A 68,109-nucleotide genomic window follows, 5' to 3' on the forward strand; every position below is an offset into this window, starting at 1 on the left:
CCTACCAAAAGTGGTCCAAGGAAGGACAACCGGTGAACCGGCAACGGGGTCATGGGTGCCCCCCTGCGTGGGGAGAGAAGGCTAGCCCGTCTGGTCAGATCCCACAGAAGAGCTACTGTAGCACGAATTGCTGGAAAACTTGATGCTAGAAAGGTGTCAGACACACAGTGCAACGCAGCTTCTGTGTATGGGGATGTGTAGCCACAGACCGGTCAGAGTGCCCATGCTATATACACTCACCTAAAGGATTATTAGGAACACCATACTAATACTGTGTTTGACCCCATTTCGCCTTCAGAACTGCCTTAATTCTACGTGGCATTGATTCAACAAGGTGCTGAAAGCATTCTTTAGAAATGTTGGCCCATATTGATAGGATAGCATCTTGCAGTTGATGGAGATTTGTGGGATGCACATCCAGGGCACGAAGCTCCCGTTCCACCACATCCCAAAGATGCTCTATTGGGTTGAGATCTGGTGACTGTGGGGGCCATTTTAGTACAGTGAACTCATTGTCATGTTCAAGAAACCAATTTGAAATGATTCGAGCTTTGTGACATGGTGCATTATCCTGCTGGAAGTAGCCATCAGAGGATGGGTACATGGTGGCCATAAAGGGATGGACATGGTCAGAAACAATGCTCAGGTAGGCCATGGCATTTAAACGATGCCCAATTGGCACTAAGGGGCCTAAAGTGTGCCAAGAAAACATCCCCCACACCATTACACCACCACCACCAGCCTGCACAGTGATAACAAGGCATGATGGATCCATGTTCTCATTCTGTTTACGCCAAATTCTGACTCTACCATCTGAATGTCTCAAGAGAAATCGAGACTCATCAGATCAGGAAACATTTTTCCAGTCTTCAACTGTCCAATTTTGGTGAGCTCTTGCAAATTGTAGCCTCTTTTTCCTATTTGTAGTGGAGATGAGTGGTACCCGGTGGGGTCTTCTGCTGTTGTAGCCCATCCGCCTCAAGGTTGTGCGTGTTGTGGCTTCACAAATGCTTTGCTGCATACCTCGGTTGTAACGAGTGGTTATTTCAGGCAAAGTTGCTCTTCTATCAGCTTGAATCAGTCGGCCCATTCTCCTCTGACCTCTAGCATCAACAAGGCATTTTCGCCCACAGGACTGCCGCATACTGGATGTTTTTCCCTTTTCACACCATTCTTTGTAAACCCTAGAAATGGTTGTGCGTGAAAATCCCAGTAACTGAGCAGATTGTGAAATACTCAGACCGCCCGCCTGGCACCAACAACCATGCCACGCTCAAAATTGCTTAAATCACCTTTCTTTCCCATTCTGACATTCAGTTTGGAGTTCAGGAGATTGTCTTGACCAGGACCACACCCCTAAATGCATTGAAGCAACTGCCATGTGATTGGTTGATTAGATAATTGCATTAATGAGAAATTGAACAGGTGTTCCTAATAATCCTTTAGGTGAGTGTATATATATATATATATATTGGCTGATTTGTTTACCCTTTAAAAATTTGTTAGTATAAGCCACATATAAAACCTCAAAAATTAACCATAGATATTGTTATATGGTTACTATTACTAAAACCCTGTTACCATATGGATACTACAGAAATGCTGTAGTAAAACCTTGGTTACTGCCAAAAAATAAAATTAGGCCAACACCCTTCTCCTCACTGGTAACTCTACTGACTGCTAGTTTTGTATAGACGTTTTCATGACAACCCCATGTGTGTATAATTAAAAGGCTAGAGTGATAGTGAATTGCATTTACACTGTTTTGACCAGCAGGTGTCGCCAGGGGGCGGAGTTTCGAGCGTTTGGAAACAGTAAATCTTTTTGCGAAGTAATTGATTCGCAGTTTTGAAAAGCTTCGTTTCTGCCATCAGTGACGCTCTCATCTAAACGCGTTCAGCGGATATAAACACAGAGACAGCGCGCAACCGTGAAAGCCGTCCGGGGAGCACACGTTAATGGGATTATAGATTATGATGAGTTATATAAAGAAACTTAACGTTAGACCATAAATTTTTTCTCCTCTAGTAAGACCTTTACTATAAGAGCAAAGATGTACTGCAAAAAATTTGTTATTAATGAGATTTAAAAAATTGTAAAAAATGTTTTCCTGTAAAAACATCTAAAAAAAAAAATCCTTAAAACAAAATACATTTAACTGACAGCAAAACTACACAAGATATTAAGGCTTTATTTTCAGAGAATGTATTTTTACAGTGAAGTGTATTTTCTTACTTTATTTACTTGGTTATAGTCAAAAGTAGTGAAACAATCTGCTAGTGTTTAAAATGTAATCCAAAGTATTTAGATTACATTACTGACCTCGAGTAATCTAACGGAATGTGTTACAAATTACATTTTACAGCATGTATTCTGTAATCTGTTCTGGAATACTTTTTAAAAGTAAACAGTGGCATTACAATCCACATGTACGAGAAGGTGATGCCTGCAGTTCTCTGACCGTCTGTCGAAAATGACAGAAAAATGTCGCTAGTTTGGAAGTAGGGTAGACCAAGTACATTTGGAACAGAGAGAGAGTTGAATTACTGTAAATATTTCCCTTCTAATGCAAGGTTGAACTTTCATTTTCAGTATCCATATTCAACACTGAGGAAAAATTATTAGAGAATATTAGGGTTTTTTTCCCCTACATCTTCTTACTCTTTAATTGTGAATAAATCATTATTTTTGATTGACCAGGAAAGGAAACTTTGCTTGTTGAAATGACTAAATTGTCTACCTTCAATTAACGCATTTGGGGACATCCTAGGATGTAAGGTCACAGGGATAATCAGACAAACATGTAAAGTGATCAGTGAGGGATAGATGAAACACTGTTACAACTGTACCTGTTCCATAAGAAACATGGTTGCTCCCGGAGTTTTGTTAGCTTTTATTCACTCAGAAAGCTTAATAAATTCATTTATTTTGGCTAACTTATCATAGATAGATAGATAGATAGATAGATAGATAGATAGATAGATAGATAGATAGGCAGACAGAGAGGCAGATAGACAGATAGACAGACAGACAGACAGCTTTTATTCACTCAGAAAGCTTAATGAATTCATTTATTTTGGCTAACTTATCATAAATAGACAGACAGATCGATAGATAGATCAATAGATAGACAGATAGACAGATAGATAGATAGATAGATAGATAGATAGATAGATAGATAGATAGATAGATAGATAGATAGATAGATAGATAGACAGACAGACAGACAGACATATATAATGATAGACAGGCAGACAGATAGATACATGAATTGATAGATAGACAGACAGATGAATAGATAGACAGGCAGACAGATAGATAGATAGATAGATAGATAGATAGATAGATAGATAGATAGATAGATAGATAGATAGATAGACAGACAGATAGACAGACAGATATAATGACAGACAGGCAGACAGAGAGATAGATGAATAGATAGATAGACAGACAGATGAATAGATAGACAGACAGACAGATAGATAGATTAGATAGATAGACAGACAGATGAATAGATAGACAGACAGAGAGACAGAGAGATAGATAGATAGATAGATAGATAGATAGATAGATAGATAGATAGATAGATAGATAGATAGATAGATAGATAGATAGATAGATAGATAGGAGACAGACAGGCAGATAGACAGCTTTTATTCACTCAGAAAGCTTAATGAATTCATTTATTTTGGCTAACTTATCATAAATAGACAGACAGACCGACGGATAGATAGATAGATAGACAGACAGACAGATCGATAGATAGATAGATAGACAGACAGACAGACAGACAGATCGATCGATAGATAGATAGATAGATAGATAGACAGACAGATCGATAGATAGATAGATAGATAGATAGATAGATAGATAGATAGATAGATAGATAGATAGATATAATGATAGACAGGCAGACAGACAGACAGATGAATAGATAGACAGACAGACAGACAGATAGATAGAAAGACAGACAGACAGACAGATAGATAGATAGATAGATAGATAGACAGACAGACAGACAGACAGACAGACAGACAGACAGACCGACAGACAGACAGATAGATAGATAGATAGATAGATAGATAGATAGATAGATAGATAGATAGATAGATAGAATGACAGAAAGACAGACAGACAGATAGATAGATAGACAGATAGATAGATATAATGATAGACAGGCAGACAGAGAGATAGATGAATATAGATAGACAGACAGATGAATAGATAGACAGACAGACAAACAGACAGACAGACAGACAGACAGACAGATAGATAGATAGATAGATATAATGATAGACAGGCAGACAGACAGACAGATGAATAGATAGACAGACAGACAGACAGACAGATAGATAGAATGACAGAAAGACAGACAGACAGATAGATAGATAGATAGATAGATAGACAGACAGACAGACAGACCGATAGATAGATAGATAGATAGATAGATAGATAGATAGATAGATAGATAGATAGATAGATAGATAGATAGAATGACAGAAAGACAGACAGATAGATAGATAGACAGATAGATAGATATAATGATAGACAGGCAGACAGAGAGATAGATGAATATAGATAGACAGACAGATGAATAGATAGACAGACAGACAGACAGACAGACAGACAGATAGATAGATAGATAGATAGATAGATAGATATAATGATAGACAGGCAGACAGACAGACAGATGAATAGATAGACAGACAGACAGACAGACAGATAGATAGAATGACAGAAAGACAGACAGACAGACAGATAGATAGATAGATAGATAGATAGATAGATAGATAGATAGATAGATAGATAGATAGACAGACAGACAGACAGACCGATAGATAGATAGATAGATAGATAGATAGATAGATAGATAGATAGATAGATAGATAGATAGATAGATAGGCAGACAGAAAGGCAGATAGACAGACAGACAGATAGATAAGACAGATAGATAGATAGACAGATGAATATATAGACAGACAGACAGACAGACAGACAGACAGATGAATAGATAGATAGATAGATAGATAGATAGATAGATAGATAGATAGATAGATAGATAGATAGATAGATAGATAGATAGATAGATAGATAGATAGATAGATAGATAGGCAGACAGACTGGCAGATAGACAGACAGACAGACAGCTTTTATTCACTCAGAAAGCTTAATGAATTCATTTATTTTGGCTAACTTATCATAAATAGTCAGACAGTCAGACAGACAGACAGACAGACAGACAGACAGACAGATAGATAGATAGATAGATAGATAGATAGATAGATAGATAGATAGATAGATAGATAGATAGATAGATAGATAGAATAATATGGTGTAAATTATTTTGTAAAGTCGATTTAGTTAAAAAATACTATTTTAAATGTGTGTTTTTGTTTGTTGCATGTCACAGGATGCCTTAAATCAGGGTGGGGAACTAAGAGAGTATTTCCAGCTGAAATGTTAGAAATGACAAATATTAGCAGTAGAAATATCTGAAAACAAACATAAAAGTATAAAATGTGCCAGAATATGTCACTTAAGTTAGGGATAATGCCATATTTACCACATTACAGATGAGTATTACAACTGTCCCGGGGTAGTGTTTCAACTGTACCCGGCATGGGTACAGTTGTAACTAAAGCGCTCCTTGTCTTTAAACACTAATTGTAAAATAGAAAATAGGAACAACTTATGCAGATTTTTAGCATTTATTTTTTTATTAGACAGATAAACGTATCTCATGTGAAACAAAAATAGCATGTTTATTCTGCTCTGCATTTGTGTAGTAAAGCAAAAAGCAAAAAGTGTTCCAACTCGGTCCTGTGCCATTCCCAACATATCAGATTGCAGTTGCACTTCATATCCTGTAGAGGCCGCTGTTACTCTTAGTATTGCTGGAGACCGCGCAAAGTACTCAGAAAAGCCTCGTAAGATTACAAATGTCCCTCACACTTAATTAACCTCACGGTATTAAAGACATCTAAATGAACCAGTCAGGAAAATTGCAGCCATAACCATATCTATATCTATCCCCCCAATAGGTTTTAAAACATTTCGCCGTTTTGTGTTTGAACGCGAAAGGGTTAATTCGTGTAATTGGATCAATGGGCATAATGCGGAGCCCCAGCATCTAATTTCATCTGCGAAGAGCTCTTCATACACGCCTGCTGCTGAAATAAACGCCATGAGTTACTGTTGACGATGAGTCAGTTTTCTAAAAACAACCTGTTGAAAGGGTCTCTTCATGATCCAGCCTCCTGGTGAATGTTTATGGGAGATATTATATCGCCTCGGTTGCCATGGAAGAAAAGGACTGCGTCTAAGCGGTGTCAACTTTAACTCACATGGAGCTTTTCTTGCCCTGTCTTCAATTGATAAACGCAGTATGCATGTAAATGCACCGGAGATTAACCCATTCACATCAGACTGAGTAACTCAGGAAGAGTTCTGACGACTGTTTTCGCCTGGAGAAGGTCTAAATAACGAGTAAGTGCATGGATTTGGTTGTATGCGGATTGGCTACTGTGCATCTTTATGGTGACTAAGTGATCGCGTGAACTCGTCGTCATGCAGCCACATCTAAATGTTCCGTTTTAAGCGGAATTTGTTGTTATATCCATCTAAGAACAGTTAGGCAAACATGGTAAATGTCTGTATTAATCGGTGTCCATTGATGCACTACGGGTAGCCTTTTAAAACTTGTACAAAAACAAAAAAGCTTCTCAAACGATGTGTTGAAGCTTGGCAATTATTAGGAAAAGGTTGTTCGTCCTTTAAGTGACATTCGCCTCAAGTGTTTTGTTAAAGGTTTTCATTCATGCAGGCATGGGCGTAGAATACGCGGGGGATTCGGGGACGTGTCCCCCCTCATTTTCAATAAAACCAAAGTTAGCGCTTTTTCACAGGGCAAATGTGTTTATACTGTGTCTTTTTCATACAGCAAATTCACTGGTCAATCATGCAATTAATTTAATAAATAATTTGAATTGATTGAGAGCCTTAAAATGTGTATCTTAGCCTATATATTTACGTTCCTCTCGCGCTAATCATTCTGTCCCCCTCACTTTTGAAACGATTGCTATGCCCCTGCATGCAGGTCGTCGTAGAGTAGAAAGCCAAGGCACTGAATGGAAATAATGATGAAAACAAGTCCTCAACAAGTTTCGTTTAGGCAGAATATCTGTTGAAATGTGATGAGACTTCACCCCTTTGCCATTAGAGAAAGGTGCCATGTCTTCATTCAGTTACCTAAATGTTGAAATCACCTATATTTGTAATGTAAAACATCCAATCAGATGAACTATAATATATAGACACATTTTGAAGAAGCTTAAATATTAGCTAGTTTTGATTTGTTTTATCATTTTTGGTGCAACTGCATGATTCCTATACTTCCAGTTTTGTTGTTTCATTGTTTTTATGACTTCAATATTGTCCTTTTTAGTATTTTCGAATAATGGTAAATAATAAGTAGGTGTGTGCAAACATTTAACTAGTAATAATGTGTGTGTGTGTGTGTGTGTGTGTGTGTGTGTGTGTGTGTGTGTGTATGAGAGTTTGCACCATATTTGTACTGCTCATAGTGTCTGTCAGAATCAAGGTTCTGGAGAAATAATTTGTTTTCATCTTCTCTGTTTCGACTTAAAGGAATATTTAATCCAATTCATAATTTACTCATCCTCATGCCATCCCACGTGTATCTGACTATCTTTTTTTTATTGCTGAACACAAATGAAGATTTTTAGAAGAATATCTCAGCTTTATAGGTCTAACCAATGCAGGTGAATGGTGGTTGGAACTTTGAAGCTCCAAAAAGCACATAAAGGTAGCATAAAAGTAATCCTTATGATCCCAGTGTCTTCTGAAGCGATCCAACCGGTTTTAGGGGACAATAGACCAAACTATAAAATGTTTTACTCTTCATTTGGCCATTGCAGTCTCTAGGCACGATCATGATTTCAAGCTTGATTATACTTCCTAGTTCTTAACGCATGCCCAGAGCACTATATCGTGCTAGGAAATGTGATCATGATTTCAAGCTTGATTACATTTCCTAGCATAATATAGCGCTCTAGGCATGTGTTAAGAACTAGGAAGTATAATCAAGCTTGAAATCATGATCGGCAAGGACACTGCTGATATATAGTGAAAAAGGTGTATTTTGGTCTGTTCTCACCCAAACCTATCCTATCACTTCAAAAGACATTGATTAAACCACTGGAGTGTTATGGATTATTTTTATGCTGTTTTTGTGCTTTTTGGACCTTCAAAGTTCTGGCCACCATTCACTTGCATTGTGTGGACCACCAGAGCTGAGATGCAATTAAAAAAAGAAAGTCGTACACATCTGGGATGGCATGTGGGTGAGTAAATGAGAGATTGTATTTTTGGGCTAACTATTCCTTTAAAATGAACTAAAATGTGTTCAACGCAAAGATTTTACTGTCCCAATCTAGACAAAGACCTGATTGCAACCCTTCTAAAATATACCAGATTTGCATAATGTTGCATTTGTTTTACTTCTATTCGTATTTCATATTGTTAACCTCAACATTCAGATAGCTGTGAATTAGGCTACCACCACCCTAATGGTCAGACATCTGACAGGTGCAAGGCTCTGAGAGACCCAGGACTTGCTCTATCGCTCTTGTGTCCCAGAGAACTGCCTCTGCTTTGATTTCACTATATATTGCCTTGGATAAAAGTATCTTTTGAATGTCAAAGTGCAGTAAAAGTTAAGTTGGAGATAAAGCTCCGAGTTAAGTACATTAACTGTGTGGTTTTGAATGAGCGCCAAGGGTTTCATGCTCTTTTAGTCATCGGGGCTCTGCACTTTTAAGTAAAGGGAGTTGAATTGCAGTCCAGTGAGAGTTTAGCTGATTCAATTCAGCATTATTTTAATGTAGCTATGAAGACGTAGGCTATTCTTGGCTTTGTATTTTATCATTATTGTTGCTATTTTGTCTGAGACCCTTCATAGATGCTCACTGACCTTAGACGAAACCCACTGGAGCAAAAGTAGGAAACTATCTCTGTTGTTATGCTGGAGGATGATGGGTTGAGAACAAAACTCTCTTTGTTTTCTCCATGACTACACAGGGACTTGGAGTGCATTGAGCCTGTGAGAGAAGGGCAATATTGAGCTGTCCTGAAGCCAAATTCCGGATTCTTTGACAGATCAGTGTTCCAGGGGAGATGTGTGGAAATGCGGGGAGAGAAAATTAGGGTATAAAAATGAAGAATGAAAGCAATTCTGTTGTTTCTGCTGTAATACATTTGTGGCGTTATCATCATTCTAGTCTAAAAAGGGCTTTTTATGAACATGTCCTGGTAATATTTCAGCCCAATTTCAAAAATGACGATTAAGCCTATTTTTCGAAGCATTACGACTTTTGTAATTCTCATTGCCATAATGTGAAATGTTCATTTTTATTTATTACTGTAATCTGATGATATTATGAATAAGTTGAGGTGGTTTGGGCATCTGGTAAGGATGCCCCCTGGCCGCCTCCTTGGGGTGGTGTTTCAGGCACGTCCAGCTGGGAGGCGGCCTCGGGGAAGACCCAGGATTAGGTGGAGAGATTACATCTCCACACTGGCCTGGGAATGCCTCGGGGGTCCCCTAGTCAGAGTTGGTTAATGTGGCTCGGGATAGGGAAGTTTGGGGCCCCCTGCTTGAGCAGCTGCCCCCGCGACCCGACTTCTGATAAGCGGTTGAAGATGGATGGATGGACTGTAATATGAAAAAATATTGTTAAAATGTTAAACCATAGATGTCATGATAGTATTTTTTTAGATTGCCTTTAATTTATGACAGGATGATTCTCATTACTGTATTACAGCATTATTGCTACTATGAAAATTATAATGAGAATAAGAATTACAAACTTAAATGAATATTAAGAATTATAGACTTAAGAAAAAAAAAAAAATAGCAATTTGAAAATTTTTTACAATTTTCACAATTTTAAAAACAGGCTATGTATAAAATAATAATAATAATAATAATTGTATTTTTATATGTATATACTCGCCTGCCGATCTCTGTGATTTGACCGTGGCATGATTGTTTGTGCCAGATGGGCTGTTATATCCAGCAAGCGGCAGATCTGTGGGCGGAAATGGCTTGTTGAAGACAGAGATCAGAGGAGAATGGCAAGACTGGTTCTATCTGACAGAAAAGCTACGGTATCTCTGATAACCGCTCAGTATAATGGACTACTTGCACTGTGACTCATGACGTATTTCCACTTTGAAATTGTGCGGCCTGCCAGTTTCCGGTTAAATGTGTTTACATGCACCGTTGTTGCCTAGTTCCCAAAACGCCACTTAAAATTGGTGTTCGAAAGAAGTCAAGTCATTTTTATTTGTATAGCGCTTTTCACAACACACATTGTTTCAAAGCAGTTTTACAGGAAATCATGCATTAACCAAAAATGAAACTGTTATATCTATAAGTTCTTAGTGATTATTGTGTAGTTTGATTAAATATGATGGTCCTGAGCCCTCTTGACCAAGTTTTCAAGTCCCTGCCACTGAACCCCCCCCCCACACCGATTGCTCAGTTTGGCCAGTTTGGGGGGCCAGCTCTAGGAAGAATCCTGGTTGTTCCCAAATGTCTTTCATTTAGGAATGATGGAGGCCGCTGTGCTCTTAATCTTCAATGCAGCCAAAATGTTTTGTAGCCTTCCCCAGATATGTGCCTCGACACAATCCTGTCTCTGAACTCTGCAGGCAGTTCCTTTGACCTCATGGCTTGGTTTTTGCTCTGATATGCATTTTCAGAAATCATGTCCAATCAATTGAATTGCCACAAGTGGACTCCAATCAAAGTGTAGAAACATCTCAAAGATGACCTGAGCTAAATTTTAAGTGTCATCACAAAGGATCTGAATACTTATGTCAATGTGATATTTCATTTTTTCTTTGTGATAAAGTTGAAAATGTATTCAAATATGTTTTTTGCTTTGTCATTATGGGGTATGGAGTGTAGAATGATTGGAACAATTATTTAAAGCATTTTTTAGCATAAAGCTGCAAAACAATGTGAAAAAAAAATGAAGGGGTCTGAATAATTTATGAATGCACTGTACATGATTGATTTATTATTTAGAAGCTGAGTTTAGGTACATTTGGAAAGGAAATATATCTCTTTTTTTTTTTCCTGAGGCAAATTTCATCAAGTTATATCACGTTAGCGCCAAAAATATGATTTATTGATTTAATCAACTGACAGCCCTAAAAACATTTATAATCTGAATTCCCATATATAAATCTCCGCACATAGGTGTGCTGAACGCTGTAACCGTACAGGCCTGAGCTACTCCGATTATTGATGCAGTTGTGGAAGTAGTCCAGTGTAGTGAGCAAAATAGCATCTCAGAATCCACAACATGTTGAACTTTGAGGCGGATGGGCTACAAAAGCAGAAAACCACGTTGGGTTCCACTTCTGTCAGCCAAGAACAGAAAACTGAGACAGCAGTGGGCCTCCCATTTGTGGACCTCAGCAGAAATCCAGATTTGTCAGTCAAGGCAATGATTTTTCCAATCATCTAATGTCCAATTTTGATGGGCCTGTGCCCACTACAGCCTCAGTTTCCTGTTCTAAGCTGACAGAAGTGTTACTCAGAGGGGTCTGCAGTTGCTGTAGCCCATCCGTCACAATGGTCTACATGTGTGTTCAGAAATGCTTTTCTGCATAGAACTGTTGTAATGTGTGGTTATTTGGGTTACTGTCACCTTCCTGTCAGCTTGGACCAGTCTGGCCATTCACCTCTGACCTCTGTCATTAATGTGCCGTTTTTGCCCACAGAACTGCCACTCGCCGGATGTTTAGTTTTTTTGCACCATTCTGAGTAAACTCTAGAGACTGTTGTGCATGAAAATCCCAGGAGATCAGCAATTACAGAAATACTCAAATCAGCCCGTCTGACACCAACAATCATGCTGTGGTCGAAATCACTGAGATCACATTTCTTCCCCATTCTGATGGTTGATGTGAACATTAACTGAAGCTCCTGACCCATATCTGCATGATTTTATACATTTCACTGCTGCCACATGATTGGCTGATTAAGAACATGTGTGTGTGTGTGTATTGATAGTGAATCTTTTCACGTTAAGCCTAATAATACTTGTTTTGTTGCCAAATCATTCCATGCAATATTTGATTTAAAGCTCTTCGAATACAGAGTAAATACTCAGTCGTGCGTTGTTCATCCAATAAGGATTTGCTCATAACTGAAAAAATGCTAAAACTAAACAGGCTGTCTAGTTGAGCAGAGCCTTGTTTAGTTAGTGGTGTGTTGAGTAGGTGGAGGGCGTGATGAGAAGACCGGTCTTGTGCTCCGGGTTTAATTAGGGAAGCGTGCCTGAACCTGACAGCATGCAGGAATGTGCTACATGTCATGAGTGATGTCACATTCCATACTGCACTTTTTTTCTAGGGGAACATGTGATCTCTACAGATGTTAACAGTAATACTTGGCGGAAGCGTGACATTTCAGGACATGTAGTGCATTCGTGTATTTAAATGGATTGTAAGCCTAAATAAATTGGATATTAATTCCATGCTGTCCCAAACTTTCTAGCAATGTACTGTCTAGAAAAGATTGTGATATAGGGCAAAGTGTTAAAAGCTGCTTTTTTTCCAAAGCATGCAACATGTCTCATGTACTATGGTCATATGTGATTATAAAATTTAAATGGGCTGCGATAAAAGACATATAAATGGTCTGTGTGGTCTCATGGTTGTTTTTACTTTATTTACAAGCAGATCACATGCATTGTGAAATAAATAAGTACTGCATGTTCAAACATTCAGGCAATTTTAACTTTAGTAACCGCTGCAAGTTATTATACAAATCTACAAAGGCGGCACAATATAATAGAAAATGAGTCGACAACAGCGCTTCACCAGATGCGGAGCATTGCAAACTACATACTACACTTTGGATGTCAAAATAAAAGCTCTATGTGAAGTAAATGGGAAAGAACTGTATTACTTTTAAATGAAACTAATGATATCCTCATAATTATGATAATTCTGTATTATAATAATAAACTTGATTGGGTCCCACAGTAATGATTTTGTATCATGTAATATTCTACCGGATTTTCAAAAAATAATAAGTGTAGTAGTTTTTGCACACCTAAAAATTTTTGGGGTAAAAATATATGAAGGTAAATAATGCTTTTTAAGCTACTATGTATCCTTGTATATAAAATATAAATATAAAAGTGCATATAAATGACAATGAATAGATCTCATTCTCCCTTGTGTTCATTTAGTGCAATATAGGTAAACATGCCTTTTTTTATTTAATGCCTTTATTGAATGACCTTGAGCAAATACATAATTATCAATATTAGGGCTGCAATTAACAATTATCTTGATAATCGATTAATCGAACGATTATTGCAACGATTAATCATTAGTTCTTAACCGATTATTCTGCTTGTATCACTTAAAAGGTTGTATTAAACGTGCTTTCTAACAATAAAGAGGGGAAAAAAATCATCTTCTAAAAATACCTCTAAATGACATTCACTGAATTAAAGGGAAAAAAATATTTTAATTCAGTAAAGAAATTCACTTTAGGATTTTGTTTTTATTGTCGTCAAGTGTTTTTGTCTTGTTTTCCATTTTAAAAATGTCTAAATCCTTTCAACAAGATATATGTTGCTTCTCAATTAAAATGTAAGATATTTAAACTTGCTTCAAGAGGATGTATCTTAAATGTACAGTAAGTGTATTTTGTATATGTGATTTAAAAAAAAAAAATTATTTGGTTATAGTTCTGCGAGTGCAGTAAAGACAAAATATACTTATTTTCAAGATCTATTCTCTAAAAGCAAATATTAATATCTTGTATGCTGCTGCTCAGGTGAATGCATATTATTATTATTATTATTATTATTATTATTATTATTTTTTATTTTTTTAAAGGATTTTTAAATATTTAAAAATATATTATTTTTAACGTTCTCTGATAACTGTTTTTTCTTCTGCTGTGTAGTTGCAAAAATAATTTGTTTTAGATATTTATATTGGAAAACAAGCCAAAACAAAAACGCATCAAACTTCTTTTGTTGCAGTGTATAATGGGGTGAATACTTCCTCTCTCACCTTTAGAGGAAGTTTTTGCCCCATTATACACTGCAACAAAATAAGTTTGATGCATTTTGTTCACTTCAATCCATCTTTAACTCACAAAAAAACAAACTCTCTCATATTAATAAAGCTGCATATGGCCGATTTTCTTCACGATAAGATATAGACAGTGACACACACATTATGATTCAATAAGTCACAAGCAATCACGTTATAATCTAGCTGCAGCACGTTTGAGTGATGTGTGCATCAGCCGGGTTTCAGTATCAATGTATCGATAAAATAACGTTCCGATCAATAATCGATGTAGCAATATTTTATGACATCCGTAGTTTTAACGTTTATTTTAGTGTAGTGCTTTGCTTCCTTTTAATTGACAACAAACTGCATAATTACACACAGAATTCTAGAACATGTCACATTTGAATTAATTGCATTCTATTTAAATTTGTAAAAATGGAAGTGGACTTGATCTATTTTAGTTGGGACTACATGAATACTTTTTGTAGTGTTATTGTAGCATTGATGAAACTGGGCAGGGTATTTCCATTTCCCAGTTGCTTTTCTTTGAGACTCGATAGCGAGAGTAAATGTTCAAATTAAGTGTTATTTTATGTGTTTTTGTGCAAGATGAATATAAAGGGGTTACTTGTAAGCATTAGTGTTTTGTTATGTTGAGATTTACAAGAGAGTTGGAGTTTTGGGGGTTACCGTTATGGAGCAGAGTGGAGCTTGAGAACAGGAAGTTGTCACACTACACTATATAGTGATTTCAACTTGCCCTTCTCTAGTTAGTATGTAAAGAAATAAAATATATTTATTTGAGTTACCTTGACATGTCTAATTTTTGGGGGTTTACCTAATTCAACTAGATACTTTCGAGTGTTTGTGTTGATCATATGATTGACTCCATGACTGAATCAAGATTAGTCAAAGAGCAATTTGTTTTTTTTTTAGTAACGTTTAGTAAAAAAAAAAAGATCTGTGGTAATTGAACAGGATGTCACAGATGCTGATGAAAGTTACATTTGTATTGAACCCAGAACATTCCTTGAATAATGTGTTTGACTTGTGACTAGGTCCTGTTTTGAGGTCAGTAGTGGAGAGTCGTGGTGTTTTCCAATGTCCTCTTGACTGCCTCTTAAGGTCTTCTATGTGTGGCATTTCACTCTCCATCTCAGAATGTGCCACCTTGGGATTATATTAACCTTCTGCTTTCTTTACTATACCGAGAGCTTTACCAGACCAGGAGATCCTCTCCGCTGCTTGCATCTTTCTTTCTGGCTTTACTAAAACGAGACTGAAACCTAAAATCTCCTTCCTCTCACAGGGCCACTGAAGAGGCTGTATTCCTGGGCAAAGCACCACTAATTTCTAATTCTCCCCTGCTTTGGGTAAGTAAATCAGTTTTGAAAATGTTTGCCTATTTTTGCAACGGAACTCATGTTATGTCACTGCCTTGTGTGAATTAATGTACATCACTTTTTCTCCGGCAAGGAAAGTAGTTTTCAAAAGCCAATGCAGGATCAACCAGAGCTGTCAGCTAGAGAACAGGGACACACACATTCATACGAATAAAGACATTTTTCAGCTCTTTTGGTCCAATCAGATTAGACCACTAAGCAAAGGAGACCCAAATTCCAAAATTAAATTTAAATGTATTTTCTTTAGTTTAAAATGTATTTTATTTTATTTACCATGTTTATTTTACCATTATACCATTATTTACAATATTTTATCCATTGACGAGGCTGTCAGTTGATTTTGCTCAAGTGGACAAGGCTGTCTAGAGATGCCATTAATCTCAAAATGTCCAAATATAGGCAGGTTAATCGGCCTTTACCAATCACTAATCTCTTTACAATTTCAGTCCTCTTGCATAATTTAATTTCCCTCATGATAAATAGAAGCGGTGTTATTTGTCAGTTGCAGAGGAGTAGAAACCCCTTTGGAAAGAGTATTCTTGGATTTATTTCCATTTTGGAGCTGAAAATTTGCTCTGCAGTCTTGTATACATTAATCAGATTAATGGTTGCAAGTTTCCAATGGAGCTTACGTGAGTTTCCAGCCCCTCCTTCCCATGGCCTCATTCTGCTTAAACGGAAGCCATTGTTTTCTTGGTCCTTTGGCAGCAGGTTGTCCAGTGTTATGCTTGTGCTCGCCCCTGAGTCAACGGTTTTCTTCACATCTACTACTAAGTATGACATGCATTTGAACTTTTGAAAAGGTGTTTGTCTCTGAGAGCTAGAGAGTTGTGTGTGAGTCATACAAACCTATGCCAAATACCACAAGTTGTTTTCTTAAAGCAACATCTAATAACTTAAATAATGGCCCACTAATCAATTCCAAATGTGTCGCCATGTGCTACTCAGCTTTTAGGGGCTGTATTGCACAGTCGTCACACCAGAATTTGTTTTCACTGATGCCGTAAGGCTTAGTTCACCCAATTATGAAAGTTTTTGTCATCCTTTACTCACCCGCATGCCGTTCCAAACACACTGTATGGCGACGACTTCTGTGAAGCTTGAAATGGGCAGGATATTGAGTTGTTCTCAAAGATCCAAAGAACCTGAAGTAATCCTTTCAACTTTCAATATTTCAAGTCTTCTGAATATAGATATGGGAGTTCTGCGTAGAGAACCGACTAAAAGTTGTTATTCACTTAAAACCTTTCCCACCGCCATCACTCTCAAATCTTTTGTTATTCATGCGTACTCGAATGGGTGCGTAAAGACACCAGCTTTGACATCAATGATACCAAGCCCAATTGGGTTTTTATTTAAACTGAATGCATGTGCGGCAAGTTTGAATATGCCAAAGTGCAAATGAGATTTGAGAGCAGAAAGGAAGATTATCAGTGGCTAAAGACTTACATTTTCTGTCTGTTCCTCACAGGGTCAGAAATTAAGCGGAGTAAGGGCAAAAATGCGCGGAAATTCTAAATGCAGGGGCAAAATTTGCCCTCGCAATTCATTCTTCTGTTTTTTTATTTGTAACATCTGATACTGTTCTTATTATTCTATTATACATACACGTAAGATGGAATAAAATGTGATTTAATTTAAGAGATAATAAATTCGTACAAATTTTAATTGATTGAAGTCAACGTATTAAGTTTTAAATGGTTAGTGTGATAGTCATATTGAGAATCACACTGGAGAGAAGGAATGGTTTTCCAAAAAGAAGAGGTTGACCGATATATTGGTTTTACTGATTAATCCGTGCCGATAGTTGCATTTAGGAACTATCGATTATCAGCAAAAATCTATGCTGACTTTAAAAAAAAAAAAAAATTTGATTCTTCATAAATAAACCTCATCTGAAGTTTAGGTTATAAAAAGATTAATTTGTTAAATACTTGCATAGTCGTTTTGAAATAAAAGTCCCCCATGTATTTCTAGCTTGTTTATACTTAAGTCTCACATTGTGCACTTTTTTTTTTTCTGGTTATTGAAATTTTGGTTTCACAATAATCTACTTTTGGGATTTTGGCTTTTGTAGCCTCAATGTATTTGCCCGTCACAGGAAGGAAAGACTAAAGGTGTTTTCACCCTTAAAAGTGAACCGAACAGAGACCATCATGAGTACGGTTCGCTTGCAGCTTGCGGATCAGTTCGCTAATAACGTGCATTGTGAACACAGTGCGCTCCGGGCTAACTTGATTTTCCCTTTCGCGTAATGCCAAACATATCTGACCCTGAGAGGTTACCGTACACCAGTAATGATGATGCGCAGAGAAGAGACACGAGAGCTGCTTATTCTGTTTCTATGGAGATGACCGAATAAGTTGCTGATAAACTATTTAAACTGTGTAACCGGACCGCATTGAAATGGCATGTGACAGTTAAGAGATTATAATATGAATATTACTATTGTTTTCAGTGAATGGATGTTGCCCAAGGCTGTGTGAATTTCGCATCTATATACAGGATTATTCATATAAAAATACAATACATTCAGTTTAATGCATTGCTTTTCCCTCTTCAATTAAAAAAAAAACAAGATGTTATATATTTACACTATGTAATACAGTTAATATGTAGAGCTAATTGTACTCTAAAAATGTAATTTAGCCATAATAATAATCATCAATTTTGTCTTTTAAAAAGTGGTCTGGGTTCCACAAAACCAACAGTGTGAATGCAAAATGGACTGAGGACCTATAATGGGTCAACTGGACCAAAAAGAGACCTGAGCCCATTTTCAAATGGGGTCACAAATGGTGTGAATGCAAAGAGAACTGGATCCTTTTTCACTCCGTTCACTTTTTGGTCCACTTAAAGGGGTCTGAGTTTGATTTGGACCCAAGTGTGAAAACACCCTAAGAACTTTTTGATCATTCTGTAAATGGATTTAAAAATAAACATCGACCGATTAATCTGTTATCGGCATAGATCTATAATAAATGGAAATGTCTAGTGCCTCTAGTGACAGCAGGCCTATATAGACAAATTGTTCCTGCCTCTGCAAATTGGAACATACCATTATTTTAAATAACATAACCCTTAACTCCCCAATGTTACCTTGCAGAAATGAATGGGAATTAAAATGAGAATTAAAAGTAAAATAAAAAATACAGACAATAAATAGGATGGATGTAAACTATATTATTTGCACATTAAAACAGATTTCCTTAACTAAAATAAGTGCATGCTTCCTTGTAGGTTTATGGCCTCTCTTTGTTTCTGGGTGAACTATTCATTTAAATGTTCCCATGTGATCTAGCGTGAATACTGATGATTTTATATAGACAAATCCTGTCCTAACGCACATAGAATTGTTTATAGTCTGCTAGTTATGTATTAGGTAACCAAAGGAATGCTCTATTTTGTAATAACCTAGCCTGACAGACTTTAGCACTGATCTGGCAAAAACATCTAAACTGAGTCAATGACCTATGAAATGTCAACATCCCCAAAAGCAGAGCCATAGACCCTGATAAGGCTTCTGACCCTGTGTTAGTCTCTGAGCAACTTGTGTAACAAATTGTAGGAGGCATTTATTCAGTTGAGTGTTTAGCACATCTGCGTCCTCATGAGAAAAGGGGGTGCCCGGTCAAAGCTGTTGCACTAGATTACAAATAACATGCATGATCGGCCATCTGTTGCAGTCTATTTTTTGACTGGGCTGATTACTGCAGGATATTTTGAATACCATATGCATCTAAATCGTTGCATAAATGCAGTGCTGTATACATTTTAGAGCCTTTTCAACACGATAATCCTGAAGACTTGGAATTGCTCCAGTACAAGGGAATTTCAAGTAAGTCCCAAACAAAGGTGATGCATTTTTCTAATATATTATTTATGTAGAATACATTAATTATGGCCCTGTAACGAGCCATGGTGAGGAGGAATGTGAGGTGCTAAGTGTATGACTTGTGTTTAACTATGAACAAGAAAGAAATATAGACATATTTTGAATTTGTTGAATTCTTAAAAGTAAAGAATTTAGTTTACTTTCAATTAAGTAATTAATAAAGTATTCTTATTACACTTGAATTTAGTGGACTACTATTATTAAGTAACTTACCCAACACTAACTGTGTTATTGCCTTTGTGACAACTTCCCTTTGTGACAGCTAGACCAGGTCTCCCCTATTTAGAGGCCGGAGTATCATTAGCTGCGTTTCCACTATTGGGCCAAATGAGGGTGTCCTAGTTGCATTCCCACTGTCACTTCTGGGGCTTTCTTGGGGCCAGTGGCCAAGCACCCTGGCCCACTGATAACCCTTGTGCCAAAGAAGGCCAACTGCGGATTGAGGTGGGGTCAAAGTCAAAGACGGAGTTTCACTGTGTCAGGTCAGAGGTTTCAGCACCAAGATACGAATTTCCCAATTTTTCATATCTAGCTACCAGTTTACCTCAACAGATCAATGGAAACTGGAGAGTAGTCGATACTGGTCAGTAGATAAAATTGATGGTGGAATGCAGATCAGTTTTGGTCTCCCAGTGCTATGTCCAAGGCTATTGGCCCCGGCTGACCAGTTGATGGCCCTGGCTCGCACTGGCCCAATGGTGGAAAAGAGACTATAGAGACTTTTGGGTGGCCTCTTTTTACTTTTGCTAGTAAGCAACCACCTTAAACATTAGCAACTGCGATGTACCAACAACAACTCGTAACAGCTTGGCAACCACATTTGCAACACTGTGGAAACCACCCACAACATCATCCTAGAATCATGGCGACAACTTTTCTTCAGAGAATGATGTAGTTTGCTTTCGAGTTTAACTTTCAACATGCACTGCAGTTCATGTTGTTTCTCACCCAGACTGTCCAACGCATCCCTATCTACTCCCAGTGTTTTGCAGACACAGCCATGTAATTACAGCTTTGTTGCCACTCCTCTCCCCAGACGTGCTCGTTTTTAGCTCAGATCTCCGTGGGAGTGCTGAGCTCTTTTACACCGATGTGGTGGACCTAACCAGAAGCACAGCTCTCCAGCACAATAGTGCCCTGCTACAATGAATAGGGGGCCGCATTCCTCCCAGCTAGTATTTCAGTTTACCAGTTCTAGGTTCTTCCTGAACATGTTCAATGTGTTGATTTACCTGATGCTATGATCTTTTGTCCCTGACCATGGATATTTGACATGTCCAGTCTCTCGGATAAAACCCAATGTTCTCATTCCCATCTGTTCTCAGCTGTTGGATATATTTGCCTGCTAATGGAAGAGATTTATTTGGATGTGCTGTGTTCTCCCTCCAGCTTGGCGGGATCTCTGGGGCTTTGATTATTCCTGTAGTTCAACATGACACAGCTGCTTGCTGCTGTACATACAGTGCTACATGCTCCATGGGAATGGGTGTGGCTCGCTCCTCAAAGCCGTGTGCACATTGTTGGGAACAGGGTCAGCAATTTATCAGGGATCAGGTCCAAGATGCCAATAAAAGTTACCAAAATGTTTCCCATTTTAAAATGTTCCCTGTATTGAAGTCCTGGGTTTTAGTCTCTTATCTAACATTTGATATGTTTTTTTTATAAGCCTGGAATAGAATATGATTTGAATAGTTGAAAAATAATATGGTGCACCAATATGTCTTATATGTTTTAAATGGCATACTATTGTACCATTTTCTATTTCTGCAGTATATAGTATGTATACTCTACATGATATGCACTTTTTCTGCCGGCATAGTGTACCTATATGAGCTATATTCGCTAAACTATCCATTCTATAATAGGACTGGGTAAAAATATATAGATTTTTCAATGCACCGCGATCTTAATTTGAACTCTAATCTCGATATCGATTCTTAAATCCCAAGAATTATCTTTTACTCTTTGTGCAACCCTTTTCTACAGTGTGATAAAATAGTTTGTATTTGCAACCAAATTCTGTGCTTATTTGACCAAATATAGCTGATTAGCCACTGGCTGGTAAATGTTTACATTGCACTCACCAGTGATTGTGCGATATATTGGTGGGGTTGGTAAAAATGGAAATTTCCTGATGTATAGTGATATGCATTTTGAACGATCTCAATATTGATTTTTAAATCTCAAGACTGATATTTAACCCTCCAACACAATGAGCGGAAATCACTCGCATTTGCAACCGAATTTCACTCTATGCGACTAAAAATGTTTGTATTTGGCAATGGGCTGGTAAATGTTTAGACTTGACTTACCAGTGAATGAATTATGTAGTATAGTGATGGAGTATTCAGCAGCGAGATCCTTTCACTACGTGTTGAGAGTAAAAGTTGTTCTGTGTAATCTGTGTGTTCGAATACGAGATACACGCAACCCAAATGTCACTGAATATAGTAATGTCTCTTTTAATACCCTTTCTGTTCTTTAGTCAGTTCTTGATCATAAATTTAAAAAAAGAAACATCAGGCATAGCACAGATGAGATAAAGCCATTCGAGTCTCTTTCGTAAACATGTGCTAATTTAAAGACACTGTTTACAGAAATGAAGGATTCCCTTAAAGAAACGGTACAGTTTTTTGGCACGTGTTCCACAAATCAATGTAAATACCTGTAAATGGTACAAATTACGCAATTAAACAATTAAAATGTAATGTATTCAATAGTATTATTTATTTTTAAATGGCTAAAATGTGACTTGATAAATAACTTTTAAAACGAACCTACATTTAATATATATATTGTTCATATTGTACCTAGTTAGAAGGCCCCCAGTATAATTCACAGCATTGGCCGGGAGAGAATTTATTTCATATGTAAGCAAAAGGGACATTATAACTGAAATATACCCCATATGAGTCAATATCCTTATCGGAATAGAACCGAAAGCTTGTGAATTGCATACTGTGAGTAATACTGTATCCCACAATGCAATATGCTCATCTTGCCCTTTTGGATTTTTAGTGTGACGAATGAATCAGACGAAATATGTACCATACATTTTTTTTATTATATATATCTTTTCCTGGACTCATTTGGTAAGACTGCCAAAAGTCATACCATTTTTATTTATTTTTTCTTCCCAAGTTGACGACTGAATTTAATAAAGTCACATGACTAATGTGGCATACTACATTTTGAAAGGTCTTTCGTTGCATAATGCGCTCTTTCACATACTGTTGTTTTTTTTTTAATAGGCAGTCGGGCTGGGTATCAGACAGATATCCCGATTCAAAGCTCTCGATTTGATTCTGATTAATTTGGTTAATTTAATTTATATCCATTTTGCTTGCATTTAAAGCAATCTGGCGATTCTCAAAAACAAACAGATTTGTGTAAACATTTCAAGTTCTCAAGTAATTAGTCAAGACATGTAAACGGTCAGTAATAAAGTAAGATAAAATAAAATCATACGAGCAATGGAACAAATAAATACAACAAAGCACTGTTAAAAACGTATATAAAAGTAAACATTCAGAAATTGCAAAAAGTAATTAAATGTACTGGTCTTCACTGTATGATTATAATACTTTGAAACAGTATAAAGGCAGGGCAAGAAGGAGGCTAGAACCGGATGAACCATCAAAGTAATATTTTATGAAAAGACACAAACAAACACACATGGCAGCTGCGTGTGGCTCTCTCTCTCCTAAACTGCCACATCTGGCTCGTCATTAGCCCGATTGAGGATGGGAATGCTCACTCACGGCCCGGCCCCACCCTCCTCCTCGTCACATACATTATTACTTCTTATTAGTTTTGTTGTTCTTGTTTGATTAGTATTAATTTCATAATAGACCGCAACACCGTTTACGCCGGAAGTCCAATATTTGAATACAAATCTGCTGTTTTGTCTAGCTGTTTACGCTCACTTTAGACCTAAATGACTGTTTGCAAAAAATTATCCCCAAAGACTGTATTTTTCACTGAATTTTAAAGTAGATTTTTTCCGTTTTAAGCACGTATCCACATTACCGCAACTACGCGAGCGCTTGCGGAGCATAAACGCACAAAGCACACACACCAGTCGCTGCCAAGAGTCAAGGCATTTTTGCACATAATTGGACAAAGTGCAAAATTAACATTTTATTTCTGAGAAGGACACCACTCGTGGACTTAAACACGCACGGGTCATGTGGCAAACGTAATGAAGTCTCATGACAAAAATGTGCAACTATAAACATTTTAGTAGTATGGTGGTACTACTTTGTACCATATAATTTACTTTGTTTCAGATGTAATTTTTAATAAGGATGTGTACAGGATATATTGTCCAGTATGCAGTAAACACTAGACTAGAATTCCAAACACAGCCTTTGATTTATTTATTTTTTTTTAATTAGCAGCTGAGATTCAATTGAGGTTCTCATATCTGCTCTCCTTTTGGCGTGTTTGTGGGAAATGCCATCGTCAGGGGCCCAGCTTGCTCATCACTTCTGGCTCACAAGGAAGGGGAAGTAATCCAAGTTCTATTTATTTGTTGGAAAATAGGAAGCCTTCTCCTTTTCAAACCTTTCTGTTCAAGGATGTGAAGTCACATGTTATGATTTGCAATTTACAATGCAACAGGCAGCAGTGCTAAAAATGATCTGTTTGAAAATGTTGTACTACCCTAAAGTTTTCAAAATCGTCTAGTCACTGGGTTGACTAGACAAGTCGTTCCCATCAGGTCAGGAGTTAATTGTTAATGTACACTTCAACCATCAGAATGGGAATTTTTTTTTTCCTCCAGGGGTGTTGGTTATTCATGCTTTTGAGACGTTTCAGACATTAGATCAGAAATTTGCATAATGAATTCTGATTCAAAGTAATGGCCAGCATCAGCCAATCACTGACAACCATGTTAAAATAAAATTATACATTATAAATTCTGAATCTATGTACTGATTACTGGTGTACCGTGTCTGCCAAACATGTTGAGTGGTCCAAACATCATTTGCAGCCTGAAACTGAACCTTTGGTCTGATTTTATGAGTGAATGTACTTTACTGCATAGGAAAGCTATAGGATGCACTCTAATTAGGGAATGACTTGACCTCCTGTGAGCTGTCTTTCTGCACTGGTCTCAGACCAGTTTGAAATGCACCTTATTTTAATCCTAACTCCGTTTACAGCCTCTGAAAGCAACATTTTCCAACTTTTGGATGCATCAGTTGATTCTCAGTATGATAATGCACAGTGAATATTGGATATTTTATGGAAAATTAGCCTATAGTCCAGTTACGTGTTGTTTTAACAGGTTGCCGTTTCGCAATAAATCTGTGAAATTTCTAAAATGGCACATCGGATGAAACTAGAGACTTTCCTCTTTTGACTCGAACATGTTTTAAAGTAAAGTTACTTTTATGAGCTTTCTTACCAGATGTAGTTTTGGTACTATTTCTCCGAAAGACAAACTCTGCTGAAACCAGCGGCGTGTTGTTGTCGTCACATGACTCTGTGCCTCGAAAGTGCCTCGAGTCTCCTGAACAGAGATCAGTTGGTTTAAATGAAATGAAATTATGCATAGCCTTTAGTGAAACCAAAACGTGATGCCCACGCATGTGTACACAGGAGAATAAAACACTGCAGCTAAAAAAATAAAAAATAAATAAATAAAAATCTATACTGATACTCACTAGTTGTCCTCCCTAATTGAGGTCAGTTTTTGTACAACTAGTTGACTAGTCAACCATCTTTTCCCATTCCTATTTGAAATGTCAATTTATACATTTACAATAGGGCTATCATTTGCTGTACATGCTGTTAAAGGTATACTTTGTTTACTTCCTGGTATTTCCAGTCCCATATGACTTTCTTTTCACTGTTAAAACAAAATATGTTATGCAGAATGTTAGCCTCAGTCACCATTCTCTTTCATTGCATCTTTTTTTTTCAGACAATGAGGGTGAGGATATGATGTTTTGGTGAACTGTCCCTTTAACAGATTTTGTTAATCTGTTTTCACAATAGAATTTTTGATGTCTTTGAAAATATATTGCAAACCAGAATTTGCAATACAAAACGAATGGTAAATTGCTAAACCTAGTGCATCCACAGCTTTGCTCTTTAACACTCTGAATCCACAGTACCTCTCGAGGATGCTGCTTTTCCATTAACATAGCCAGTTTGGCCTGAATTGGAAGCAGATGCTCTTGCGATGCCGAGCCCACTTTTTCCTCCAGTTTGTTGTGTCTGTTTGAGGAAGCTATATGACCTTGGTTCAAACAATACAGCGAGGACCCAAGGCCATGAGCGCTGCTAAATGTACACAAGCTCGGGAAACGTGTGTAAGGTTTGTTGGGTGTACACTAGGTTTACTTTGTTTGAACTGAAAAAGTTTTTTTGAGAGAGATTGTTTATGCAATAGCCAAAGCAGGAGTCTTTCTGTTTGTGCATTAAAGGAATGGTTCACCCCAAAACAAAGATGTCATTAATTACACACCCATGTCGTTCCAAACATATATGACTTTTTACCTGGCCAATTTTTCTCCATATAATAAAGGGGAATATTATTAAACCGTATTGACGCAATAGCGACTGTCAAGGGGAACAGACCAAAATTTAAAGGAATGTTCCAGGTTCAATATAAGTTAAGCTCAATCGACATCCTTTGTTGCATAATGTTGATTACCACAAATATGTATTTGATTTGTCCCTCATTTAATTACTCACCCCATTCACTTCCATTGTAAGTGCTTCTTTACTTATTTTTTTGTGGTGTTAAACATTATGCCACAAATGCAGTTAATTGAGCTTAAATATTTTTTTTTTATAGTTCTTTAAGACATTGGATCATTGAGTTAGTGAGTTGAGAACTTGAGGACCAGATCACTCCAGTTTGTGAACGAATCATTTAGGCCGGTTTTGTGAACTGGATCAATGGATTCATTAAAAGAATGAGAATCAGAAAAGAGTGTCCAGCCCTGGATGTTCCTCAAGTTCAAAGTTTGGGCTCCAATTGAAAAAGTAATAAGTGTTTGGAATGAGGGTAGTAAATGAGAACAGAATTTTAATTTTTGGGTGAGCTCCTTCTTTAAAAAAAACAGGTCATTTTAGGATCATGAGTAAGATGCGTCTGAGAGTCAGAGTTTCCCATGCTTCACTGAGCAATAGCAAATTGACATTTACATGTCATTGGGCATATATTTATCAGCATGACTGTTTCTAGTTCAATGTTGAGCAGCAAGGCAGACTAGTGGGCGGACCTGTGTGACAGTGGCATCATTATTTTTAACATGACTATACTACTCCACCCAGACTGGAGTAGAGCAGCTTGTGCCTTGCCTCGGATCCCTTAGGCAGACGCAAAGCGGCTCAAAGGTGAGACTGGCCTAACCTTGCTTCCTCACTGTATCTGAATACTGGATTATTCTGCCCCGGTCAGACGTCTTAACTGTAAACGTGGAATGTTAGGTCATCGGAGGATGCTGGGAAAGGCCATGGTGAAATGTCTGTGGAGTATATTCGGAACCGAGGGATTTCAGCACTTTTTTTTGGTTGCATGAAGTTGGTTTCACTTTGCGCAGTGTTTGGATTAAACTTGAGGGCATGTAGAGAAGAGACTGGATGAACTAGTTTCTTTGTGCTGAGACGGCTGCAACACAGTATGATAATTAAACCATAGATGCTATTAAATATCAAAACTGATATAATCTAGGTAAACTAAAGTTTACTTTGAACAGCTGCATACCGTTCAGATTTTGAAAGTATTCTTTTTTTGACCACGAGCCGATATGGACATATTCGTGACGTGCGCGCTATGACTGCTTTGTGATATAGTCTTTAGTACAAACAATGGCAAGTGCATACAGATTGGACTAGAAAAACTAGGCTACACGCGAAAGGTGTGCGCATAGTGCGAGACATGGCCGCACTCGCAAAACCGAAGTATACGTTGACCCCAATCAACCTCACTAAATGGCTTGGACAACTAGTCGACCATTGTTAACCCACCCTTAGCTGTGTGTGTTTAATTTTGCATCTTGTTTTTTGCAGTTTCTCAGACAGCCGCCATCATTCTGTGCTGCAAGGGTGACCCCAAAATGTCTTCCAACGGCGATCTGCAGGACGTTGGGAGCTGGGACAGCTTCTGGGAGGTAAATGTCCCCAACCACAAATGCACATGCACATCGAGATCTTAACTGTCGTAGTGGGCCACATACTTCAGCCAGTGAGTTAGCAAGTGTAGGGTAGCTGTCTATGTGTGTGTCAGAGGGAGTGTATGAGACATTTCCATGAGCACTGTAAGAGGTATCCGCCTCTGGCAGGGTTTATAGTGCACTAACCCTGCTAATGCGGTTTCTACAAGCACACTTGTTCAAGTCCACACTTGCCTTGGAGAAAGCAAATATATATCAATTGCTTTTAGAAGTTAAAATGCAAAGTTTTTTTTTAAGTCAATCGTGTTGTCAATGTATTACAGATTTTAATTCAAAAAGTTATGGCAACAGAAGTGATACAATTTCTAGGGTTAACGCTTTTGGCTGGTTTTATCCAGTGTATCAATACAATCAGATTACTTGATACTTTTTGAATTTACTGCAGTTTTTAACATGACCGACTTTGTATTTAAAGCTGAAGTATGTAACTTTCTGTTTTAAAATACTTTCTCCTTCCAACTAATATGCAGAGACAACTATAAGTAAGCCATTCATAGGTTAATTGTTTAACTGTAAACACTGTCTTCCTGTGGTGCTATTGAAATTGCTAATTGAAAATTGTTTTGAGAGACCTGCTTAGACCCGCCCAAACTATGTTACTCAACCAATGGCGTGAGTTGGGGGCAGGACTATCACTTTTGACAACATTTATTTTTGCAATTCCGTTTGGTGGCGCTAGTTACAATGGAATTAAAAAAATAATCGCTGATGTCAAACCTGAAGGCAGAACCCCCCCCCCAACCCCCAATCTTCTATTGGTTGTACAAACAGATAGGCCCGTCCCAAACTTGCGGCATTGGTTGAGCCATTGTTGCGGTGTCGGGGGGTGAACAGGTTGTTCAAACAGAAACCTTTTTTGATTGTGCCACAGTGTTAAACGTTTAGGTGAAATTCAAATTGCTTACTTGGTTTATTCTGCATATTAAGCTGGAGTACAAGAAATAATTTTAACATTGAAACAATTGCTCCTATCAGCTCTAATTACTGACAAATACAATTAAAGTAGTCACGTTGGCCTCCACAGTGCATCTGACACCATGGCTGTCCGAATATGCATACTTCTGTATTATATAGTATGCCAAAAACAGTATGTCAATGGAGTAGATTGTCCGAACATTGTTGTGGGGTAAAAATTACCACTGAATCAAAAAACATTTTGCAGAACATAGTGCTACAGCTACCTGGAAGATATAAAGCCTCAGCCAACTGATTTGGGAGAAAGTAGCGCAAAAGTAATCTTCCCACTGGTTATAAATGAATACTTGCGGAGATCAGGAACAATCTGGAAGATTTCTGGGATTTAACTTCTTGAACTCTGTGTGCCATATTTGATTTGAGTTTTGACTCATGTCTTTTGGTCAGCCGGGGAACTACAAGAGGACAGTAAAGCGCATTGACGATGGCTACAAGCTGTGCAATGAGCTGGTCAGCTGTTTCCAGGAGCGAGCCAAGATTGAGAAGGGCTATTCCCAGCAGCTCAGTGATTGGGCCAGAAAATGGAGGGGTGTGGTGGAGAAAGGTGAGTGGGGCTTTGGGACTGATCAGAGTCTTGTCTACAGGGACTCTACCATCCTCTCTAAATAGATGCGTCTCTCTACAGTTACATCAACACATTCCATTATAATGAGTGACTGAGTGTATTTATACAGTCATATTTGATTTGATGTTCTGGTCAGATCTTTTATTCACGCTACCAATGTCCTCCCTTAGACTTGGACTTTTTTTTTTATTTGATTTATTTGGTCAGAGAACAATTAAGATTACATATGAATAGAATTGTTCGCAATGTTAACAAAGACAGAGTGTCTTTTAAGTGACCTAATGAGAAGCAGGGGATATGAGTGGATTATCTCCCAGTGAGCGCCTCGGGCTGGTCACATACTGTAATCATCGACCAGACCATGTGACCTTAAAGGGACAGGCACACTGACCTACAATTACTGCTGACAGGGCTAGATTTGGTAAACTTTCAGATTCATGTCTTAAAAGTGTGTGTGTGTGTGTGTGTGTGTGTGTGTGTGTGTGTGTGTGTGTGTGTGTGTGTGTGTGTGTGTGTGTGTGTGTGTGTGTGTGTGTGTGTGTGTGTGTGTGTGTGTCTTTACGGTTCACAAAAAACAGTCAAATTTGTAAAAATATGATACATTTTCCACCAAACGCTCTGTTTTGGTGCCGCTTCTCCTTTAAGACTTCACAGTAAACGCCCACTGTTATGATTGGTTCTCTGATCTGCTCTCTCTACTTGCCATCTCACTGCTCAACCTTTCTGGGTGGGCTACAAAAGTGGTTATAGGTAAAGGAAGCATTGATGTGTTGTTATGGAGGTGGTCGGATGCAAATGTCTACCACAGTGACATCACAATGTGGAGGAAGTAGAAAACGAGTCACTTTTGGCAGCTTGGCTTCAACAAATGCTCTTTTTATAGTGAATAGGAAGTTTTGAGTTCTGAAACATACTGTATGTTTTTATAGCACAACGACCTTACATGCCAAAAGATAAAGTACAATTTTATTCCTCATGTCATGCCCCCTTTAAGATAAAGCAAAAATGGCAGGGGAACAGTGAGACTTGGAATGGAAGTGAATGGAGTCTATAAACATTCAAATAAACACTGTTCCAAAAGTATATCCACCAGGCATACACGTGCATGTTAGCATGACTTTAGTGTGATAAAATCATTAACTAACCTTATCTTTGTAAAGCTATATCTAATTTTAGAACTTGTTGTCATTACGACAAAACGGCGGTAAACTGTTATGTTAAGCAATTACATTGCAATTTTCTCATGCATAAAAGTTTTTGGCTATACCAAAAGATAACATGTAACGAGCTGATGGATATCTAAATGGTTCTTAACTGGTTAATCCGATTTCTCTCCTGCAGGCCCACAGTATGGGACTCTGGAAAAGGCGTGGCATGCATTTATGAATGCGGCAGAAAGACTGAGTGAGATCCATATGGAACTAAAAGAAAAACTGGTTGATGAGAACAGCGAGAAGGTTAGAAACTGGCAGAAGGACGCCTTCCACAAGCAGATGATTGGTGGATTCCGTGAAACCAAAGATGCTGATGAAGGCTTCCGCAAGGCTCAGAAACCCTGGGTCAGAAAACTGAAAGACGTGAGTCTTTTCCTGTGTGGAAATCTAAGACTGGGAATAAACCACATTTCATCCATTTTAAAATCAATGTTATCTCCTTGCAAATGTGTATAGTATAAAATGAGAAGAAATTTGGAAGCCCCTTTCTTAATAATGAGAGATGTTAGGCAGAATGTTAGCCTCAGTCACCATTCACCTCTGCAATGCAATGAAAGTGAATGGTTACTGAGGCTAACATTGTGCATAACATCTACTTGTTTGTTTCACGGAAGATAGTTATATGGGTTTTTGAGACAATTATAGAATTCGGGTTTTGTGGGTTAACTATCCCTTTAAAACCATGTTAAATTAGAAACGGGAGTGTCTTTGGTTACGACTAAATAGCATGATGACGTGAAATTCTCTGTGGTAGGTGGAGGCCTCGAAGAAGAGTTACCACCAAACTCGTAAGGAAGAGCGCACCGCGCTGACCCGTGAAACTCATGCCAAGGCTGACACAACCAAATCCCCAGAGGAGGTCCTCAAGTACACGGAGCGTCTGGAGAAATGTACACAAGAGGCTGAGAAGGTACTACAAGTAGAAACAGAAAAAAACAGATCTATCAGGATGTCATGGATTTGTCATTTTTAGGAAATCTGCAAGATTTCCCATCCTATCAGTCTTTTAACTATTCTTAAATGCCAATGATTTATTAATCTCAGATTAATGTGAATAAACTGTAAATAAGTACAACTATTCAGAGGTTGATTTCCCTAAAAAGTGTAAACACTGTCAGGGTTTCCCATGCTTCCTGGAAAACCTGGAATTTGAATCATGGAAAATGAGAAAAATACCTAAATGTCCTGGAAAGTAATTATGTATTATAAAACTGTTTGACTGTGTGGCTAACATGTGTTTTGTTACATGATAATTATCGTGACTAGGGATGTGTGTCAAATACACATATGTATCGTTTTGTCACTGCCGGCGGCTGCAGATTGTGGAATGCCGTCAATAGTTGACTGACTTGATTGAAGCCCAGTCACGTGTATTCTCTGCTCATCAGCTGTCATCCTTACTTTGCTCTGATGAAATCGTTTAAGTATTGATATAGTGAAAAATATGATTAATAAATTAATGATCCGGGTCTGCTTATACCACAGTTACCACATGTAGGACCCTATGATTGTCGCGATGTGGGAAGCCGAGACCAAATCACTGAATCCAGTCAGAAAAATTGCGTGATTATTAAACTGCAAAAGTCTGCGATTTCATTCAATATTTAATCTGCATGTGCTGCATGCTTCAAAATAAATATGTGTAATAAATTCAGAAAAAATAACCATTCAATAACCACAATATGTATCACAACCTCTTGTGTGTTTTTTGCTTAAATATTACACCTGTTGGGCACATACAATGTCCTGAAAAATGTAGCCTTGAAAAGAATGGGAACCCTATGTGTCTCTGACACTATCAGTACATGGCTCTGTTTGTTTGAGCATACTTCCTGTCCGACACTGCAATATTGGCTCAACCAGTGGCACGTGTTTGTGGCAGGACTTACGGTTTCTTCAACCAATGGAAAACAGGGGGAGTGTTCGGGAAAGCGGCTTGAAAACAAGCCAGTCTAGTCATTATTTTTGCAATTACGTTTGTTGATGCTAGATGCACAGAAGTTACTTGTTAAGTGTTACAAGTGTTACACCCATGTTAAGGTGGAGGAAAATTTGTGGGGAAAGAAATCACAACGTTACTATGAACGTAAAGCGAGATTTAGACCAGACCAGACTAGGCTGGCTTGATAGTAGAGCTAGTGCCAACGTTAACACCCCTAAATCATTATGTTTTTGGAGTTGCTGTGACCTGTTAATTTATGGGTTTGGATCACACCTGGTTGAATATGTAGTTACATTTACAAAACTGTTCTTAAAACATGTAGTTTTGGCCAAATTGTATCTCTTTAAAAGGATTTTGCTTTTGGTTTTCTATCATTTATAAAAGCAAGCTTGATGCCTGTTTTTCAGATAGTTGTAAAATTCTTATTGGCCAATTTACATGTATTCATTTAGCAGATGCTTTTATCCAAAGCAACTTGCAAATGAGGAAAGTGGTATAGCTCGCTCTTTTAATTTTAAGCTAAGAGCTCTCTGTTGCCTTCCAAACATCATGTATATATGTTAGTACATTTGTCCATTAGAACTAAACGCAAGTTTGTTTCCAGGTGGACTGGTGCATCTCGATTGACGGAAATTGTGTGGATGCCAGCCAGTCAGATTAGAGCTCACCCGATTAAGTGCTTAGCATTTTTGTGTGAAATATACATCAGATAGTCAGTAAACTAACTTTAAATGGCCACCTTATGCTTGGTGAATCATTCACTAAGAATGAATTGTGCTCTGGTTTTTGGCACATGCTGGTTTAGCCCTCAATTCGCTACAGGAATTATGCAAATCAAGTGCATACACGGCCACAAAATCTGTGCTGAACTCAACTCTCCGGTTGAGTGCAGATCAGTTCTGAGTGTTAAATAGCGGAGGTAGCTAACAACCGCGATTTGGCACACTCTGTTCAGCATCACTCCACTATTGTGATTCGGACACCTCGGTAATCTCTTTAACATACCGAAAGTGCGGTTGAATAGATGCACTTCTGGATATGCCAGGTCATAACACTGTCCTCCATAATTTATTTATTTGCTGAATTACTGCTGCCATGATCGAAAATGTAAAAAAACATCACTTTTAAATATAAATTCAGTTCACCACCTGCTTTCCTCGGGCGGTAATGGAGCCATGTAAATTGTGCCGGGGAGTTTTTGTGAATAATGTGCTATCTATAATGAGCCTAATTTACATAGGTGTGTTTTTGTGGAAAGGACGGCCAATGACTTAATTAAAATACTTACAACAGAGCACTATTTCAGCACTGATTGCGCCTGCTTAAACTAGATTTGCATGTGGTTAGTGAATAAGATGCAGCTTTTTAGTGAATTCCCCCTTTATATTGTGTCTCAAGGAGAAATGATGATCTTTGGTCATGACCTTGCAAAGTTTTTGTTCATTCCATGACTCATGATTGGTGCTTGTGTTTGGATGTTCTCCCTCAGGCTAAGGAGCGTTATGAGAAGGCTCTGGACGAGCTCAATCGCTGTAACCCACGTTACATGGAGGACATGGAGCAGGTGTTTGAAATCACCCAGGAGGCGGAGAAGAACAGGCTGCGCTTCTTCAAAGAAGTCCTGCAGGACGTTCACCAGAACCTGGACCTCTCCAGCAATGATGAGTAAGTCCATGTGGCTGTATATTGTTTTATTTTTTTGGACGGCTGTTGTTTTAAGGCCCAGGTATACTTCATTTTTGTGCATTCTGGATCACGCCGGCTAATCGTGTTGCCTTTCTGAGTATACTTTTTTTGACCACGAACGAATAGAAACGTGTTCGACGCATGTGCACTGCAACCTCTTTGTGACACTCTTTTAGTACAGTCATTGGCCAGCGCATGCGCAGACGACATGCACAGCCGAGTACTGCGGGCACGAGTCAAGAAAATCTAGGCAGCGTGCGGTCAAGCCGCTCTGCTGTGTGGATGATGCAGTGTGTGTCACACATACTGTGCGCGGAGCGATCCACAACACGAACACCCGAAGTATGCTTTGGCCTTAAGGTAGCATCCTAACCAAAAATGTACCTCACAAGCAGAGCATGTGAGCCAAGTAGAGCATGGTGAGACTGCTCAATAATCTGCTCCAAGCCAGTGCGCTCCGCTCAAACACTCACAGCCCAAGCCAATGATACGCTCAAGTATCGATCACTGGTAAAAAAACTGTTTGCTCAAATCTCGCTCCGACATGAAATTTCTCTGTAGAATACCCGTTTCTAGCCATGTACACAAAGGCCCATTTATGCATTTAGGCCATTAAATGTCATGTGGTCAAAGGGGCGTTGCTCGGGCCACTGTTGCCACATGGGCTGATGTGCCCCTCTGGGTGAAATATAGGCATTTATTCAATGATCAAATGCTTAGTAACGTACACATCTGACATTATTTATTTATTTGTAATTTTATTTTGGTATTTAAAATATTGCTGTTTATTTTTTGCTGGTTTACAATGGCTATTAGATAATCGGTCTAAAAGACCTTTGTTATAATTTGTAATCAGTGAAATATTTCTCTATTAGCACATATGCCATTTGAACATTTTCAAATAATGCCTTAACATTTAAAAAAAAAAAAAAATTCCAGTTCTAATGACCTTTTATTTACTTTAAACAAGTCATCAAACATGATTATACAAGTGATAAAATACAGTATGTGCGGTGGTGCTGAAACTCGCATGCATGCAAACTCACTCTCTTCAGTTTTAACTCCAACCCAGAAAAATAAAATTATTTTCAACTAAGTTAGTTCAAGTCATTTATGGCAATAATGAAAACATGGCTGGGTACCAGAAAAAATAATCTATTACAGGTAAAAATGAAATTTAATAGTTGTTCTTCAGTTGTCTCCTTGAAATGATGATTACTGTAGATTTGATACATTAATACTGATTTAATCTAGCAGACTTTAGATCTGTAAATTTAAAATAAGCAATTTCTAATCCTAATTTTGTGTTCAGATTTAAAGGGCATACAGTTATCCAGAAAAGAGCAGTGAATGTTTTCTCTTTTTCAGTAATGTTGCTTTGTTAATATTGCCTACAATTTTATATGTAGGAATTGTATGCAATCTAAAATACTGTGGTTAATTATCTAATGATTAATTTACTAATAAATACCATGTGCTCCTTTTTATTTTTCCTTGATATTTGAATATATATATATATATATATATATATATGTGTATATATGTGTGAGTCTGGACTTCATATGCATCAAAATCTCATTTGTTGTGCATGTTGCGCTCTTGATATTTATAGCAGGGTTTAACCATGGATTTAACAAATAATAATTTTTTCGTCCTGCATAAATAGAGATTTTGTTCAATCCAGCCTTTCACCTAAAATGACTTTGACACCCCTGATTTATCCACCTGAACAACCAAACATAGGCTTCTGATCAAACCTATAATTAAAGTGACAGCCACACCATCACATTATGAAAGAAGAACCCAAATTTGTTGATGTCGAAAGGTGGAAATGAACCGCTGTTATTTATGTTCTCAATATGTCTGTGCACGTCCCAGATTGTTTCTGTTTGTAGGTTGCTTGAATAAATGCCTCAATTACAGAGGTAGAAATATTGATAATTAAGATGTATGTGGGTGACATGCTGTGCAATTATATTAATTTAACAGATGTCTAGGTCCTTGGTAAACTTGTATAAAAGGCAAGAGCTAAAACAAAGAATATTTTATATTCATTCTTTTATTTCCTTCAACAGAACTGTCGTTGGTTGAGCAACAGACCATTTCAAAACAGGCTTACGATAAAGAGCAGACATTATGAAATGCATGTAGAACTTTTAGAATAAAACACCAGTGAATTATTTACCATTAACTGACCTTTTATAGGCTGATGCTAAAACGAAATACACTTTCTAAAATTAAAATGGACCAAAAGAGGAAATGTGGCCTATTGAAATGCCTGAATCTTTACACCACTTTAGAATGTACTTTTTATTGGCTTTGAAAAAGTAACAGGCTTCAGGCTCATGCGGTGTGCCTGTGACTAATCCAGCGGCAGGGAACACTCATTGAGCGCTGGAAGAACCACTGGGGATGCTGAAGATTTTGCGGGTGACCCTGGCCAGTCGAGGAAGGGATCCAGCATTTGTTTTCCAAAATCCTAAGACGTTTCATCCTCCATGCTCGTTTCTCCTCCATCTCGCCTCTGGCATTGTCGACTGCACTCAAGCTGCTCTCGTATATATGCAGGCCTTCTTCGGCACGGTGTTGGGCTCAGCCACTGTGCTCACACCTGTCCCAAGAGTACCTCATTCCACCTCCTTCACCAGCAGATTGCGAATCTCTGCGATTTGATTGCATACTGTATCATCCCTAACGATCCATTCAGTTTTAATACATGGATCCAGCATAGCTGCCAACACAAGATGCTTCTCCGAAGAGAATCTGTTAAAATGAGTAGAAACATTAGCTGACAGTGTCTCCACAAATCCATGAATGGAAAGGGAGTGGGTCTCTCACACATTGGACAGAAGTCGTTTAATTTCCAGAACCGATAGAAGAAAAATTCCCAGGTTTCCCAGCTCTTTTTACATATCATTGGAAGTTCTGCCAGTGGCAATATCACCTCAGTCAGTGCTTGGAGTTGATGTACGTCATTCATAGTCCACTTACCATGTTCGGGAATGCTCAGTTTGTTTTGGAATTGTGTGTCTCTATGAAACATCTTATATACGGTGTCTGTCATGTGCAACTGGCTGCTCCACCTGGTGACACATGTTGGGGTGGGACGCACGCCTAACTTATCATCAAGTTGCTTTTCCTAACACACTTTACAAGTCTTGCCATTCATGTTAGAATTTTTTTCAACATCAGCATGGCAGCATTGCATCCTTTAGGGTGAGTTGCATTAAATGGATGGGGCATCGCATATGGAGGTTAGCTTCAGTGATGTATGCGCTCATGTTCTCCATGATCTGCGCAACACAATCCGGCTGAAATGGCGAGAGTAGTACATCCTCTGTGCCATCCCTCCTCCTCAAACCCCGGGAGGTTGAAGGCCTTTACCATATTGCCGGTGCTGTCGGTCACCACCCTCACAACCCGTCGTTGTATATTCCACTGTTGCAAGACACATGTTTCTGGAAAATATTCTCTGCTATGTTGTCCCCCTTTAAGATGTTTGCAGTACTGTGTGACAGTTAAACACAAGGAAACTAGTCACAACACCCAGAAATCTATGTCCTCTTTGGTTTGTCCAAATGTCTAAAGTAAGCACAAAGCTATCTTCTAATTACAACAGCTCTCCAAGTCTGCTTTCCATCTCGTTAAGGGCATTTGGCATCAGAGTATCACCTACTGGGCTGTTACATAGGGTGGTATTGCCAAGCTGGGCAGCGCTGACAAAATGATGCGCATATATATACATATGTATACATGTCCTCAGCTGACAGCTTCATTGAATTCTACATGCTCAACACCATTTTCATGTACAACAGTAAAGAGAAGACTCAGGGGTGCAGGCCTTATAGGAAGAATTGCAAAGAAAAAGCCACTTTTGAAACAGAAAAACAAAAAGAAAAGGTTCGAGTGGGCATAGAAATGGACATTGGACAACAGATAATTGGAAAAGATTGTTATGGATCTTAAACCTATTGAGCTTTTGTGGGATCAGCTAGACTGTAAGGTGCGTCAGAAGTGCCCGACAAGACTGCCACATGTATGGGAAGTGCTACAGGAAGTGTGGGGTGAAATGTCACCCGAGTATCTGAGGATCAGGTGGTCTATTTAAGTGAGAACACTATGATTATTGCACTATGCTAGAGGGGAAATAGTTACCAATCAAATGCTCAATTGTACAATGGAGGCATGAAACAAGAATGCTGCACCTGCAAATTAGGACACAGTGATCTGCAAGATCATACATGTAACCTATATTAGTTTTGATGCAGGGATTTTGTGTGCGTGTTCACTAAGTTTCAAGGAAATATGATTGCCAATATACAGTATTATTAAACTTGCGTATTAAGTTGAAGGTGATCTAACATCCGCACACCCGCAGAACTGGATCGCTGGCAGCTGCACTGACCTGATTGCAAAACAAAACTTACTATCTGCTTATCTTTTAATTTCTTATCTAATGGTAGTGTAGCCTACTAGCTCACCTTTTGCTGCACAATGTTCACATAGCACATTCTCATGCTTTCTGGCAATGTGACACTTAATATTCCAAGGAATCGTTGCCAACTTTCACGGTCTCTCCACATTCCTTTTCGAATTCTTCTCCTTCCTCATTCTTAACTTTTGATTGTTTTACTTTGCAATTATGTATGCAAGGTTTGTGTGCAAAGGATTGTTTTAGTGGGGTTGCAATGTTTAAACTCCATAACTTCAGGCCTATTGCTTATTTGGCAGATTCCCAGACCTGCATATCAAGAAGCAAGCGGTGAGGAGTGCTTCTAACATCCGCCATATAAAGCTTTGTTCTTGTAACGCTTACAGTTGAGACTAGTGGAGTCTGACGTTAGCATGTTGCTAAGCTATTCTGGAACTGCCTTCTCTGTGATCACTGCGTGTTCACATGGTAAAGTTACTCTATGAATCGCATCCTTATTCAGTCTAATAAAATAGTTTATCTTCCCACGGTACTTCCGTTATTTCGTCAAGCTATAGTGACAGGTAATCGGAGAGAAACTCGTAGGGAGTCTGTGTGTACGACAGACCTCTGGCAAAGGTTTTGAGCTCAAACAGTTGGTAGGTGTGGTACTATTGGCTAAAAGTTGTTTTAAACCAGCTAGTGTGATGCAGACTTTAATGTCCTGTTATGAGAAGGATTTTGGACCTATGACTATGACGTTACTCGGTGCATCGCCGCAGAAATAGAAACCAAGCAATCGACAGAATGTCCAGTCAATTGTTGCCATCACAGCTGATTAACATGGAAAAATACCTTTTACTGTATCATGTATCATGTTGCGTGACTCGTGTCTGGTTAGGACACAATGTTAGAATTTCAAAATGAGGGATAATTTTGCACCGCCTTTGAAAAGCCACCTATAATGCCCAAAAAATGCTGCCTTGGTAGGGAGCTCACTAGATGTTGGAACGGAGCCACCGATTAGATTGACGGGCACAGATGTTCATAAATGTGAGCTTATGCCAAGGAAACTGATATTAGAGAAATGGAGAACTTCATTTCAAACTTATTTGAACCTCCCCAGGCTTTAAAGAAATGGTTCCTGTTCATTTACAGCATGTGTCTCCCAGCAAAAAACTACACCAATGAATGTTAAACATTAATAAGTGTTTTTTGGTTTTTCCATGCTCCCAGATATCGTTATGTTTACTTAAAGAGGAGTGTTGAGCTTGTTGTTGACTATTAACCGGGGTCATTTCAAAAGAGCTGAAAGGTAGAGTTTTATCATTTTTTTTTTTTTCTTCTTTCATTGAGCAAATACCTCCCTATCGCTTCAGTGGTTAAAGCGATAGTTCTTTCACAAATGGTAATGGCTGCCATTATTTGGCACCCTCATGTTGTGCCAAATCCATATGACTTTTAATCTTCTGTGGTACACAAAAGGAGATGTTATTCCCTTGTTCCCTTTTACCATGCAATGCACATGACTGAATGTTGACTGAAGCTGTCAGTCATTAACATTCTGCCTAACATCGTCTTTTTTATTTTTAGGTGAAGTATCCCTTTAACTCTGAACATGTAATTCTACGCTGATAGGATTGCAACACAAACAACTCCCTGCAAACCGGTTTCAGCAGTTCTGAAGGATGGAACCATTTACCGTTGTTGGGTTGTAGGGTTGTAGGGTACAGTGCTGTTGCTGTACTGTGCTAATCATATAGTTTAGTTTCATGTTCAGGAATCTTTGTGTTTACATTATCCCTCCCTCAGTCTTTCCAAGGTACTTGAATGTGCCCTGGTTCTTTTGTTTGAGGAAGGTGATCTAGCTTCTAGAGAAACTAGATTTGTACATTTCTTAAGAAAATGTTAGTGGTGCTTGCCCATGCACAAGTCACTGCCACGATTCTAGAGTGTTCTGGGTAAATCTAGCACGTGGTATGCAGTTGCTAGGGTGTTCTAGGTGGTTGTTAGGTGGTTGCTTATTGCCCCAGGTAAAATGAGCCTGCCCCAAAGTCTCAATAGATTAATTTAATGCGACGTCACACAACAGGCACCCATGCTTCCGGGTTCTTTTGAGCAGAAGCTTTCAGTGTTGCATATGGTCAGTGCTGCTGTATATAATATATATAATATTATAATGTTTATGTTAATAAAAGCTATTATAAATGGATATTCATAGTTAATATTTGAGAAATGTATGCATATTATTGACAAAACCAGTTTTAACTTTATTCAATAGGCCTGTACAGAATGATTTATTCATACATGTAACAAGTTGAAGAATACACTTCATCACACTCTTAACACACTTCTAAAGCTTGAAACATTTGGCATAAAATTGAACTTCAATAAGACATGCAATATGTGTCTTTACTGCTTAAATTACTGGTCCACATACAGGACATAATAGCAGTAGACATATTCAATATCTAGTATGCAAACAGCCTATTTATATTAAACGGGTATTCAAACAAGTTATTCAAAATAAATGCAAAGACAAAATTTAAGAGTATGCTATTTTTATTTGCATATCCATTAGGGATGTGCCCGGAGCTGAATACCTTATTCGGAAAGGCACGAATAATGACTATTACGAATTCTACCTAATAATTGAAAAGATATTTGTTAGACTGATTATCCAACAACAAGCACAAGGGTAGGCTTGAAATATTTTAAATAAACCTATCTGAAATGACAACGCAATTGTGAGTCGTTGAACCCAATATGACTAGTTCACTTTTTAAGAATAAAATATCCACAGTGTGATTTTTAAAGTTTAAGTCAGTTTATTGTGCGCCGCTCAGAAAAAAAATACTCTTTAGACCAAGGGTCGGGAACCTTTTTTCAGTAAAGAGCTAATTTTGTAATTTTTGGTTGATGCATTTTTTCACGAAATACTTGAACAAAAGACATTTCTAAATTCAAATTGCAATTTAAACGAAACCGCAATACAAATAACGTGATAAAAATCTTATATATATAACCACCTCGCCAAATCCAAACATTTACCGTCTCCAACAGCTCCATTTGCCATCGCAAGCATCAGTATGCAGCAACAGGTGAAAATTACTAGCATACAAATTAAGAACTAAAGACAATTATAAATGTAAAGATAATTATGATAATCATCATAATAAATAAGCCTAATAAATTGTGTTCTCAAAAAATGCTGCCAAATGTGTGTTCTTATCGAATGTGTTTGTATTGCATTTTGGTCATAAAGAAAAAAATATATATAACTACATTTTAGGTTCAAGGCGAACGTGTCTTGTATTTCCTTATGATTTAATCACTTTCATCTTTGTTTATTTAATACAATGATGCCTGGTATATATTACTGAACCTGCAGAGTTGCGTTCACAATATGTAAGCGTGAACTAAACTCGCAGTACCTCACAAGATGATCGGAGATCATTTGCAGTATTCTCATAGTCTACATTATTCTTGCAAACAGTTTTCAGTTGAATGAAATCGAGGAAAAACGAGTGAAAACTCTTTACACGCACTTGTTTCACAAGACAGGGTCCCGTTGCACGCCTCTGAACAGTTAATCAGACACGAGCATTGGCGGCTTTTCTTTTGTCTGTTCTTCCAAATTTAATCCCATTTCGTCTTTTGTCTAATTTCTCTCTCTATATATATATCTCTATCTCCAACAAGTCTTTCATGTCACCTTCCACAGTGGCTGGTACATCAGCAAAATACTCGGCATGAAAAATCTGCATTTTGTAGGGTGTTCATTTCAAACCTTGTTCATTAGAAGTAGGCTGTAAAATTCGGGAGAAAGCCAAAACAGTGTCATTTGACTTCAAGCTTTGCAATCGCACCCTCACTTTCTGTTGGAAATGTATATCTAGAAAGTTTTAAACGATCATGTGTTGGTGAATGGTGAGACTCCGCGAGCCACTTGATTTTTAACAAAGAGCCACAGGTTCCCGACCCCTGCTTTAGATTGATTATCCAACAAGCACTGTGTGGTGATAGGGGCGTGGCCAAGCGACATCTGTGGGGAGTGAGGCCGAGAGAGTGAGTGTGGTAAGGGTTGACACCTTTGGGAAATCACCTCTTATGGTGCGTTCACACACAACACGAAGAAACGTTTTATCTCGCATTGCATCCGTAACACGAACCCGGACCGCGAGTATTGCTCCTCCTCTTCCGGAAAAGGACAGGAGAAGGGGCTTCTACGACACAACCAATAGCTGGAATCAAGTAGATGCTCATATTTTCAGAACTTACCAGGTAGTCCAACTTCCTTGCTCACTTTCCTCCAAGCGATTTTTGTCTTTTTTTCGTCCGGTCTCTGAACATGTATGACGTTGTGTCATACAATTCCGGGTGCCCACACACTGCTACAACAATTATTTTTTTTCATCCATTTTTCCAGATTTCTTCTGCTTCTTCGTCAGTACATCAGTGAAATTGTATTTATACATGAATGAAGCGATTTCACGTATTCGAGTCACTCCATTCGCTTAATTCGTGCCGCTCTCTTCGCATTGTATGTGAATGCACCATTACAGTTTTGTGTTTGTAGTGAGAGCGGAGAGGGATTTATAAGGCAATCCAGATCGCTGGAAAAGAGAGCAATCTGAGCCTGCGGAAATCTCATCTCATCATTTTTGTCAAATCCTGCTTTTGTCCTGATCCACTGATCCTGGTGGAATTTTAAGGGAGCCCAAATTCAATAATCCTGTAAATGTTGTGTTTTACCTTCACAAACAGTTTTCAGCTTTTGGGGGCATTTTCAGCTCAATTTGACTGAAGCATCATTGAAAGCAGTTCTTATCTGAAGTGCCAATGAACAAGGAAGTGCCACCACCAAGCTTTTGTTTGTAAACTGTAACTTAAGACCGTAACAAAAAAATGTACTATTCCCTGAAATATATTAAGGAAATAAATGTCCTGAGATATCTCACCAGTCGCTGTGACAAATCTAGACTGTAAATAACAAACAAAAATGTGTCCGTGTTATGTGGACAATGACGCTTGTGAAAATGCCTGTCAATCATTTTGTATGTTCTCATAGTATTGTAGTTGCAGCGAATTATTGAGGTTTACTGCCATTTTAATGCCATGATGCTCATAACAGTTGTCAGTTGAGGGCGCTATTTTGCTGCTGTTGTTTTTGTCAACCGTTTCTGCTCGTGTCGGTCTCGGTAAAGTTCATCTGGTTTCTTTGGAGTGTGGGGTTTCAGAAAAAGGGGGCGTGGCTAATCCAACGGCTCAGTTTGTAAAAATTCTACAATGGCTAAAATTGCTTACAGCAGCTTTAACTAAACTTATATTCAGTAGCTTTGTTCACACTGCATCCAGTTCTGATTTGTTTTTCATATCTGATCTGGTCATTTTGCAAGAATTGAAATCGGATCCGTTTGTTCAGAGTGGGGTGTATCTACATTGCCATAGTAATGATGCCAAGACACTTTCATCTACAACAACAGAGTAGCTGTCCGTTTGAAGAGATCGAATGGAAAACTGGTTATTTTACCTCTGCTCATGTCCATTTAAGACAATGAGAATGTAGACGCAAATTTAGATACTGACATTATGCTGCTGTGTGACCTACGTATGATATGTTGCGTCCCAAATGTCAAAATAGAAACGCTTGAAATCCAATCTGATCATTCAGATGAAACGCATTTCCAAAGATCTGATTGAACCCTTTTAAGCTCTGGAGTTTTAATGATTTCTTGTTTCAGTGGCATACCCAAAATTCAAGGCTTATAAATCGACAAAAATAAAAAAAAGTTTGGTGTCATTGTAAAATTGCAAAACTTTTCAAATTGTTTACTGATACAGATTGATACATTCTGAGACTCTCAGCCTAAGAAACTCCTGAATAATGGCATATTTGTTGGTGCCAGACGGGCTGGTTTGAGTATTTCTTTAAATGCTGATATCCTGGGATGGATTTTAATGCACAACAGTCTCTAGAGTGTATAGAGAATAGTGTGGAAAAACATCCAGTGAGCAGCAGTTCTGTGGGCGAAAATGCCTTGTTGATGAGAGAGGTCAACGGAGAATGGCTAGACTGGTTTGTGCTTTGGAGTGCTGGTTTTCGGAATATCTCTCCTGGGTGTAAATAAGGTGGTTCCAAAAAAGTCTTGTGTCCAAAATCCGCTCCAAACAAATAAAACGTAATTGTACATAAGAACTAATTACACATGCAAATACAACAATGACTAAAGGTTTGCAAAGCATGCAGACATGATTTTATTAATGAAATTTCACAGAATGAGTGCCATTTGACTCTGCATCATTGAGTCTTTTTTATTTACTGTAACATTGTGCTTCATGTGGATTATCTAATGATCTATGCATCTGATTCAATTTAATTAAGACTTATTTCAAGCCACAACACTTAAAAGAAAGGTCTCTGGCTTAAAACAGTTCAAGCTTAATTTACAGCCTATGACATCATTTTGATCTAAAAGTTTTTTTTGTTTAATGAAAATCCATTAATGTTAAAATGCACACCGTTTCAAAAGTATAGCTACAAGTCGTAAACATTATACATGTAAACATAAGTGTGATTTAAAATCAGAAGTGTATTGGCATTAAGGTGTTTAACAGATTACTGGGTTTACCAGTGTTACGTTGGCATTACAATGAAGTAATACGATTAGATTATGAAGTGATTTTGTCACACTCAAATCCTGTTAGCACACATGATGTTTGTTTTGTAGCTATACATTTGAAACGATGTGTATTTTTTTATGTTTATGGACTGAACCCATTCACTTCCATTGTAAGTGCCTTACTTTTATTTTTTAATAAATGGGGGAAGAGTAAATAATTTATGTGTAGAAATTAATACTGTGCCACACATGCTGTTGATTGAACTTTTATTGAACCCAGAATGTTCCTATAAGAAGGTATCATTTATGTCCATATCACAACCGGTATGGGACGAATTAAGTTTAATACTTAGGATTAACGATTCAGGTGAGCAATAAAAATTCAGGTGAGCAATAAAAATAGTGATGTTTGTTTTGCAGGAATTATTAAGTTTGTATTGGCTTTAATTTTTTTAATGTACACTTCCTTGTGTTGACTGTGGCATTTCACAAATAAAACCTGTACTAAAAGGGTCTGTGGTAAATCCCTATGCAGATTCCGTGGCCTGTACCGAGACCTCAGCCAGACCATCAATGCAGCCAATTACACGGAGGACCTCCGGTGGTGGAGAAACACGCATGGGCCCGGCATGAGCATGAACTGGCCACAGTTTGAGGTACAGTAAGGGGCTGTTCACACAATGCATTTTGTGTTCTGTCTTGCTGTGTTTTTTTTTGTTGTTTTTCTATGTAAACATGCACTAGACGGGCATCTTTGACTGTTGCGGCGTCTTTACTTTCCTACTCCCCAATGTCTCGTGCCAGTAGTGCTGCATTTTTAAAGATGCCACAGCGTATCAATGCCAGTTTCAAAACGATGGACCAATCAGAATAATCTGAGGGCAACAATTCACTTAAAGTAGATTGTGTCCAGATATCCCAAACTATACAACAAGATTTTTATTCTGATCCAAAAACATTACTACTGCTTTTCTCATTTATTTTTCTTCCATCTACCTTTTTTAAATGCAAGAACGAGTCTGAAGTTCTCTACTCTGCAAAGACCTGTTTTATTTGTGGTTGCTACTGCCCCGAATGCCCGGGAAAGACATTTACCAGATGCAAACCAGACGATAAACTTCAGGATTAACATTTGCTTAGAGAAAAAAAAATGTGACATTTACAGGGCCAAACAGTGCTGTGGAGATCTCAACCATATTGCCATTTTGGGCCCTGGGCTCCAGTGGTGGTGAATGTCTAATGGGCTAAGTGTGAATGAGCTGTTGTCTTTGTATGGCCCATGAGTGGGTTCTGGAATGTCGGATCGCTCTCCCTAATGGCCCCCTCCACCCCAACAACACAAACACACACAGACATACAGTGGCAGTGTCAGCATCTCCATTTGTGTAAATAGACACCCTATAAGTTTGGACGTATACGAGTGTGTACGGAGCTTAAAACTCCCCCGTGGTGTGAATGTATAATGGAGCAGTAGGAGGGCAGTGAATGGCAGTCTCAGAGCTTTAGTCAAGTTGGCGATCAGGTAAGTGAAACCTTTAGATGGTTTTTCTGGCATCCTCCCTGCTCTGCCAGAAAACTGTAGTCCTTTGTGTAAAGTAAATAGGCACAGGCCACCTCTATTTCTGTGGAACCGTTTTGGAAATATGACTGAATGATAGTCTAGCATATGACTCAGGAAAATAGAAGCACAGTTATATCACAGTCACATTGTCTGACAGTTCTTTTTATATTTGTCCTGGTATGTGTGTTATTTATGAGAAGGAACCCTTCCTCCGAGACTAGGCTTTTAAAGTTCTAAATATTAAAGGAATCATATATTTAAATTTATTAAATCTTTATTAGGGTTTTGGTTAAGTAGATAAAACTCACCATAGAACAGACCGTTCACGCTAATCTCGCTATAGCGCCCCTTGTGGCAATGTTGACAAAGCAACGAATGGTTGCATTGCATTATGAATTGCAGTCTCATGCATTTTAGAACGCGATGACGTGTGAAATCGAGCTTGTGTCTTCTTTCACATACTTGCATAGAGTATGTTTCAGCCCTTAGAGAATCCGCTCCTGATTAAAATGTGCCCAAACACAACACAATATGATGCATAGATCTCTATATTATCTTCAAGGAGTGACTTGACATTAGTGGTAAAGGAAAGCACTATTCTTTATTAACAGCAAATAATACATTAATACATTTGTAGGTTTGTACATACCGTTGTGGCCTGTTTTACACCACACGCATAAGCTATTATTGGATGGCATATGACCATGACTTTGTGTAATGTATTGTGTATTTTGTGTTGTGTTTTATTAGGAGTGGTCACCAGAAGCAAACCGATCCATCAGTCGAAAGGAGAGGAACAGTCGCCCTGATGACGTGGTCACCCTGACTAATATAGTATCTGCAGGAGACGAACCCCCACCGACTCCACCGGAAACTACCAGGTACATTTGACTGATATACATGCACAAAGAAGGATGCTTACAAATGTTGCTTTTTGTCTCCAAAAGCTCGTAAATGTTCCACTTCAGCATGTTCATTCTCTTCAGTCTGAGGAAGATGGAAATTAGTTGTTGATGTGACATCCAGAACTGTCTTGCAGTGTGGCACAGGGCTGGACTGGGAAGATAAATCGGGCCAGGATTTTACATAGCAACTGGCCCAAATGTTGCATGTTCTGCATAACGCGGCTGCTCATTTTAGCTTATTGCGGCCCATTCGGCCCGTTTCGCGGCCGACCCACTGGCCTGCTCTGTTCTCCCGATGGCCAGTCTGCCCCTGATCGACCCCAAAGTGCATCGGCCCACCAGGAAAATGCCCGGTATGCCAGATTACCAGTCCAGCCCTGGTGTGGCATGCTATACTTCATCTAAAACACTTAAACAGTATTTTTCTCATTATTATTAAACTGTCCTCGTATTAGTTGAGACTACATTGAATATTTTAACTTTGTCACAGTAGCGGACTATTTTAAAGGATAATTTAACCATATATCAAAATTTCTTAAAGTTGCTGTAAGCGATTTATTTAGCTCTCTGAACCTTTCACATAACTGAGCCGTTGAATTAGCCATGCCACCTCATTCCAAACCCCGCCCTCCAAAGATAATTTTGAGACCAAAACAGAGCAAAAGAGCTGTAAAAAAAAAAAAAAGAAGGCTGTCAAAAACAGTGGCACAATAGAGCTCTCCACTGACGAACATTGTGAATCATAGCCTCAATGATCCGCTTCAAAGACAACACTATGAGAACGAGCAAAATGATTGACAGGTGAAGTGCCTTATTACATGAGAGGCTGTGGTAACTGAAAATTCTCAGTCTCTGTAATGAAAATGCTTTTGAAAAAATGTACAGCCACCAGAGCTAAATTTCGGGTCACTGAAGCAAATCTAATGATGTTCATCTCGTGTTCAACACATTGTAAGTGCTAAATATGCTTCTCATCTGAAACATGCAAGTGAAGACCGGTCACACAAGCCAAATAGTTATTCTAAATCAGGAAAAAGATGCCTGTTAGTGGGGATTTCAGGAGTGAGACGAGATATTCCAGTGGAATAATTCATGGGATAGGGTGACAAGATTCTAAGAGGGCAGTATCTGTTGTGTTTTTCACATTGCAATGGCAGAATTAACAGAAAAAGGCATGAACTAACAACACAGCACTTTAACAATGAATTACTGTTGTATCCGGATAACAGGAACGCATTTGCATTTACACCTTCTTTGAATGTGGTCAGAATCAGTCCCTGACCACCTCCGAATGTGGTTTCAGTGATCCGATCACTATCCAATCACAATGCATCTTGGCTGTCATTTATGTGGTCAAGTGCAATCCGATCACCAAAAACAAGTTTTAAATGGGGCCTGTCTCATAAGACTTTCTGCTGCAGAACACAAAGATTATGTTTTGATGGAGATATGTGTTTATAGTGGTTTAATCCATGTATTCTGAAACAATACAATTGATTTTGGGTGAGAAACAGACCCTTGGCACGGTCATGATTTGAAGCTCGACTACATTTACATTTTACATTTATGCATTTGGCAGATGCTTTTATCCAAAGCAACTTGGTGCACTTATTACAGGGAGCAACCTGGAGTTAAGTGCCTTACTCAAGGACACAATGGTGGTGATTGTGGGAATCGAACAAGCAAACTTCTGCTTATCAGTTCTGTGCTTTAGCCCACTACACCACCACCACTCCATACTAGCTCATTGTGCTGCTTAAAGCGGTTGTTGCATGGTGATTTTACACAAGTGTAACAGTTAAATTGACCTGGTTGTTTTAGAAGCTTCCAGTAGCTGGTCAACTAAATAAAGTGAAACTTTCAAGCAGAGTATAGAGTAAACATAACGTAACACAACATACCATCCTCCATCATGGCTGAGTCCAGGGCGCTCTCCCTCCCATTGCTCGCCGATTTAGATTCCACTTTTCCTTGATGGTTCTGTAGTCACTTGGTTATTACTTTTCCCTACAGTGTTGGTAGGTCCGGTGGTAACCGTGTGCGGCCAACAGCTGAGACACTTCCTGAGACTTTTTTGTTTCATTCATTGCTAACGAGTGGACCGTCTGCACCTCGTTTATTGACCACGGCGTGGTTTTGTGCACAGCCATTTATTTTTACACAGTTCGAAAGTCACATAAACAAATGATACCGTTATCGCTGTTACTAATTTAAAAACTAGCAGGTTGATGTCACATTTCGGAAATCCAGTGACGCTGATAGTGACTATTGTCCCTGAACAGTCGTTGTTCTGCAGGATTTTGACTTCACATGTAGTGTCGAGTTGTACCGTGCAGTGGAAAAGACCCAAGTGGTCCTAATAAAGTGCCTGATGTGGTCTTCTGCTGTTGTAGTTGGAAAAAAATATCAAAGAGGTGTGCACATCCAAAACCCAAGTTGGGTGCAGGACAAAGACATTTTATAAAAATAGGCTACTGAACGTCAAGAAAGGAAAAAGATGTCCGCACATTGGAATTAGGCACAAAACTTTATTTAGGAAAAAGGCGACATTTTGACCTGTTAGGTCTTCATTAGGCTGTTGTAGCCCATCCACGTCAAGGCTCGACGTGTTGTGCATTCTGAGATGCTTACAGAGCAGTTATCTGAGTTACCGATGCCTTTGTCAGTTCAAACCATTCTGGCCATTCTCCATTGACCTCTCTCATCAACAAGACATTTCCATCCGCAGAACTGTCGCTCGCTGGATGTTTTTTGCTTTTGGCACCATTTGGAGTAAATTCTAGAGACTGTTGTGCGTGAAAATCCCAGGAGATCAACACTTACAGAAGTACGCAAACCTGCCCGTCTGGCACCAGCAATCATGCCATGGTCCAAATTACTGAGATCACCTTTTTCCCCATTCTGATGGTTGATGTGAACATTAACTGATGCTCCTGACCGGTATCTGAATGATTTTATGTATTGCAGTGCTGCCACACGATTGGCTGATTAGATAATTGCATGAATGAGTAGGTGTACAGGTGTACCTAATGAAGTGATTGAGTGTAATGTCTATAAATTATATATTTTTATTGACATAACATTTTGTATAGTGTAAATAGATTTAGCTGACGCCTTTTATCAAAAGAAACTTACAAATGAGGAATGCTACAACAAACAACATAACATGAAGTGCTGCCATACAAAGTTCCAGAAAAAAGTTCAAATCCATGTTTGTCATCTACCCAAATATCCATTAGCTTCTTGGAGTACTTCCATAACAAACCAACTTTTAATTAATTACAGTGTTGTATTTCAGGGTGTAGGGTTGTTATTGTTTTGTTTCTGTTAATTATCCTGGCAACAGTTCTTCCCTGAGGGCTTCAATCACTGCTTTTAGTTCAAGTACACCAATTAGCACAAAGTCAGCTGAGCCAGCACATTCTCTAGGTGTGTGTGTGTGTGTGTGTTTGTGCTTTTAAAGGGTGGGTGTGAACAGGATAGGGGGAGGTCAAGGTATTAGCTAAATGAAGTGTCTGCACAAAATTGAGCGAGATAATTTGCAGCATTCTCATAGACTACATTATTCTTCCAAACAGTTTTCAGTTGAATGAAACGGAGGAAAACGAATTAATAACTCTTTACACGCACTTGCTCCACGAGACAGGGTCCCGGTGCATGCCTCTGAACAAACATCGAATCGGACACTAGCACTGACGGCTTTTCTTTTGTCTGTTCTTAAAAATAGAATAAAGCGTGTTTCTTCAAGCGCTAGTCTTTTTGACTAACAGCATTTCTTGTCATGTCACATTTGGAGTGTGGCGGGTGCTATTTCACACCCTGGAAGTACATTAAAAATAACAAACATTTGTAAAATCGCTGAAATGCTCTTGACAGCTATGATCAATAGTTATTGGGAAATGAGGCCCAGAACTATGAATGTGCGTGTGTTGGAGAAACTCTTTCATTGCACTCGTGAACAGCGGAGCTCACTGCGCACACATCAATTCAGACGTGCATCGACGGGTTTTCTTTCATCTGTTTTTCAAATATAATAACATTTTGTCAAACATGCATCTTTGTGTCTAGTTTCTTGTAAAACATCACTCTGAGCAGTCTTACAGGTCGCCTTCCACAGTGGCTGGTACGTCAGCAAAATACTCGGCATGAAAAATCCGCATTTGCCGGGTGTTCATTTCAAACCTTGTTCACCAGGAGTAGGCTGTATAACAAAATCGGGAGAAAGGAAATCAAAACAGTGTCATTGACTTCAAGCTTTGCACTCACACCCACACTTTCAGCTGAAATTTATATCTAGAAAGTTTTAAACGATCATGTGTTGGTGAATGGTGAGACTCCGCGAGCCACTTGATTTTTAACAAAGAGCCACTTGTGGCTCGCGACCCCTGGTATACGTCATTCCATTAAAAGGTGCTTTTACATTTTTGTAATATTTGAAGTGTTCTATCTGATTAATTATGTGCATTTTAAGTGTTAATAATTGTGTTTTGCCATCTCCAGGTAAATTAATAACCTTCACTTAAGACTGAATTACAAGTCTTGTGTTCAAGTTAGTGAAACTACAAGGTCCTTCTTAGAGAATTACAATTTTATATAATATATATATATATATATATATATATATATATATATATATATATATATATATATATATATATATATATATATATATATATATATATATATATATATATATATATATATATATATATATATATATATAATTTCACTTTTTAATTATTAGGACTTTTATACTGTAGTAACAGGTTGCTTCTCTGCAAATCACAGAATACAATGAGCTGAATAATAATGATCTAAGATGGCAGATGAGTTGGGAGAAATGTTGACTAAATATGGTTATTTTATTAAATGCCTAAAAGTATTGATTTCACAATTGTTCAGTGGTTAAGTGACTATTGTACCCAGTATTTGTGTGCATGTACTTTTTATGCTTATTATGGCTAATTTATACTTGTAGTCCCTTACATAAAACATAAGAGAAATTGATCAAAAAGTCGATTAACTTGTCCTTGCATAGTTCGCTTCTTGAAAGGATGTTTTATGTCATTTATTAATGGAATAGTTCCTTAAAAAGGGAAAATAAGATGGCAAATATGTTAAAGCATAAATTATTTAGATTTTAGTTGACATAAAGGCAAAATACTAACTTATACGTTTTATATTATATAATTCCATGGGAATGAAATGGAGTAAAAAAGGAAAAAAAAAGACTTAAATATTAATCTGTTTCTTACCCATCATATTGTTTCTGAAGATATAGATTTAACCACTTGAATTATATGGATTACTTTTTATGTTTCCTTTATGTGATTTTTGGAGCTACAAAAGGTCTGATCATCATTCACTTGTGTTGTAAGGACCTACAGAGCTGAGATATTCTTCTAAAAATCTTTATGCTTTTTAGAGTGTCACACAGCAACACATTAGCTTATTTTCCATATTAGCACATTAGCTTAGCAACATGCTAAGCAAGAGTATCTCGTGTGCTTCACATTTGGAGTGATATTTGTGTGGCGTGGTGAGTTGCTGCTTACGTAGAACGTCAGATCAGTCATTTTAAGGGTTCAGTTAGGATGCTGTCTTACAAGGCAGCTCCCTATTTAGGTAGTAGGCAGCAAGGCAGCTCACTGGGTTTTGGACAGTGCTAACAAGATCTTCAAGACGTAACCTGACCAGATCTATCAGCTTTTTGCGGTTTGTACAGTTTTGTTTCTGTGAAGAGAAATCAAATGATCTCAATCAAGATACTGGGCTTGTTGTGTGGCAGTTTATTGGAATATTTTAAAAGACGTCCCCTTACAGAAGCTAATCATTTGGCAATTCCAGTTTTAATGAACAGACTTCTGGCTGAAAGTTATTCCATGCAGTGTGCTCAAATCAAGTTTCTGACCGTGACATTTGATATTTTATTTTCTAGATTTTCTCTTTTCTTTCTTTTTGATAAACAATACATCTCCTGATTGCTTGCGCTGCATTAAACTATTCTTATTTGAGTATAATGTTCCAGTTTCATTACAAATCATGTTCTATTTTTGAACAATAATTTCGACTCTTCCCTCAATTTGTAAAAATCGACAAAAACTGTTAGTAATGCACTTACAATGGTAGTGTATGAGGAAAGGCATTGCATCTGGATAAATGTTCAAATTCACACCGTTTTAAAAAAGTATAGCCATAAGTGTTAATATGAGAATAGTATCACAACTGTTATATCTAATATTTCAGCTCATGTCATGACTATGTAAAGTCAAACTAGCAACTTTCAATGATACATGTATTAATACCAGTAAGAGAGGTGATGTATCTGTAAAGTACTGTTTTCATGGAGCAAACTTGCAGGAATTACACAGACATTACATCAGTAGTTTGTAATTTACCAACCACTAAATTAACCATTTAGATATCTTTGCAGCTAAGTGCCTTCACAAAAATATAAGCGGTCACAATTCTGTTTTTAAGCCTTCTGGAATGCCTTGTGCCATAGACTTCCATTGTAAGTAGAGCTTGACCAGTGATCGGTTTTACTGATGTTTTTAACTAATATTTAAACTTTTCTGCTTAATCGGTTATGGTTTAAAAACAAAATCTAATATATGATAAAAGGCACCGTCCAATGTGCGCCTATAGCAACATTGCACTACAGTGTGTTCAACAGGAAGCAGCGGTGGTCACACGTAAAGGAACTTGATGTTAATTTGGTCACCGTATTCAGCCTGAGATTTTCAGACGTAATTAGTTTGGTTATCAGGCACATAAACAAATTATTTGTATCAATATCAGTTGTAAAAACTCTGTATCGGTCGATTAGTTAATTGTAAGTGCATTACTGTACTCCCTTTTTTGTTTGTTTACAAACTGAGGGATCATTTGAAATTAATTTTAGTTTATGGTTTTATTATTTGACATTTATTTAAAGGTTTACATTTATTCAATCATATTTATTTGAAGGATTAAAGGGGACGTATTATGCAAAATTAACTTTTACATGGTGTTTTGAGTTGGCAGTGTGTGTACACAACCACCCTACAATGTTAAAAGTCCACACTCTCCTCTTTCTTATATTTCTATTAATCAAAAACAGTGTGTCAAAATGAACTGTTTTCGTTTCTGCTCTAAAGTGACGTAACTTTAGAGCAGACCTCGCCCACGACTGGTGACTGACTCCACCCTATTATCATAGATCCTCCCATGAGTGATTACACACAGTCCGCCATTTTTCTTTCATGCTGGAGCAGATACAGTGAGACGAATACTGTCTAGGCTTCGTAGGCATCATAAGTTTTCTGTTGTTGGCTGTAAAAGTTAACGTAAGAGTCTTCATGTACGCCTGGCATCAGAGGCACTGAAGACGCAGTGGACAAGCTGGACTGTTAATCCGGCATACCGGGCATTTTCCCGGTGGGTCGACTTAAATTGGGATCAGGTGCGGACTGGCCATCGGGAGAACAGAGCGGGCCGGTGGGTCTGCCGCAAAACGGGCCAAATGGGCTAAAATGAGCCGCTGGGTTACGCAGAACGGACCACAAAACGTTGCCGCGATATGCTAAAAAGGACAGCGAACACCTCAACCCCCCGGTCAACTTTTGGGCCAGTTGCTATGTAAAATCCTGGGCCGATTTCTCTTCCCAGCCCTGCCTGAACTCCGGTATTTACACTATCAGTCATATTGGTTCTGATTAGATTGTTGCTGTAGTAACCGAAGCATGAGCTCTGAAGGCACAGCCCTCTTCCCGAAATGGGGCGGAGAGCAGAAGCTCATTTGCATTTAAAGAGACACACACAAAATCAGCCTGTTTTTGATTTCACCCAAAAAGAGGCATTTATAACATGGTATAATAAATTATCCGTGGGGTATTTTGAGCTGAAACTGCACAGACACATTCTGGGGACACCTGAGACTTATTTTACATCTTGTAAAAAGGGGCATAATAGGTCTCCTTTAAATCCTTTAAAATACATTTTATTAACGTTCAAATATTTTCAGCTGAACCAATCATCACTGATTTTTCATAGTAAAATCTTCCTTCTGTTAAAAAGAGTACTCATGTGTTTATTAAAAATTATTCTGATTTCTTCTGTCCAAACAGGGCGGGTAAAGACTACTCCTCGGACTGGTCAGATGAAGAAAGCCCCAAGAAATTCATTGCAGCTAACGGGGTGGACGAGGAAGAGAAGGTAGCCGGGGTTCGTGTTAGAGCACTGTATGATTACATGGGGCAGGAGGCTGATGAGCTGAGCTTTAAAGCAGGTATTAATCCATACTAATACATATTAATGCCACACACACATGAACATACATATGTGGCCGGCTGAGTTTGAGCGGAATTGTTGCTTGCAGAGAATATGGATTCATAAAACCCTTTTTTATTTCTCATCCTTTTCTCCTTCAATACCTTTTTGTGGATGATAGTGCAGTTTATCAACAGGGCAAAAGGCATTGCACGGTTTTACACATGTAATGAGAAAAGGATGGAAATGAACCAGGGCTTATGAATCTGAGCATGCGCATGTGTGATATAGTGTGAAAACCACAGGACTAAAAGGACACACAAAACATGGTTTTATTTGAGACTTCTTGCATGTGTTTGATTTGAGGAGCTTGATAAAACCCATGAAACATAAGACAATTATTTAAATGATTGTTCATCCAAAAGCGTAAAATATTGTCATCATTTACTCACACTTATGTTCTAAACCCACATGACTTTATTTCTTCAGTGGGAACACTAAAGGAAATGGCAGGCAGAATAGTTGGTCTCAGTCACCATTCACTTTCATTGCATGGAAAAAAAAAGATGCAATTTAAGTAAATGCTAACTGAGGCTAACACACCGCCTAACATCTCATTTTGTGTTCCACGGAAGAAAGTAGTTAAGAAGAAATGGTTTGGAAACAACTTGAGTAAATGATGACCGAATTTACATTTTGTGGGTGAACTATCCCTTTAAGCCTTGTGTGTTATTTTTTTAGTTTCCTGTTTTGAATGGCATGGTTCAAATCCTGAAAGGCTTAGCCTTTCAAATAGATTAGAACCGTATGACTATATTAGCAACTACCAGTGAACTGACACAAAACACAGACTTACCCATTTGAATTGTTGCTCCATTACTGAATGTGGCTGTGTTGGGGTTTGCAAAAATGCACAGCAAAATGGGCAAAACTTTAGGAAGAAACAAACGCGTACTGAGTTGGTACACGCTTTAACATATCATGAAGAGAAATGTTGTAGTAAAAACTCGACTGATCAACTGATGATAGAATTGTCTGAAGTTCTCTCTAACCTAAAGTGACAAACACCTCCCAAAGGTCAATAAACAGGAATCGGTAAGAACAGAATAGGATAGAAGCCTTTATTATGGTCAAACATTTGACATGCATGTTTTTGCATATATACAGTGACTTTTTTTCCCACATATCCCAGCTAAGCTGGAGTCAAACTGCAGGGTCAGCCATGATACAGCACCCCTAGAGCAGATAGGGTCAAGGGCCTAACAGTGGCATCTTGGTGGTGCTGGGGCTTGAAACCCCGAGCTTCTGGTCAGTAACCCAGAGCCTCAACCACTGAGCCACCACAGCACTCCACATGTGACCCCTGGTGGCCATTTCTGGAACATTTTTGAGTTTGAGTTTTATTTGAGCCCTCAAATAAACCAGTAAGTTCTTGAAAGTTCTCCAAAGACTGTCAACAGTTTCCCCACTAACCCCTCACAGGGGACAATTTTTTGAAAGACTTAAAATATAGTGTATATATTGAAGTTCCTCAAGTATTCAATAGGATATTTGAGGCACGTTTAGTTATATCACTTTGGGTAAATGTAAAATTAAAGAGCCTGGTTTATGGTTGACACGGCCACACAATTTTAATTAAATGCGCTCTGCTCGCGTTAAGATTTCGAGTTTCTTGTACCGCTTTGCAGTTTCTTTCCAACATAAAAGCAGATCCTTGTCCGTTGGTTTGCTTGAATCCAACAAGAATACAAATAGAGTAAAATACAATAAGAATCTAAATAGTACAAGTATTGCTAGTGCTACGCTAGGCTTTGCGTTCAAAAGCACAGATGCCACCATGTCGTCTTCTCTCATCGGAGACGACACCCATCCACTCCGCTCCTCAGTGGACTCGATTGTAAATGTGAAATTTGGTGAGAGATTCAGAGGGCAACTGCAGTTTTCAATGCTGCTCACGGCAGGCAAATGCGCAAAACAAAATCAATTTGCGATATTTGAGTGTTTCTAATAGTCTACTATTGGAAATGAACGAGTAGTCTTAAGTCGATTACTCGTGCATATCCTGACTGTTTTTCGGTTCTGGTCTCCAGAAGAAGCACGGTCATCATGGTGCCAACCAGTAGTTAGTCAGGAAAACTGGGTGTACATATTTGGATTTTTGTTAAACTGAAGTGCTTTGCGTTCGGAAACATGTACAGCCGTGGCCAAAAGTATTGGCAGTGACATACATTTTGCTGCTTCAGTATTTGTAGATTTCACATGTTTCTATGGTATACTGGAAAACAATGATAAGCATTTCATGAGTTTGAAAGGCTTTTATTGGCAAAAACATTCAATATATGCAAAGAGTCAGCATTTACAGTGTTGACCCTTGTTCTTCATAACCACTGCAATTCGATCTGGCATGCTGGATATCAGCTTCTGGGCCAAATCCTGACCGATGGCGATCCATTCATGCCCTTTTAATGCTCAGTTGATCACAATTTGTGGGCTTCTGCTTGTCCACTCGCCTTTTGAGGATTGACCACCGATCCTCTATGGGATTAAGATCCGGGGAGTTGCCTGGCCCCGGATCCAAACTTTCAATGTAATGATCTCCGAGCCACTTCATTATCACACTTGCCTTGGGACATGGTGCTCCATCATGCTGGAAAATGCACCAAATTGCTCCTGGGTCGTTTGGAGAAATTGCTCTTGCAGGATGCGTTTTTGGGCAGAATTGTGAGAGAGCCCACTGCAACCCCACACATGGATGTTCTCGGGATGCTTCACTGTTGGCACGACACAGGACTCATGGTAGCGTTCACCTTTTCTTCTCCACACTATCGATTTTCCAGATGTCCCAAAAAGTCGAAAGGGGGCTTCATCAGAGAAAATAATTTTGCACCAGTCTTCCACTGTCCAATCCTTGTACTTCCTGCAGAATTTCAGTCTGTCCTTGATGTTTTTGTTGGAGAGAAGTGGCTTCTCTGCTGCCCTTCTTGACACCAGGCCATTGTCAAAGTCTTCGCCTCACTGTGCGTGCAAATGCCCTCACACCAACCTGCTGCCAATATTGAGCGAGCTCTGCACTGGTGGTGACACGATTTCGTAACTGACGACTCAGGAGGAGACGGTCCTGGCGCTTGCTGAACACTGTGGGATGTCCTGAAGCCTTCTTCACTGCAGTTGAACGTCTCTTCTTGAATTCTTGATGATCCGGTAAATGGTTCTTTCAGGTGCAATATTCTTTGCAGCAATTTCCTTGCATGTGAGGCTATTTTGATGCAAAGCGATGGTGGCTGCACGTCTTTCTTTAGAGGTAAACATTGCTAACAAGAACACAATGAGTGGAAGCACTTCTTGCCTCCTTTTTATAGCAATCAGTCTGCTCTTATAATCCAATCAGAATGATAGTGTTGTCACTTGACTAGTACTCGTTCACACTTTCTCAGGTGCTGCTGATATGATTAATGATGTTGGCTGGTCATTTTGTGCCAGGGCCAAAAAAACAATGAAATTTGGGTTTGTAATGGTTAATTTCTTTGGCCAATGAAGCTTTTTGCAATTATTTAAAATGCATCTGATCACTCTGCACAATAATCTAGAAACAATGTGAATCCACACCACGAAAACTTGACGAAACACAAAATGTATGTCACCGCCAATACTTTTAGCCACGGCTGTAGGTAGAATCTACACATGGGTCTCTTCTCACATTATAATGTAGTTTAAACACATTATTTCATGTTCAATGATTTATTTATTTGGTAAGTAGCCTGTAATAAGCTACTTACATGTCTCACTTGTAAAAGAAAGGCGTGGTATTATGAAATGCATATTTCTGTATTTTTTCCTATAGGAGAAGAGTTAATGATGATTGGCGAGGAGGACGAGCAGGGCTGGTGCAAAGGACGGCTTCACAGTGGAGAGGTGGGCCTTTACCCTGCTAACTACGCCCAAGCCATGGCATCTTGATAACCCGCTCTGCCCCAACTTTTATGTGGCAATCCCAAGGTTGCATCACACTGAACTATGGCAATTGTGGTGACAACACTGCCACAACTACATGACCGATTGGATGCCACAAGACGCAAGAATAACCGACAAGAGTGCACCGTTTTTGCTGACAAACTAGAGGACTTTAAGAAGAATTGATATTTTCCCTTTTGCCCTTGGGCTTAATGCAAAGACCAGTGCCTTTTATAGTAAAATGCCAGACACTTTCACCGTAGAGCTAATGTTGTTATATTACATGATTGAATAGATACATTTTATGTCTCTACAAACATCTGCTTTCATTTGTTCACAGGACAATATGTATGAATCGCCACTGTAGGATTTAATTGGGAAGACCAGCTATGACCTTTCATAATCGCAGTCCTATTATTTAGTATTTCACATTTGACCTTATATTCAGGTTTTGCATATCTTTCGTGAGAAGCGTGCTAGTGTGTTCATATGTCTCGTGTAATATGTTAGAATGCTATAGTTACTCTGCAAATGGATGATTTTGACTTCAGAAGTGAAGGATTCTTCCGAATGCTTACAATGTTCCTATGTTTCATATTTACCTTGTTATGTTTTCACAAAGATATCTGGATTTGTCCTAAAGTATCACTTGCTAGATGCTCTTAATCGCCCTTTGGAAACTTGTAAAGGGAATTCCAGAGAGGAGATTTGTTAAATCTATTTGGTGGGATTGTTTTACTTTTTTAATTTCTTTTGGTTTTTATATAGAAAGCAGGAAATGCTTCTAAGTTGTGTGTTGACAGAAAGAGGGCAAGACTTGATGGTGTCTTGATTAGGCTTGTTAAGGTGTGTTTGCGTGTGTGAGTGGGAAATATGTCCACATGTTCTGCCTCCGATATGCCCCACTGTGAACATGGTTTTTCATGAAACTTCTGTAACAGCCAATACTAATCCATGTTTAAAGAAAAATTATAATAAATATGAATCATATATCATTCTTTTCTTTGTGTTGTGGCAATTGGCCAATTTCGACAAAGACATGTGGCGAATGTTTGGTTTAGTAGCGGCCTTTTATATGTAGTATAAATTGTGATTTATTTACTCATCCTATTTGATCCAAGATGACTTCTTTCCAAGGAGCACAAAAGGAGATGTTATGGAGAATGTTAGCCTCAGTCACCATTCACTTTCATTGCATCTTTTTGTTTCCATTTCAAACGATGCAAGTGAATGGTGACTGAGGCTCTTATTCTGTCTAACATCATCTTTTGTGTTCCACAGACAAAAAAGTTAATCAGATTTTAAATAAAAGTTTAGCTGTCATTAGGCACATGTTTGGGCGATGCTTAAAAATGAACTAAATGACGAGAAATGTATACGTGTACACTAATACGCTGATAACTATCAAAATCATTTTATTCCCCAAAAACAAATGGCCGTGTTTGCTTTTAGATTTGAAATAATTGTTTTATATGGTTTTGATGCAAGTATGTAAACAAGCATGTGCTATCAGAAGCCCTTTAAACTATAACTCACAAACAGGATATTAATTATAGATCTATAATAACACATTTTCATAGCTAAAATTATCATTCTTGATGATTTCTTGATATCAGTAATTAGATTTGCACTAGTAAAAATGACATCACTCTCAGAAACGCCACTGATCGGTGGGAAATACCCATTCTTGAGATCAAAAATTGAATTTCAGAAATGTGCATTTTGTCTAGTAATTCAGTTGTTAATATTGGGAATGGACATTTGCACTAGTAACAATGTAATGACTGATATAAAATAATTATAATTTTTACTAAGAAATGCATAGATATGTGGAATTCCAACTAGAAATGATTTATAGCCTATATCTTGACCTGCGTTTTAACAGGAGTGAATGACAGATAAATGTGAAGTTGTACTATTGAAAATGCAGCTAGACATCAAAAATTATATCGTTTGGTTGAAATTCCAGTATTGACGTCATTTTTGTATCAAGAATGAATGTTTTTACAAATGCAAACCAGTAATTCCATTGGTGATATCGAAAACTAGCATTTTAACCAGTGAAAATGTTATTATAGATATCTATAGATCTTATCCTGCACATGATTAAAAACCCTAAAAAGGCAAGTATGTATTGAAAATATAATGACAATAACATGGAAGAGATATCAATATTTGCCTCGAGGTCCTATGCCTTTTCAAAAATTGCTACGTTAAGTTTGAGAGTTGATCACAGACATACATTTACATGTCCTCAGTGTTTGCAGGGATCAACTCGCTCATCGCTCCTCTCCATAGCCAAGGAGTAAGGTCACCCAAAAATGAAAATTCTCTCATCATTTACTCACACTCATGCCATCCCAGATGCGTATGACTTACTTTATTCTGCAGAACACAAACGAAGATTTTTAGAAGAATATCTCAGCTCTGTAGGTCCATACAATGCAAGTGAATGATGACTAGAACTTTGAAGGTCCAAAAAGCACATAAAGGCAGCAGTAATCCATAAGACTCCATTTGTTTAATTCCAGTCTTCAGAAGCAGTGTGATATAGGTGTGGATGAGAAACAGATGAATATTTAACCCTTTAAGCTCTGAGGGTGCTTTTAAAGATTTACTGTTCTAGTGGCATACCCAAAATTAAAGGCTTATAACGCTACCAAAAAAAAAAAGGATGTTCAAGTGTTTTGGTATCATTGTAAAGAAAACTTTTATATATATATTTTTAATGGTATAGATTATGATGCATTATGAGACTCTCAGCTTAAGAAACTGCTGAAAAAAAATTGCCTGATCCAAAAATTTACTATTTTTCTGATTAACATTTACAGTATATCTATGGGTGTAAATAAGGTGGCTCCCAACTTTTGTTTAGTTCCCAATCCTTTCAACTGTGGTGGAGAAATTGTGTTGATTCAACAAAGCAATCAAAAATTATAGCATTGCAAAAATAATATATCCTAGTGTCCAAAAGCCTCCAAACAAATAAAACATAATAATTGTACATAACTAATTACACATGCAAACACAACAATGACTAAAGGTTTGCATAGCAGGCAGACATGATTTTATTAAAGAGATTTCACAGAATGAGTTTTATTCTGTGCCATTTGAGTCATCATTGAGTCTGTCATTTACATGGTGCCATCTCCTGGTGGCCATATGTAACATTGTGCTTCATGTGGATTATCTATTTATCTATGTATCTGATTACCATGTGTGTGGGCTCGTTTGAAAGATAATCGCTTCTCTAAGTAATGGTATATACACTCACCTAAAGGATTATTAGGAACACCTGTTCAATTTCTCATTAATGCAATTATCTAATCAACCAATCACATGGCAGTTGCTTCAATGCATTTAGGGGTGTGGTCCTGGTCAAGACAATCTCCTGAACTCCAAACTGAATGTCAGAATGGGAAAGAAAGGTGATTTAAGCAATTTTGAGCGTGGCATGGTTGTTGGTGCCAGACGGGCCGGTCTGAGTATTTCACAATCTGCTCAGTTACTGGGATTTTCACGCACAACCATTTCTAGGGTTTACAAAGAATGGTGTGAAAAGGGAAAAACATCCAGTATGCGGCAGTCCTGTGGGCGAAAATGCCTTGTTGATGCTAGAGGTCAGAGGAGAATGGGTCGACTGATTCAAGCTGATAGAAGAGCAACTTTGCCTGAAATAACCACTCGTTACAACCGCGGTATGCAGCAAAGCATTTGTGAAGCCACAACACCACAGCCTTGAGGTGGATGGGCTACAACAGCAGAAGACCCCACCGGGTACCACTCATCTCCACTACAAATAGGAAAAAGAGGCTACAATTGGCAAGAGCTCACCAAAATTGGACAGTTGAAGACTGGAAAAATGTTGCCTGGTCTGATGAGTCTCGATTTCTGTTGAGACATTCAGATGGTAGAGTCAGAATTTGGCGTAAACAGAATGAGAACATGGATCCATCATGCCTTGTTACCACTGTGCAGGCTGTTGGTGGTGGTGTAATGGTGTGGGGGATGTTTTCTTGGCACACTTTAGGCCCCTTAGTGCCAATTGGGCATCGTTTAAATGCCACGGCCTACCTGAGCATTGTTTCTGACCATGTCCATCCTTTTATGGCCACCATGTACCCATCCTCTGATGGCTACTTCCAGCAGGATAATGCACCATGTCACAAAGCTCGAATCATTTCAAATTGGTTTCTTGAACATGACAATGAGTTCACTGTACTAAAATGGCCCCCACAGTCACCAGATCTCAACCCAATAGAGCATCTTTGGGATGTGGTGGAACAGGAGCTTCGTGCCCTGGATGTGCATCCCACAAATCTCCATCAACTGCAAGATGCTATCCTATAAATATGGGCCAACATTTCTAAAGAATGCTTTCAGCACCTTGTTGAATCAATGCCACGTAGAATTAAGGCAGTTCTGAAGGCGAAAGGGGGTCAAACACAGTATTAGTATGGTGTTCCTAATAATCCTTTAGGTGAGTGTATATATATATATTTTATGATATTTTATGTTCAGTTTATTTTATTTCTTTGCCAAGTTATAACCAATAAAACGCGACATATTATCAGCCCCTGTTCACATGAAACATATTATAACTATTACTTGCTATATTTTTTGTCTGTGAGTAAAACATATAGGCTGGTTGTATTCTGCTCTTTGAAAGCTTTTCAACATATATGACACATGGCTATTCTCAAGAATCTGATGTTTTTACTGATTCCAATAATATGTACAGTGCAATTATTTTCATAAATGATCAAAACAGAGCACTTCTGACTTGTATGCAAATTTCAAAGCACTTGTTCATTTTAGGTCTTAATGCCTACATGCATTGAAAAGGAAGAGCTTCTAAGCTTCCAAAATATACCTATTTTGTGTTGGTCAAGACTCTAGTTATTCATATTTTGACATTTATTTTTTATCTCGTGGGCCCATCCCAGCATAAAGGGTTAATTCCTTTTATAGTAAAAAAATAAATAAAAATCTACTTTCACTTCATTATTTAAAGTAAAAAATAACTTAAATGTTCATCTGTTGCTCACCCATGCCTACTGTATCATATCGCATATATGCACATTTGAGATGGCATGAGGGTGAGTAAATGATGAGTTTAAATTTTTTGGGTGAACTATCCCTTTAAATGTAAAAAGGGCTTGTGATACATGCACACACTTGCACGCATTGGTGAAGCAGGTAAGATCAACATAGAATTGCTTAAATGAAATGCAAAATTGGGGTAATTGGTCAAATGTGCTGATCGGTTTATGCTAAAGTAGTTTATGACCCTTTGTTGGCATATTAACGTTGAGCAAGTATATATGCTACTTTGAACATAGCCAAATAGCTCATCAGACCATTATGAATGACTTATAGTACCTACATTTTACATAATCATATATAGTAATTCAGTGCATTAATTGACGTGACTGACCAAGCTCGGTCAAAAGCATACAACCTTTGAGGTGGAACAAACCACAGAGATGACTCTAATGTCTAGGAATTATTGTGGATGAGCTGAGAAGACACCTCAGGTGCTTTCTTGCTGAAACTTGTTGAAAACATGCCTTTGTGAGGCAACTAAAGGGTAAAGGGTACTCAATGTTTCTTTGATACTCACTGGTACATTGCAAAACAAGGCTAAAATCACAGTATCCATCAAAATTGCAGTTTAACTGAAAGTCCAAGCTGTATATTTGGTAACGGGCTTATGTGAAAGGGTTCCAGACCCTGATATATATGTATATAGAGTAGACCATTTCAAGAATGTAAAAACAAACAAACAAATGAATTAGAGCGGTCCAAACGTATTTCTGGATCCTTTCAACAAAGTCTCTTTTTCAAGGTAGGTCAGTCCACTTGGCGGCCATATTTGGAATGCTCTTGGGCCGTTTGGGCAGCTATTTTTCTATGTAAACAAGCGTCATGACAGGGCAGCTCTTATCTACTTGAATAGGGAAAGACTGAAATCTCCAAAACAGTTAGTCAAGATTACAATAAAATAAAATTTTTCAAATACGCAGTAAAATTGTATTGTGGTCGGCTTCACTCGAGCGGCCCGGCCACGATGCATGCTCCACTCTAACTCGCACTGGGTGCAGGTCTGGTGTTGTGCCAAAATATTACTCCCCACCAAATTCTGACTCCCCCACTACCTGATTGGCCCTTATCCCTAAAGCCCACACCTACACTCACCCCTAACCGTCATTGGTCCTTACTGGCAAAGCCCATTCCTACACCAACACATAAGAATATAAGGAGTAAAAATTCGGCACGATACCGGTGACACATCTAACTTGCCCTGGACCTTCAGTGCTCCATTCCTGGACCCACTAAAATGCCAGAAGTTAGAGAGACTGGTCTCCAGAGAAGAGGTGTGCTCGGTGTTTAAAGGCAGCTGTGATTAGGCTGTATTTTTTAATTTGGCTGCTGGTGGGCATTCCAATTTCTTCCATTCATTTTAATAGAAGTGGCCCGTCTCTGCTAAATGGTCTCTGTTTTGACAAGCAGGAAATGATCACGAAACAGTGACGTCACCAACAAACAGTCCTTGAAATGGTCAGTGCATCGGCGTAAAATCATAGCAGGTAATGTAATGTTTAAGGTATTAAGGTGTTAAAAATTTTCAAAAAAATTTACGTGTAGATGACATGAAGAGATGGTCCAAGGTTAGTTACGTTGATATAATTCATTCACTCATTTGGCAGTTTTTACTTGGTGTCTCGAGACCAGAAATACAAAACAGACAATTAGAATCATCATGGCGCTGCCCAGTGGTTGCTCAGGAATACTGTGGATATACAGTATACATCAGTGGTTCCAGAGATATAGGGTCGGTTCCAAAACTTAAATCTCTTTTCCACCATCGGGCTGAATGGTTCTGAGCACGGTGAGGAATAGTTACAGAAGCTAATCCACCAGGGCACAATTTGGCACGGTATGATTTGAAACCGTTCTCGGCCCAAAATTCTCAGCAAGGGCAACTGTGCTCAACTGTGCTGGTGGAATGCCTGTAGTGATGTCACGACTCACAATTGGTCACTTGTCAGTTGCCAAGGTTACTAGTTTTTTCTCCGTATCTGGCAAAAGCGCCCTATTTGGGCAAAGTAAATACACTTCTCAAGCAGCCCTTAAACACTTGCATTACCAAGGTAACGACTGACGTATTTCTTGTGTACATTTGAAGTCTGTTTTTGGCACCACAATGGAAAAAAATCTGTAACCATGCCAGCTGGCCCAGATCAGCACACTTTAGCCCGATGGTAAAAAATAGGCTTTATTGAGCTGCCTTGCTGTCTCCTCCCACCTGCATAGGCAGCAGTTTTCTATGGCAGCACCCTTACTGAAACGATACCTCAAGAGAGCGATTTGGAACACTCTACATAGGCTGCAGCTCCGCGCGTCATTTAAATAGTACTCGTCACGTGCAGTGCATGCAAGACTCGACTCACACCGATTTCAGTAGAAGTGAAGTGAGAGGAACAATGCAATACTCTAATGAGCATAAATACACATAGTACACACACATTTTGTGTAAGATAGTCCGTTTTTTTAATGCATTAGAAGTTCCCAATTTCTCTCTCTTCATCCGCCATCTTTGATTTATTTCCCACCGAGTTTATCACGGTGCATTCTGGGATTGCCAGATTTAGGATACAGGCATACGATGCTGCCTTAAAATTAGTCCAAAACTAGGTATCTTATGAGGCAGCATAATTAAGTTAGCAATATTTTGGAACAGCCTTTGCATCGGGAGCGCGCCTATAATGACGTAAAATGCTGCCTCCGGAGGAAGATCACTAGAGCCTCTTTTCCACCATCTGGCCATACGGTTCCGAGCACGGTACGTAATGGTTACAGTAGCATTTCACACCAAATCTACATCCTTGAACAAACCCATTGATTATTACACCAAAATTGGACAAAGAGAACTTCCGGGTACATTACTCCAACTGTAAATTATTGCCAATCCCTTTATTCATTTGTAACATTGATGTCACAAAACAAAAACCTTTCACAGTTCATTTGGAACCAGCACGCTTTGTTCTCCCGATGGACAGTCCGCCCCTGATCGGCCCCAAAGTGCGCCTGGTATACCAGATTACCAATTCCAGCCAACTTCATTTTGCTGTTTCGTTAGGAAATTGGTACTTGAATTCACCAAAGTGGCATTCAACTGATCACAAAGTATAGTCAGGACATTACTGATGTAAAAAAACAGCACCATCACAATTTGAAAAGCCCATTTCCAGCAGCCATCACTCCAACACCTTATCCTTGAGTAATCATGCTAAATTGATCGTTTGGTCCTAGAAAATCACTTGCCATTATATCAAACACAGATGAAAGTTATTTGGTTCATTAAATGAAGCTTAACATTGTCTTTGTGTTTGT

The 68,109-nt window shown here is 38.4% G+C and overlaps 1 protein-coding gene across 5 annotated transcripts; it reads left to right on the forward strand.

Annotated features, from left to right (window-relative positions):
- The first annotated feature begins 6,131 nt into the window (after positions 1-6,131).
- Positions 6,132-60,707, forward strand: LOC127660729 (protein kinase C and casein kinase II substrate protein 3-like). Of its 5 annotated transcripts, none has more exons than XM_052151116.1 (11): positions 6,132-6,486; positions 15,446-15,509; positions 27,466-27,566; positions 28,992-29,148; positions 30,511-30,746; positions 31,138-31,293; positions 33,815-33,990; positions 45,581-45,701; positions 47,357-47,487; positions 55,620-55,780; positions 59,603-60,707. In XM_052151116.1, the coding sequence occupies exons 3-11, from the start codon at positions 27,513-27,515 to the stop codon at positions 59,716-59,718; spliced, it is 1,308 nt and encodes a 435-aa protein (XP_052007076.1). In that variant the 5' UTR covers positions 6,132-6,486; positions 15,446-15,509; positions 27,466-27,512; the 3' UTR covers positions 59,719-60,707. The 5 variants fall into 5 exon arrangements, with proteins under 5 accessions (XP_052007076.1, XP_052007101.1, XP_052007108.1 ...); XM_052151148.1 differs by having other exon boundaries at positions 6,133-6,486; positions 55,620-55,707; XM_052151141.1 differs by lacking the exon at positions 15,446-15,509.
- The last annotated feature ends 7,402 nt before the right edge of the window (positions 60,708-68,109 follow it).

Source organism: Xyrauchen texanus, chromosome 2 (genome assembly GCF_025860055.1).
Source record: "Xyrauchen texanus isolate HMW12.3.18 chromosome 2, RBS_HiC_50CHRs, whole genome shotgun sequence".
NCBI classification, from domain to species: Eukaryota; Metazoa; Chordata; class Actinopteri; order Cypriniformes; family Catostomidae; genus Xyrauchen; species Xyrauchen texanus.

Coding starts and splice junctions, on each gene's coding strand:
- LOC127660729 (XM_052151116.1), top strand. CDS start 27,513: ATGTCTTCCAACGGCGATCTGCAGGACGTTGGGAGCTGGGACAGCTTC. Junction 45,702..47,356: donor TGAACTGGCCACAGTTTGAG/GTACAGTAAGGG, acceptor GTGTTTTATTAG/GAGTGGTCACCAGAAGCAAA. Junction 55,781..59,602: donor TGAGCTGAGCTTTAAAGCAG/GTATTAATCCAT, acceptor TTTTTCCTATAG/GAGAAGAGTTAATGATGATT.